This window comes from Malus domestica, chromosome 13 (genome assembly GCF_042453785.1).
Source record: "Malus domestica chromosome 13, GDT2T_hap1".
In the NCBI taxonomy this organism is placed as follows: domain Eukaryota; kingdom Viridiplantae; phylum Streptophyta; class Magnoliopsida; order Rosales; family Rosaceae; genus Malus; species Malus domestica.
Genome location: NC_091673.1, coordinates 36,270,860 through 36,342,948, shown reverse-complemented (window position 1 = coordinate 36,342,948; position 72,089 = coordinate 36,270,860). Strand labels below are relative to the sequence as shown.

Here is a 72,089-nt window from a genome sequence, read left to right as displayed (position 1 = left end):
CCCTCCTTTCCTCTTTTCCCATTGGTTCTCCTATTTTCTCCCTTCCTCATTCGTCCGGTTCCTCCCTCCTTTCTCTCCTGTATCCTCCATCTCCACCAACCATCTTTCTTTCTTTTAATCTGGGCCACACACGTGGCTCCACAAGATTTTGCTCCAAAAATCTGGAGCATTCTAGAAATAAATCAATTTACAATTTTGCCCTTGACTTCATTCGTTAATATCTCCTTCGTTATAACTCCAAATCATGATCCGTTTGCGCCCACATGTTTGTAGCGACAAGTACTACGAGGATATGCCAAGAAAATGAACCTTACATGACACGACATGGCAGTCAACAAAAGTCAACACTTTGTCTCAAAGGGCATTTTCGTAAATTCACTTTTTAAAATTATAAAAATCATAATAATTGGGGACGGGTCATTACAATCTACCCCGCTTGATGTATGTAAAATGCTCGAAAATAGGGATATGGATATAGATACATATACAAGGAAGAAATCGAGTTAGAGCGGCTTCCTCTTTCATGCCTCCAAGCTCATACCTTCTTCCTTCCTCAATAACATAGTAGTATAATACTCGTATAACCCGTAAGGTGGAAAGCACCAATTATTATGTAATAATATAAGGAAATACTTGTATTGCGTTTAAAACTAAGAGTAACTCACCCAAAATTTGTAATGGCATAAATACCCATATAAATAGAATAACTTAGTAAGAAAATATTTGTACGAAAAAAATCAAAACCCAAAATGAAAATGGACCTCACCAAACATTCATCCTGTCATGAACTTTGAGAATGAGTCTGAACCATAGCTAACTAATAAGTGTTGCCATAGATGAGTCGTCTTGCCCACTTGCTTAGTGAACCCAACAATTAAGCCATTGATATTACAGTCTGCAACCTGTAATGCCGATCACCCATTGTTGTCTCAATAAGCTAGTGAGAAGTTCCCAAGGATGCCAAAATATTGTTTTGCTTCTCATGTGCGAGTATGCCTAGATCGCTCGATTCATGCCTCGATCGCGATACCGTACTATCCCAGAGCGCACCAAACCAGCTGCTAGAAGTGTTTCGACATTCACATTCCCACAATAATGTGACCTTGGAGTGAAGCAATGGAAATATACGTAGAGATGAACACATATTGTGAAAAGCTTCATTTAAAGCTAATCACTAAAGTTGCTCTCCAAATCGAAGGGTATAAGATCTGCACTCTTAAATTAGAGAAACCATATCTCTGACAACATTCTTCGAATGGCAATTACAGTTTCGAGCCACACTTGAAAATTAATGTCACAACCACCAAGCTCATAACCCATGCTCATACCTTGACCAATATCATGCTGAATTACTACTCAATCCTCAAAGCCGCTTGGAATTCTTCTTGGTAAATCTGGTAAACTCACAAGAAGATTATACTCCAATGGTTCCTGCTAGCATCGATACAAAACTGGCGCACACATTTGCCGAGTCAACCTATTGTGAATTCCTCAGTGATTGAGCGAGAAACCATGTCGAGAAGACTAAAAGAATACTTAAGAATTTGAGAGTCAAAACAAGTCCATGAAATCTAAAGTACAAGATATTTAGATTGAATATACAATTTCAATGTCTGAACACGTGTAAATATTTAACTTAATCATGTGCTAGCAACGAAAGGGTTGAAACATAACTTAACTTGAACAATAGTTTAAGGAGGGTTGACAGACGAAAACTTAGATTTTTCTTTTACTCAAAATTCACATTAGTTTGTTACAACGATAGCTCCAAGAATAATAAATCATGAATGGTGACGATTTTCTCAATAGAATGCTGATTGGGTGATTTAAGGATTGATGGTCTAAACTGAAAGTTTCAACGTCTAAGTGGTCTTCCTGGATAGTCTGTCAACATCAAAAATGATATGGGGAACAGACAAGTGACTCAAAATCAATTAAAATACCTTTAATACCAGGAGGTGAAACTGAGGGTATGAACAGAGTTGATGTGGACTAAAATATCAAACAGTCGAACAATTTCGAAAATGATGAATTATACCGAAAGACTAAACAATTATGTGGTTGTCTCAGGCCAAAATTAGAAAGGTAGAATTTAAGAATGAACTAACAAGGTTTCTTGATGATCGAAAAGTAATATCACAAAAGTATTAGAGTTATCAGGGACCAAAAGTGATTTTCCCAAGATGTTCTTTCATCGAGTGCTACCACTTTAGCACCATCGTCACATGAGACATTTCTAGAGTCTTGACAAAAGTAGACTTCACAGGAATTCTAATAACTGGTATTCTAACGAGTACTCCCTAGGAATCAAAACTATTTCGGATTTCCAATCTCGAGAAGTTTAATACTGATGGCTAAAGGATAAGGATGGAATTGGTTGGTAAAGTCTCCGATGATACATAGTTACTGATACATTAGCCTTGCTTTAAGCCCTCAACTTGCCTTAAAACTACATCTTTCCTTGGTAGGGAATTTCTTCACTTTAAGTCTAAGGGCATTTGCCAAAGTGCTCTTCTAAATTGTCAACAAATCGACAAAACTACCCAAAACATAGGAAAAGCTAACACATTTTTCGTATTCGACAAGGTGGCAAAATTCGGAAATTAGGCTTAAAAACCAAGAATGCTTACATTACGCGTGTGATGAATGCAATACTGCCCAACTTAAGTTCTAATACCAAACTAACACACCCCGACCCGAAATGTCCACTAGGACTAGGAATCGAGCTGTGATGGCCGACACCTGGAAGGTGACGAAGCCATAAAGTATAGTGATGTGGAAAATGTGAATACATTTAAACCTAAAAGTACAGTAGTGTGGGTAAGGATCATATCCTCAAAGGTTGCCACCTATACTGAGATTCGCCACGAATCCTCATTAATACGAACTTTCAGCAGCTAAAACCTGGAGGGGTGCAAAACAAGGGTGAATGGTCCTAAAAATAAAGTTTTTAATAAAAACCTTTTGAAAACGTTATAACCCTTCGCTGTAAAAGCCGTATAATTTCCCAGAAAATAATAATACATTCGTATACAGAAATCATGCTCAAGAGTAGTGAAAACCAAGTATATGCCATTTTAAGTATCTCAGCAAGGAAATAAGCAACTCAGGTGAAATAAATCAATGTAAAATGATATGTCAACCGGAGTCACCTAACGTGACATGTACGGCTGAACCTATATCTCCTTAACCAATTCCTGCACATGAGTCGGAACCACCTATTATGGTCTGTACGACAGGGCTAGGTGTAAATAAGTATGCTCAAGTGCTACAATCACGTGAAGGTTGTGCAATAAATCACAGGTCACCTATGAGTCGGAACCACCTATTGTGGTTTGTAAAACAAGGTTGTGCACCAAACTTGGATCCAAGGTGAGTGTGCAGTGCTAGAGGTGACACGTGAAGGACTGTGCCCTGGCCACGGGCGGGAGCATTAACACCAGGGTGCAGGATAATGAGCTCTAAATGCATCTACGTATAGCCATAAACAATGCAACCACTAATATCATACAATACTCACCTGAAACTTACCTGGCTTTCGCATTGTCATACAATGTTATGCATATACATATTAATGCATATACTAAAATGAAATGCAATCATGACATGGGACTTAAAAATACATGCTTATTTAAAACAGTTTATGGGAAAATGTAAAACATATATGTATGTATATATAGAAAACCAAAAGCCCACTCACCTAGAGTCCCCGCTACAACTCCCTAGCCCAAACATCAAGGCGTCACGAACGATCGGTATCTGTGACCAAAGCCAATTTGGTCAGGAAAAGCCTCAATTTCATCCAAACCCGCTAGAAACCCTATAAAGGTGATTCTTGATTCAGCCTCCAAACTCACTCCAACACCTCAACCAACCCCTGGGCTTTGTTCCTGAACTTAAGAGAAGTCTAATGGTCGTGGTGTTTGACGAAGTTACCTTCAAATTTGATGGATCACCACCCCGAAGCCGTTGCGCCCACCAGTGTATTTCTTCCCAATTCTGAACCCAATCTCCTGAAATTTGATGTGGAAATGGTAAGGGAAGAGTAGAGATGGTGGTTAGGAGTAGTAGATCAACTCAATTTGTCAGAAAAAATGATGAATTTCGTCGGAGAAACTCATGGTTCCCCTCCTTCTCCTCCTCCCTCATTTTCCCTCATTTCCTCTTTTCCCATTGGTTCTCCTCCTTTTCTCTCTTCCTCATTCGTCATGTTCCTTGATAGGAGCATAATTATGCGACTTAGTTAGCTTGTTTCTTTGCATTTAGTAAGTTAGTTTCTTCTTAGTTAGCTTGTTTCTTTGCATTTAGTAAGTTAGTTTCTATTTATTAAAGTGTTTTAAGACATTTTCGTGTGTTTGTAGGTTCAAATGGAAAAGTTGGCAAGGAAGGGCATTTTGAAGCGTTTTAGAGCAGTTTTGGGCTTGGAATGGATAGCACATGCATGAAGTGTGGTGGATGGACATTTTTTAAGTTCAAAAGATGCTAGGAATGTGCTAAAGAGATGGAGAAATTAATTCAAGATATATAAGATAAGGAATCAGCTAAAAGGAAGGAACATTATCCAAAACCTTATTCAAACATTATCAAAACTAACTTTATCTTATCTTACCTCATCCTAATCCTATTTTACCTAAATTCCAGCTGCAAGGGGGAATTATTTTCAGATTAGGACACCTAAAAACCTGGTTCTAGAAGCCACACCCTTTTCTTAAAAAGGTGCCACATAGGCCCCTATCCTTTCTTCTAGGAACCTGTCGAGTAATCTAGTCCTTATCCTCCCTAGTTTCTGCCGTATAATTAGCCTTTTCCTTGTGGGATTGGGGTGCCAAATCCTTCTCCAAAACAACTTTTGTGTCATGCCCTCAGCCTATAAATACAATCAAAGGTGCCACATAATGAAAAAAAAAAAAAACCACACACAAGAGCTTGGTTTTTAGAGAATAAAAACATAGCCTGCCATTTGATAGGAGCATATTTATGCGACTGAGTTAGCTTGTTCTCATGCATTTATGTTGTTATTTCTTAGTTAATTATGTATTTTAAGCTATTTTTGTGTGTTTGTAGGTCCATAGGCCTTATGAAGCAATAAGATGCATTTTGGTGCATTTTGGAGCAATTTTGGGCTTGGAATGAATAGCACATGCATGGAGAAAGGTGGATGGACGAAATTGAAGACTAAAGAGGCTAGGAATGTGTTAAATAGAAAGAAGAATTAATGTGAAAAGGACAAAGAGCTCAGCCACAAGGGGTGTCACTCCACCATTCACCTTTCCATCATTGTCGTGCATCATCATCCATGTTCCCTCCATTGACTCATTTGTTCCATCATTCCACCTCCCTTTCATTTCTCTACCATGTGCACAATCATTCATGTTCCCTAGCTGCAACACCACTCCATTTTACCCATATGCTTTGCATCATCACTTCACTTTCACCTTTGAATCATTTCAAACACCACTCATTGCACTCAATTGCTACACCATTCCTTGTTCCCTCCATCATTTCAGATTTCATGCATCATTACATTGAATCATTGCACTCAATTGCTACACCATTCCTTGTTCCCTCCATCATTTCAGATTCATGCATCATTACATTGAATCATTGCACTCAATTGCTACACCATTCCTTGTTCCCTCCATCATTTCAAATTTCATGCATCATTGCACTCAGTTGCTACACCACCCCATGTTCCCCTCCATTGCCATGCACTTCCTCTATAAAATGAAGTGTGTGTAACATAAATTTAGTTCATACTTGGTTAGATCATTCATAACCATTTCAACACAACCTTCATCCAAACACATCCATTCATCTTCACATCTATTCCTCCATACAAACAAACCTTCAAACACTCACCAACGCCTTGTGCCGTAGCAAAGGAAGGGAAGGAAAGTGCTTAGACGTGCTTGCTGTCCAACTTGGATCGTTGGAGCGTTTAGGTGTTTTCTTTCTTTTGTTTCTAATGTTTAAATTCATTTCCTTTCGTTTTGTTGTAAATATGAGTGGTTAAACCCCTCTTGGCTAGGGGTGATTTCAAAGCCATGATTATGTGTGCAATATAATTTGATAAATTCCAGTTACGAACTCTTGAATCGTGAATGCAATTGGCTTAACTATTTGATTGATAACTTATTTGTATTTGTTAATTAAGGGTCGACACTTAATTGCCATGCATAAATCCGTTGCTAGAATATAAGGAAGTTTCACATAATCGTTACAAACTTATATTCACATGTAGTGAAGGTCGCTTATAAACGATCGCGTTAAGTTCAATTCCTAGCATGAGTGACATGATGTCATAGTTGCAAGTGCTTTGTCAATGCTTATGATTTTCATTAAACGTAATGATCTTTGATTGTATCTCTATTATGATGTCATGTAGGGAACTTTAGAAGAATGTTTTGGGTTGTCGAATGATGTCATCTAATCCAATAAAACAAGGAAAATCTTAGAGTTAACTAGTGATGTCACGATTAATTTGGAGCATTATCGTTCATAATTCAATGAAGTAGTAACTGGAAATCGAGTTATTTGCATACATGTTATGTGTGGAGAAAAAGCCTCTAGCTATCCCATTCATCATCTTATTTCTCAAATTTGTTTTACAATTTGTCTAGTTTGTCATACTTGTTTGTTTGTTTCAACTTCGTCCAAAACTCAATCCCCCTTTACTTTAGTGTGTCTAATTTGTTAGAATCTGTTTTAATTTGTGTTTTTAAATGTTTTTATTGAAGTAAAAGTCAATTTTCATCCAAAGGCATTCCTAGTGTCTAGTTTAAGTTTATTTAGTTGTTTTAAGCTGTTTTGAGTATTTGAAGTTTGCTTTGAGTCTTGTGAGTCTTGTTTAGTATTTTTAAGTTTAGTTTTATGTTTTTTTAGAGGTTATTAGCAAGCCCTCCTAATCCCCGGTCCAGAACGATCCCTACTTATACTTATACTACAGTTGTTAAAAGAGGGTTAAATTTGTGTGTTAAGATAATTTTCGCATCAAGTTTTTGGCGCCGTTGTCGGGGAATAGCAACTTTGCTAATCCCTTGTTATTTCTTTTTGTTTATTTTCATGTGTTTTTGTTCCTAGTTGATGACTTTACTTGTTTTCTTGTTTTAGGTGGTTTATGACTCGAAGTTCTCAACCTGTTCATAAGCACATCCTTGACTTTGACGACGATTTTGAACGAACTTTGAGACGAGCAAGGAATCAACAAGAACCCCAACCACCTCAACCGGCTCAGATTTTTGAAGAAGTACAAGACATGGCAGCGGACAATCGAACAATCAAGGAGCTTTCTACTTCGGGATTGGACAATGCCGCACCACTTTGCATTCAATACCCCGTGGCTGCCCAAGGAAAGACCGATGAGTTCGAATTAAAGTCCAGTTTATTGCACCATATTCCTAAGTTCCATGGGTTGTCTATGGAAGATCCTAATAAACATTTGAAAGAGTTCGAGGTTGTTTGTTCGAGCATGACCTCTGTGAATGTTGATGGGAGCATTCTGAAAATGAAGGATTTTCCCTTTTCTCTCTTGGAAAAGGCTAAAGATTGGTTGTATGAACTAGCCCCCGGAACTGTCACATCATGGGAGAGTATGAAACGGGCATTTTTGGAGAAGTTTTTCCCAACTTCTCGAGTCATTTTACTACGCAAAAGGATTAGTGGCATTCAGCAAAACCAAGGTGAATCATTTCCCACTTACTATGAACGTTTTAAAACCCTTATTGCTTCATGTCCACAGTATCAAATGAAGGAGGAGCTTCTTCTTCAATATTTCTACGAAGGGCTTCTACCAATTGAACGCCAAATGCTAGACGCCTCAGCGGGAGGAGCTTTGGTGGACAAAACACCCATGGCTGCCAAGACCTTAATTGCTAACCAAGCATTGAATGCTCATCAATATGAAGGCGTTGATCAAATAGACATCCCAATGCAGCAACATGTTAATGAGGTAAGTGCTATTTTCGAACTTAAAAATCAAATGGCTAATCTTACTACTCTTCTTTCACAGGTGGTTGAAATACCAAAGCTACAAAGTGTAGCTGCTTGTGGCATGTGCTTAATGCAAGGACATCTCACGGATATGTGCCCTCAATTGATCGAGAATGAAGGGTGGGAATCTGCCAATGCCATGGGTTTTCAAGGCCACAATCAGCAACATAATGACCCCTACTCTAACACTTACAATCCAGGGTGGAGAGATCATCCAAATTTCAAGTGGAAAGAACCACAACAATCTGCCCAACAAGGAGGATTTCGGCCACAACCCCCTGGGATGTATCAAAGGCCATATGTACCCACTCAAGTCCAACCACAATCTACCCAAACCAATTCAGGTACATCCATGGATAATTATCAAATTGTTCAATTACTAACTTCCTTAGTGCAGGGGCAGCAAAATCAAAATAAAACAATGCTTAATCAAGCTAAGGAGGTGGATGAATTGAAGAAACAAATGGGCCAAATGGCGGAGTTCATGGGGCAAATCAAAGAGCAAGGCAAACTACCTAGCACAATCATTGTGAATCCAAGGGGAGGATTTGAATCCGTAAAGGCCATTACCTTGAAAAGTGAAAAAGAAGTTGGAACGGACCCCCAACCATCAAAATCTGCCCAAATGGAGGACGAGAAGCTGCAACAAGAGGAGGATGTCCAACACACACCCACGGCAAGGAAGGAAACAACCTTGTCGTGCACTCCTACACTCCCTAATCCATCCAATATGTCCACCACATGTAAGAAAGGTTCCAATTTGGTTAATTCTAACGTTATTCCACCAAATGCACCTTTCCCTCGCAGGTTCATGCAAACACAGAACGAAGAAAGTGAAAAAGACATCCTTGAAACATTCAGAAAAGTACAAGTCAATATTCCACTCTTAGATGCCATCAAACAAATCCCGAAGTACACTAAGTTTTTAAAGAAGCTTTGCACAACAAGGAATCGGATTCGGGAGAAAGAGGTGGTACATGTGAATGAGAATGTCTCTGCAATGTTGCAAAGGAAGCTGCCACCCAAATGCAAAGATCTAGGTAGTTTCACTATCCCTTGTGTTATTGGAAATACGAGGTTTAAACATGCTATGCTAGATCTAGGTGCATCAATTAATGTCATGCCATATTCTGTTTATGTATCTATGAATCTAGGAGAGCTTTGATCAAGGAGGCCTACTTAGTTTGCATGCAGGGATTTGATGCAAGAATATAAAGGAATTTCACCTAATCGTTATGAACTTATATTTATAAGTAGTATAAGTCACTAGTCATGATTGTGTTAAGTAAATTTCTGGCAGGAGTATCATGCAGTTCATAGTTACGAATGCCTTGTCAATGCTTATGATTTTCATAGAACTTAAAGATCTTTGATATGTATCTTTATCATGCTGTTCATATAGGGAACTTGATGAGAATAATTTGATTGCGTCGCTGAGTCCAATTCAATGAACTTAGGAAAATCTGAAGTTAATTTGTGCAGTTCACAATTAATTTAGGGCATTGTCATTCATGGTTTATAGGAATAATAATTGGAAATCGATTTGTATGCATATGGTTTATGTGTGGAGAAGAATCCTCTAGCTAGTCTTTCACCCCTTCATTCACCCCAATTTCGTATCAATTAGTTTGTTTTCTGCAAGTTACTTAGTTTTAGTTTTAAATTTCATTCAAACATGTCCCCCGTTAGTATTTTGAGTCAAGTTAAGTTTAGAATTTGTCCAAATCACCCTTTAGTTCTTGGTTTGAGTCAATTTGTTTGTTTTGTGCTGTTTGGAGTCAGTCTGGTCAATTTTGAGTCATTGGAGTCTAGTTTTGTGTTTTTGAGTTAAATTTGTGTAGATTAGCATCCCTCATAATCCCCGGCCTAAAAAGGGTTTAATTGTGTGTTAGTTTTTACCACATCAAATTTTGGCGCCGTTGCCGGGGATTAGCAAAATTGCTAATCTTCCCCTTTGTGTCTATTTTTGTTTTTCTTGTGTTTTTTATTTTATTTTGTTTTGTTTCTTTGTTTTAGGTGCTAGTTTATGACTTAAAGTTCTCCACCTGTTCGTGAGCATATATTGGAGTTTGACAACGATTTTGAACGAACTTTGAGAAGGAAAAGGAAGCAACCAGAACCCAATCCACCTAGTTCTAGTTCTGAATCCGAATTTGAAGAAGAAGAAGAAGAAGAGGAACAAGACATGGTTGTGGACAATCAAACAATCAAAGAACTTTCAGCCTCGGGGTTGGGCAATGTTGTTCCTCTTTGCATTCAATACCCTAGGGCAGCTCAAGGCAAGATCAATGAGTTCGAATTGAAGTCTAGTCTGCTGCATCACATTCCCAAATTCCATGGGCTGTTCATGGAAGATCTAAATAAGCATTTGAAGGAATTTGAAGTGGTATGTTCGAGCATGACCCCAATCAACGTGGATGGGAATATTTTGAAGATGAAAGCCTTTACATTCCCTCTTATAGACAAGGCTAAAGATTGGCTTTATGAACTAGCACCTGGAACCGTTACTTATTAGGAAAGCATGAATAAAGCATTCTTAGATAAATTCTTCCCAACTTCAAAAGTCATTCTTTTGAGGACGAAAATTAGTGGAATTCAACAAGGCCCGGGAGAATCCTTTCCAGCGTACTATGAGCGTTTTAAAACGTTAGTTGCATCCTGCCCACAACATCACATGAAGAAAGAGCTTTTAATTCAATATTTCTATGAAGGACTACTTCCACTTAAGAGACAAATGCTTGATGCTTTAGTGGGAGGTGCCTTGGTTCACAAAACACCAGTTGCAGCAAAGATCTTAATAGCAAACCAAGCCTTGAATGCACAACAATACGAGGGAGTTGGACAAAGAGACCCCCCACTGCAAACCCAAGTGAATGAGGTAAGTGCTATTTTAGAACTTCAATCTCAAATGGCTAATTTTTCTGTTCTTCTATCACAAGTTGTTGAAGGATCCAAAGTGTAAGGAACAAGTGTTTGTGGCATGTGCTCTATGCAAGGACACCCCTCTGATCAATGTCCTCAATTGATAGAGAATGAAGGATGGGAAAGTGCCAATGCTATAGGTTATTAAGGCCACAATCAGCCAAAGTATGATCCATACTCCAACACTTACAATCCGGGCTGGAGAGATCACCCAAATATGAAGTGGAGGGAGACTCAACAAACTCAACAACAAGGTGGATTTAAACAGCCACCTCCCGGGATATTTCAAAGGCCATTCGCACCAACACAACCTCAACCACAATCTGCCCAACCAAATTCAGGTTCGTCAATGGATAACGATAAAATTTTTCAAATACTAACTTCATTGATGCAGGGATTACAAAATCAAGCCAAAGAGGTGGGTGAATTGAAGAATCAAATGGGGCAAGTGGCGGAATTCATGGGACAGTTTAGAGAACAAGGCAAACTACCTAGTTCAACCGTTGTAAATCCAAATGGAGGATTTGAAACCGCCAAGGCAATCATTAAAAAGTAGCAAAGAGGTTGGAACCAACCCACAAACATCCAAATCAAGCCAAAAAGAGGACAAGAAGCTGTTGCTTGAGATGGAAGATTTGGCCCATTCTACTCCATTGCCGATCCTACTTGGAAGGCCTTTCATGAAAATAGCCCGCACCAAGATAGATATGTTCAAGGGGACGTTGACAATGGAATTTGATGGCGACATTATTGATTTCAATATTTCTGAAGCCATAAGGTATCCTATTGATGATCACTCTTGTTTTTCTATTGATATACTCGATTAGTTGCCGCAGGAATATCTTCAAGACCTAAATGGGGATGCCCTTGAAATTACCATTGCAAAAGGAATGGGACTCAAAAACCAAGGGGCAGAAATTGTGCACACTCACGGCAGGAATGAGGATGCCCTTGTTGTGCCTCTTTGTGAAGAAGTGGCCAAGATGGTAACTGCCCTTGAATCGTTGCCACAACATGTTGGTAAGCCTCCAAACCCAATTTCGTTTCATGTTTCTTCTAATAAGTTGTTACCCTCAGTGATTTAGGCACCCTCCCTCAAGCTTAAACCATTACCAAATCATTTAAAGTACGTTTTCTTAGGAGACCAAGAGACTTTGCCGATCATAGTCTCTCCCACACTCACAGCAGAAGAGGAGGAGAAATAGGTGAAGGTGTTGAAGGAATACAAAACAGCCATTGGATGGACCTTGGCCAATATCAATGGGATAAGTCCTACAACATGCATGTATCGCATACTTTTGGATGAAGGGGCTAAACCGTCTCGAGAGGCTCAACGCCGACTCAACCCTCTAATGATGGAAGTTGTAAAGAAAGAGATTATCAAGCTTCTTGATTGTGAAGTAATTTACCCAATTTCGGACAGTCGGTGGGTCTCACCGATCCAAGTTGTTCCAAAGAAGTCGGGAGTCACTATGGTGAAAAATGAAGAGAATGAACTTATGCCCACCCCTATCCAAACAGGTTGGAGAGTTTGCATCAATTATAGGAAGCTCAACGCCACCACAAGGAATGATCACTTCCCTCTGCCGTTCATTGATCAAATGCTTGAAAGGTTAGTTGGTCATTTGTTTTATTGCTTTCATGATGGTATTTGGGATATAATCAGATTGTCATAGCTCCGGACGATTTGGTACCTTTGCATTTAGTAAGTTACTTTCTATTTATTATAGTGTTTTAAGCCATTTTCATGTGTTTGTAGGTCCAAATGGCAAAGTTGGCAAGGAAGGGCATTTTGAAGCGTTTTAGAGCAGTTTTGGGCTTGGAATGGATAACACATGCATGGAGCGAGGTGGATGGTTGTTTTTGAAGTTCAAAAGAGGCTAGGAATGTGCTAAAGAGATGGATAAATTAATTCAAGACATATAAGATAAGGAATCAGCTAAAAGGAAGGAACATTATCCAAAACCTTATCCAAACATTATCCAAACTAACTTTATCTTATCTTACCTCATCCTAATCCTATTTTACCTAAATTCCAGCTGCAAGGGGGAATTATTTTCAGATTAGGACACCTAAAAACTTGGTTCTAGAAGCCACACCCTTTTCCTAAAAAGGTGCCACATAGGCCCCTATCTTTTCTTCTAGGAACCTGTCGAGTATTCTAGTCCTTATCCTCCCTAGTTTCTGCTGTATAATTAGCCTTTTCCTTGTGGGATTGGGGTGCCAAATCCTTCTCTAAAACAACTTTTGTGTCGTGCCCTCAGCCTATAAATACAATCAAAGGTGCCGCATAATGAAAAAAAAAAAAAAAAAAAAAAAAAAAAAAAAAAAGCCCACACACAAGAGCTTGGTTTTCAGAGAATAAAAACATAGTGTCGTAGCTTGCAAGGAATGAGAGCTTGGTGCCGTGCCTACCATCCAAGGCCTTTGGATTGTTGGAACATTTCTAGGTGTATTCTGTCTTTAGTTTTTAGTTCAATGTTTGTTTTAATTTGGTTTTCAGTTATGATAGACATGTGGAACTAATTTCGTTTTTGCTAGAGGTGAATTCAAAGCCATAAACATGTGTGATATAAATTGATTACATCCAGTTATTGTTTCATAAATCGTGAATGCAATTTACTTATCTGTTTGATTAATAACTTATTCTTGTATGTTGATCAAGGAGGCCTACTTAGTTTGCATGCAGGGATTTGATGCTAGAATATAAGGGAATTTCACCTAATCGTTATGAACTTATATTTACTAGTAAAAGTCACTAATCATGATTATGTTAAGTAAATTCCTGGCAGGAGTATCATGCAATTCATAGTTACGAATGCCTTGTCAATGCTTATGATTTTCAAAGAACTTAAAGATCTTTGATATGTATCTCTATCATACTGTTCATATAGGGAACTTGATAAGAATAATTTGATTGCGTCGCTGAGTCCAATTCAATGACCTTAAGAAAATCTGAGAGTTAATTTGTGCAGTTCTCAATTAATTTGGGGCATTGTTATTCATGGTTTATAGGAATAATAACTGGAAATCGATTTGTATGCATATGGTTTATGTATGGAGAAGAATCATCTAGCTAGTCTTTCACCCCCTTCATTCACCCCAATTTCGTATCAATTAGTTTGTTTTCTGCAAGTTACTTAGTTTTAGTTTAAATTTCATTCAAACATGTCCCCCGTTAGTATTTTGAGTCAAGTTAAGTTTAGAATTCGTCCAAATCACCCTTTAGTTCCTGTTTTGAGTCAATTTGTTTGTTTTGTGCTGTTTGGAGTCAGTCTGGTCAGTTTTGAGTCATTGGAGTCTAGTTTTGTATTTTTGAGTTAAATTTGTGTAGATTAGCATCCCTCCTAATCTCCAGCCTAGAACGATCCCTACTTGCTCATACTACAACTGTCTAAAAAGGGTTTAATTTGTGTGTTAGTTTTTACCACATCATTCCTCCCTCTTTTCCTCCTTTATCCTCCATCTCCACCGACCATCTTTCTTTCTTTTAATTTGGGCCACACACGTGGCTCCACCAGATTTTGCTCAAAAAATCTGGAGCATTCTGGAAATAAATCAATTTACAATTTTGCCCTAGACTTCATTCGTTAATATCTCTTTCGTTATAACTCCAAATCACGATCCGTTCACGTCCACGCGTTCGTAGCGACAAGTACTACGAGGATACGCCAAGAAAATGAACCTTACGTGACACGACACGGCAGTCAACAAATGTCAACACTTTGTCTCGAAGGGCATTTTCGTAAATTCACTTTTTTAAATCATAAAAATCTTAATAATTGGGGACGGGTTGTTACAGAACAAATAAGAGGGAATTTATGTAGTGATTAATAAATTCAATAAATAACAAGGATTGAATGACAATCTTTTTGGGCTAATTGAAGTTCTACATGTTGTCTTAATAATTTTAGATGAAAGTTTAACAAAATTAGTGCAAAATCATAAATTTGTTGTAGGACTAATTTACTCAACAATATAAAGGATAGAAAGAGGGTGTGCGGCAACAACAAGAGAAAAGAGAGAGATGTGTAATTGTGAGGTGTGTGTTATGCCACCCCATTGTGCCTTTATTTATAATAGTAGGGAAGGTAAATTCCTTACCCTAATAAGATTACAACTCCAATAGAATAATATCTAGCCTAAGAGATATGATAGAATCCAATAATGATACCCTAGATATGATAGGATTTACACGATTACTGTCACACCTTGATTCCGAGATAGTCCAAGATAGACACATGACGTCACTACATACCCTTTTACCCTTCATGCCGCGCCTCCGAGACATAAATAAAACACGAATCATTGTGTCAATAGTAGTAAATTTTCTTTTATCATGTGGTTGCATCTAACCTTTGTGTTAGACTGCCTATGTATCATAAGACGGGATCAAGTCAATAGTAGTTCACCAGTTCAATAAACTCCTATCACTACTACAAGACATGACTACATACATGTAATAACTACTAAAAACTGTATGCTTTCTTTGCATAGCTTGTCTAGGCATACGAGACATGTACATATAGCTTTAGAGCATGAATCATCAACTTGATTTTGGTTTCAGTATAGGCATGCATATAGATATTTATGTTTAATGGGACATCATTCTACCATTTAAGCAAACAACATGATACGTATAAAGGCGAAGTACTTAATCGAATGGTAATCACCCCAAATTGGATCTGTCAACTATTGGTATCTATACCAGCCATGATATTACTAACCAATATACTTTAGATATAATTGTAATAAACTACTATATGTTGGAAATGTGCCCTAAAACCAATCATGTGATGATGCTTTACGGACATTTCACATGTTGAACTAATCTAGTTTAATATAAAGGGCAAAGATTATTGTTTGAGCCGTCTCATATAAATGTTATATGCTTAAACGATAAAGTCCAAGGAATATGTGATTGGGAGAATGTAATCTAATGAAGTTAGATTCATGAGACCATTCTTTCGTAGACACATCCTAAATATTCCTGATCATAGGATTGCCAATTGGGCATTGACAGTCCGTCAAGATCGGTACGTGCTATGTCTTCTCTCAGGGAGAGTGACTAGTCTCGAGTCATTGGTGTGTGTGACATCAAGACAAGTACGTAGGTGCTCAGTAGAGAATGAGTTCACTGAACGCGATCAACGAAGAGTTCTCATACTCATGTCACATGAGAACTCATGGTTGGGATAATGCAAAGTAGTCCTTTGACCTGAGGCATCACAGTTGTCTTGTGGTTAAGTCCTTGATCTTTGATTATGTCAAAGTCACCCCATCGGGGTGTCCATGACATCGTTGGGGTTAAGCCACTTAGCCATGGAGGCAAGTGAATGCGCAACAAGGGATCTCTAACCTTCAAACTGTTTGAGGGAGAATACTCTATGATATGATTTAGAATCTCTGGCCAGAGTATGAATGAGATTTAGAAAAGTCGTTCTAAATCACATTCAAGGTAATCATATAAGCACACGAATCACATTGCATAGTAGACATGAATAAATGAGCTATCAAACCAAACAATGTGGTCAAGAGTATTGTATTAGAGAAAGACCGTATTGCATTTGTAATCCCAAACTGAATAGGTTTTCTCTACCTCTTCTGATTAGCTTGGGTAACCATGATATGCTGCAAGGTGTCACTCATGGTTTGTGGAAGCCCTAAACGTGTGTAATCACTAAAGGGAGAATTGAAAGTAAGTTTCAATTCACAATCGATATAAAATGGTTTTAATCGCCCACTGCCTCGCTAAAAGGAACCTAATGGATCGCACACCGTGTAAGGTGGAGATTGAAGAAACAATGGAGATGAGTAAGAATGATTAAATGGTTTAATCATTTATTTATGGCAAGGATTAATTAATATGTTAATTAATCAAACGAATAAGTTCGTTAAAGACCTCGGGATAGTTTTGGACATTAAGGCCCAATGGGCTTCGAACGTCAAGCCCATTGACTTAAGTTGTATGACAACTTAATGAATAATGATTCACAAAGGCCTAATTAGCCCAAAAATACCCTAGGGCCGGCCATGATGCTAAGGGTAGTGAACTTGGACTTATTTACAAGTTTGCCACTCAAATGAATAAATGTATAAATATGACTTTATAGCCTAAAATTCATTAGGGTTTTTTTTTGAGAAAATTGGAAAGAACATGTCTCTCCATTTCTCTCTAAAGAGGCCGGCCACCTTGGGGGTGCATCTTGCAATCCCACTACTCCAAGGTCACTCATTTCTTCTCCAATCTCTCCTTGGTGAAGAGACTTAGAGGTTCCCTATTTTAGGAACTTGGAGAAACCTATTCATCCATCCAAATCCATAGATTTAAGATGCAAGGAATGAAGGCCCTCTCTTTGGGTGATTAGCCTTTGCTTATGCAAAGAGGAATCTACAAAGGTATAAATTTCAACTCACTTTGTTTTGAGTTGAGTTTTGGTTCACCAATCTACTAGGCTTTGAATTTCATGGTTAATGTTTTGTTTTTAAGTGCATGCAAGCATGATTCCGCCTTTAATTGTTAATTGCATGCTTATTGATGTTGCTTAAATGAACATGTTTTCACAAAATCTTCCTTCACTATAAGCATACCCCTTTCAAATTGTATACCAAAATACAAAGCCAATAGTACATATAAAAGCAACAATATAACTATAATCTAATAATAACTAGCTAGACTAGTTATCTCTTATATATAAAGCCAGAGCCCAAATTTGGGGTCATGGCTTCGACAAAAATCATTAGGATCCTCAGCAAAAAAAAGTCAAAAGCAGCAAAGAAGAATGCATAAAATAATGCAAGGGTAATTTTATAATAATATTATCATAAAAAAATGCCCGACAACTTTGGTATGTTTCTAACTTTCAATCGGTTATTGGAATAGTCGAGCTCAATTGGGTTACCTTCCTTTTCTTCTGCTTCATTTCCTTTGCTATGTTTCTAACTTTCAATCGGCTTCGTCTGCCTCTGTTTCTCCTGGTTCTGCTGCTGCTGCTACTTCTTCTTCCTCCTTTGCTTGATATCTTATATGTGTGTACGAACAGATCTCCAAGCATTTGAGAAACCCACCAAAACTGAGTTTCCACAGTGACTGAGAGTTCTCCAGCCATGTCTCTGGTGCAAGGCAAATGGATCAAGGTTTGTTCCCTTTCACGAATTTCTTTTCAACTTCTGTTTAATTTAGATTATTAGCTTCATTTCAAGGATTAATTACTCAAAATTTGATGAAACCCTAATTGATTTCAAGGATTAATTACTCAAAATTTCATCGTCAAATGTTTATCCAATCTCTGTGTGGTGCATATATATTTAATTTTTTAATTTTATTTCTCTCTTCTTCTTTGTAATTTTTTAATTATAATCGGATACCAAGCAATCTTCTAGGATCTCAATGACTTTCTTCTCATACTCACCCAAGTCTGTATCCAAATAAAGTCCATTTCCGTTTCATTAAGATCGGTTCTGGAATCCATTATATCACCGTAAATTCTGTTTCTTTATTCAATTGTTGCAGATTAAGCTCTTCTCAAAAAATAAAAAAACTGTTGCAGATTAAGCTGCTCTTGGATTAAGCTGCTTTTGAATTAAGCTGGTTTGCAACGTTTTTATATTATATTTGTTCTGACTTTTGATCAATTTGAATAGGTCGATAAAGCTGTCGGTGATGATTGGAAATCGCTCTCGAGGCTGTGAGTAATTCTCTGCTTTGAATATTAAGTATTTAGGAGTGTAAATTTTAATTTATGAATGGGTTTTTTGTTTAAATTTTGTTTTTGTGATTTTGGGGGTTTTGTTTGTAGCTTCGGATTCCCAACATGCTGTTTAATTTTGTTTTGTTTTTGGCTTTAGGAAGTCGTGGTTTCAGCTATTAAGGGGCCAGCATAAGATAGAATGCACTGGATAGGGCAATACAAACCGATCAGGTGCACATTTTGCTCCCATTTGTGCGCAGTGTTCTTAACCACACAAAACGAAAAATCTACATTAAGATCTCTGATAATTTCTTCTCTATTGCAGAATTATGAGATTGGATTTGGAATTTAATTATTTCAATTTGTTTTTGTGGTTTATATTTCAAGGTCCGACCCAAACCAAATTCAGTTTCTGCATGAGTCATACAATGAAGCTCTGGGAGAGTCATTGAGCATAGATTAAGGCAAGAGACACGGGTTTCGGACAACCAATTCGGATTCATGTCAGGACGCTTAACTATGGAGGCAATCTATCTCTTATGAAGATTGATGGAAAGATATAGAGAGGGGAAAAAGGATTTACACATGGTCTTTATAGATTTGGAAAAAGCGTATGATATGGTCCCAAGAGACATTTGAAGGAAAAATTTTGTCCTAGCTAAGAACAAGTATGAACATTTGAATACACATGCAAGCTATTAACACTTTAAAGTAGGCATGCATCCAAAAACAATTCATAAAACCCATGACTTTCAAAGCCTAGTATATGGTGAACCAAAATAAACTCTTTAACAACATTAAAGAGAAGTAAAGATTTAATGATTCTTTACCCTTGAAGCTCATCCTTGTTTACACAAGGGATTCACCCAAGTGGAGGGCCTTCAAGTCACCGCCAAGCTCTTTGAATCCTCCTTGTGTTTTCCTCCCTTTAGTGCTCCTTTGATGATTTGAGGAAAAAGGATTTGTTCTCCAAAACACCAAAAGCTTGATGTCTCTAAGTTTCTTCACCAAGGTTGTATCTTGTGAAGATGAATTGGATGACTTAGAGAGATTTTAGATGCTAGTAAAAATCCTCTAAGTGACCGGCCTCTATGTAGAAAATGAGAGAAAATGTTTCACCCAATTTCTATTAGAAAACCCTAATGAGAAACAAAGCTATAAAGATGACTTTATACTTCATCTCTTAGGTTAGTGGCAAACTTGCAATTAAGCATAAATTCCCACTACCCTTGACATGGCCGGCCTCCTTTTGTTATTGGGCTAAATACCCATATTTGTTTTAGTTGTCATACAACTTAAACATAATGGGTCTAGTGGACCAAAACAATTTTGGACCCCGAAGCCCAAACTAACTTAAAAGCCCAATACGAACCTTTCGTATAATTAATTAACTAATTAATTAATCTTGACCATTCTTCAATTAAACCATTTAATTGCTTATCCATTTCATATAATTTCTTCACTAACATCCTTATGTGGTGTGCGATCCATTAGGTTCCAATTAGCGAGGCAGTGGGCGATGTTACTCTTAACGATCGATTGTGAATTGAAACCACATTTCAATTCTCCCTTAAGATTAGTGTTTGCTAATCTTCAGGGCTTCCACAAACCATGAGTGACACCTAGCAGTATATCATGGTTACACAAGCTAAGTAGAATTGGTTGGAGAACCTATCCAGTTACAACTACAATGCAATACGGTCCTTCTCTAATACAATACTCTTAATCACATTGTTTAAGTGATAGTTTGTTTCATGTCTACTATCCAATGTGATACTTTCCTATATGATTCCTTTGAATATGATTCGGAACAAACTTCCTAAGTCATATTCATATGCTTTGGCCAAAGACTTTAGAATCATATCTTAGAGTATTCTCCTTCCACCATGGAAGGTTAGAGATCCCTTGTTGTGCATTCATATGCCTACATGACTAGATAGCTTGACCCCAACAATGCCGTGGACAATCCGAAGGAATGCCGTTGACATGATCAAAGATCAAGGACCTAACCATTAGACATCTATGATGCCTCAGGTCAAAGGACTACTTTGCATATTGCAACTTTAGAGTTCATACATAACATGTATGTTTGAACTCTCTTTTGATCGACGTTCAGTGTACTCGATTACCTTTTCGAGCACCTATGTGTTTGTCTCAGTGTCCAACACCAAATGACTTGAGACTAGTTCAGAATGTAGTCATAAGGATTTTCATTCTTAGTTCTTTCGAATTAAGAGGTGCAACTCTATGTCATAGTCATAAAGTTCAAAACCATTCAACTGAGACGGTTTATAAATCCTTATCGACTACCTTGGAGCTTGAGGTATAGGAACTAGGTTGTTATATTTGTTGATTACTTTCTTGTCTCTCAAAGAACCTATTCTTTGAGTTCTATCTCTCGTTCATTTGCTTTTAGGCAAATCACATTGTAGGATTACAATGAACTACCCAACAAAACAACATTTGTTAGTTGGTTTATAGAAGCGATATCCAAAAGTTAATTTAAGGATATCCTACAAGATTGTTATCAAACAAATATTGCTTATAAGCACACAACCCCAAATCTTAACATGTTTTAAGATTTGTCTTTCTTTCCAACTACATCTTATGGAGTCATGAAAATATTGGAAGATCTTCTAATTTACAATCATATTGTTTTAGAAGTATATATCCTATATATGGGTAACAGATAACATCTAACGAACTAAATCTTATTCGAGTTCATTCTTCTCCTAATGGAGAAATACATTATCTTATGATGCTTATTTCCTTGATATCTTTCAAGGAAACTGTTCTAAAGTGTTACCTTATCTTGGATCAAATCTAAGGAGGTAAATACTTTAGACATCTTACTCATCAACTTACATTTCTTGAATTCTTTGAAACCTTTTGCAAAGTATTCGAACTTGTGTTTATTCAAAATAAACTATAGTCCAACCGAGAGTGATCTTCGGTGAATGTCATATAACATGAGTAGTATTATGTTTGTGGACAAGTGCCACTAACATCTAAGTGAATTAACCTCAACAACTTTGTGATTCTTTCTTCTTTCCAAAAGAATAAAGATTCGAACATTTCGCCTCTATACAATTTTAACAAGAAGGTATTGGATCCGGATCTAACGATCCAAAGCGTCCATCTATGACCAACTCGTAATTTAGGTTTTAGAGGTATCACAACTTTAGTTGGGATTAGTCACTACCTTGCAACGTTTTGGGTTTTAAGCATCATTATTTTCTAAACAGTTAAGACTACCATATTATCTCTACTATAGAGATAATTAATTAGATTACCATAATCCAATCATTGATTAATAAAGAACTTTGTTTTGTCAAACAAAACATTTATCCATTTCACATAGTGACGGAATTTAGTTCCTTAAAATTGGAATATAAAGACAATCTTTGGTTTTTCCAATTTCTTTGGTAGTTCATATGAGGAAGTAAGTACCATCTGCTTTCGCAGAGATCTACATTTGATTCACGTTTCGAATGTGAAGTACTTTCTCTTCTCTCATTAATCTTCTACTTCTTATTAGCCACACTTTTACAACGATTGTAAAACATAGTTACTAATACGGAATCAAGCATTCAAGTAGAAGAACCAACTGTTTTGAACTTTTCAAGAACAATTTACAACACCTTCGAAAGGTGTGTTCTTGACACTTGCAAACATTTCTTGCAAATACCCCTTCCAATGTCCATCCTTTCATAAAGAAAGTTTGTTCCCTTGGAATTAATTTTATCTTCTTCATTTGACTTCTCCTTTGACTACAATAATCATGGTCCCTAAACTCCCACTATCTCTCTTGAAACTTATTTCAATTGTGTTATACACATCAAACATTTTGGAGAGCATGTGTTTATTGTTCACTACATAGTTTACAATAAACTTAGTGAACCATTAGGATAGGGACATAAAGGTGAAGTCCTTGCCTAGTTTCCGTCTCGTTAAGTGGTTTATCACTTCAACACTCAATGATTCAAAATCATCATAAGTCCATGTTAATGGACTATTTTTGTCAACCAACCATTATGTTCTAAACATAATTACAAACCTTCAAGAGTTGTACAAGGCAACTCTCATTTCTTCATACAACAATTTGTAAGTGAAGAATCATGGCACATTAAGTGTCCATGCCTTTGTGCTCTCTTCTCAAGTTCTTTGTTCATTTAACAAAGAAACAAGCACTAGTGTTTGCATTGACTAAGGGTTGTTCAAAGCAACTCTTATTTCTTCATACAACGATTTGTAAGTGAAGAATTATGACATTAAAAGTGTTGTCCTTTTTATGATAGACCTTTTCTAACATATTCTTCTAATGATACATTATCAATAGGAAGATTGTGAGGAAGAGACTACTTATGTACATTTACAAGCCATTAAAGATAATCTATGGTTTTGTAGTACCAAGTCCGGAAACTAAACTTTCGGTTTTTATTTGTCAAGTGTTGGATAGCGTTTGCAAATATATTGGTAAACAAATACATAACGAATATAAATTGATTGATTTTAAGCCATTTGATTCGGGTCTTTAAATCAAATAGCACCACCCACTATTTTTGGCAAATTCCATATCCCTCATTGGAATTCGAGAGTTTTGGATGAAACTCCTAGTAGGTTATGGGAGGCTCACTATTACCAAGCCCACCTCACAATGATATGATATTGGCTAGCATTAATAATAATGAGAGAGTACGCTTACTCATTTGCAACTAATGCAAGTACCCATCTTATTTGGCCTCTAGAGAATGTAACCTCACAATGATATGATATTGGCTCCATTGCACTTAGTTAAGTCATTCCCACCATGCTTAGTTCATGAAGGGGTTCAAGAATAGCCTCACAATGATATGATATTGGCCATCCTCTTTGCTTACATCAACCTCATCATATGTGTATGGATTCCTCCTGAGTATAAGCATGCACTTTGTACTCCCCCATGATAGGGTGAAGCCGGTGTACAAGTCATAAACGATTGGATCCCACCACGGTGGAAGGCCTACGAAAGAGTGTTCTAAGCACTCTCACGCTTATCAACTTAATAATGGTTTGGTTGAGGGTTTTAGGTCTCATCACATATAATCATACATTTTAATCTCTATTAAAACAATTTTGGTCCTATTACAACTATTGGTCCATATGATTGTTTTAGTTGTATATAATACTCCCACTATACTTATAAAACGGTTTTTAAAGCAAGAGTATATGATACTACTAACATAAAATTTTGCATTCATTAGATGGACTATATAGTTGCCTTAGGGCCTTAGGATGATTATGAACCTTGGTTTAGATTCAACATGAGCCTTGTGTTGAATCTCGGTCTAGGGATGGAGATTGATTTTAGTTACGCGTTTAATCACATTAAGGCGTGTTGTCTTAGGGGCGTTGGACCCAACTACTTCATTTTCATGCATATCATATAAAGCAAGAAAGAAGTACTTCAAAGTAAAGGTGAGCTTATGCTCATTACAACATTTGCATAAAATAAATTACTTTAAATAATCGTTACAAACTTATATTCACATGTAGTGAAGGTCGCTTATAAACGATTGCGTTAAGTTCAATTCCTAGCATGAGTGACATGATGTCATAGTTGCAAGTGCTTTGTCAATGCTTATGATTTTCATTAAACGTAATGATCTTTGATTGTATCTCTATTATGATGTCATGTAGGGAGCTTTAGAAGAATGTTTTGGGTTGTCGAATGATGTCATCCAATCCAATAAAACAAGGAAAATCTGAGAGTTAACTAGTGATGTCATGGTTAATTTGGAGCATTGTTGTTCATAATTCAATGAAGTAGTAACTGGAAATCAAGTTGTTTGCATACATATCATGTGTGGAGAAAAAGCCTCTAGCTATCCCATCCATCATCTTATTTCTCAAATTTGTTTTACAATTTGTCTAGTTTTTCATACTTGTTTGTTTGTTTCAACTTCGTCCAAAACTCAATCCCCCTTTACTTTAGTGTGTCTAATTAGTTAGAATCTGTTTTAATTTGTGTTTTTAAATGTTTTGATTCAAGTAAAGGTCAATTTTCGTCCAAAGTCATTCCTAGTGTCTAGTTTAAGTTTATTGAGTTGTTTTAAGCTGTTTTGAGTATTTTAAATTTGCTTTGAGTCTTGTGAGTCTTGTTAAGTATTTTTAAGTTTAGTTTTATGTTTTTGAGTCAGTTTAGAGGTTATTAGCAAGCCCTCCTAATCCCCGGTCCAGAACGATCCCTACTTACATTCTTTACTACAATTGATAAAAGAGGGTTAAATTTGTGTGTTAAGATAATTTTCGCATCAAATACAAACAAAGCTTCATGTTGAAGCACCATTTCTCCATTACGACCATAGTTTCAGACATCAGTAGACCCAATATGAGCATAAAATATCAGAGATCCTTTTTTGTATTCTTTGCAAATTTGAAAGGTAGAAACCAATGGGGGTCTAAATCTTTAAAAAAAGATTTGGGGTCTGAATCTTTCTAGAAAAGAAAATTGGGGTCTGAATCTTTCTAGAAAGAAAATTGGGGTCTGAATCTAGATGAGTGTAGTAGTGACCTAATAGAATTTTAAGGCTTAATTTTCCTAATTACATAATTCTGAATAATAGGTACATACAATCCTTGTTACAAAAGGAAACAAAAATAAAGGACACAATATCCTTCCTAAAACATGACTAATAATTACAAAGTATTTACATTCCTTTTCTCCTAAATATTGACTTATTCCAATACTCCCCCTCATGTTGGAGCATAGATATTACTCATGCCTAACTGGACAAGTGAATCACTGAATCTTCTACTACACACGGCATAGGTAAGGATATCTACAAGTTGTTCTTTTGAATTCACAAACGGTATTGACACAATCTTCTATTGGAAATGTGCCCTAAAGTCAATCATAGGATGATACTTTACAGGCATTTCACATGTTAAACTAATATATTTTAATATAAGGGGCAAAGATTATTGTTTAAAGTTGTCTCATATAAATGTTATATGCTTAAACGATAAGTCCAACGAATATGTAATTGGGAGAATGTGATCTAAATAAGTTAGATTCATGAGACCACCATCTTTCGTATACATATCCTAAACGTTCCTAATCATATGATTGCTAATTGGGCATTGACAATCCATTAAGATCAGTACGTGCTATGTCTTCTCTTAGAGAGAGTGGCTGGTCTCAAGTCATTGGTGTGACTGACACCAAGACAAGCATGTAGGTGCTCAATAGAGAATGAGTCCACTGAACGCGATCAACAAGGAGTTCTTATACTCATGTCACATGAAAACTCATGGTTGGGATAATGCAAAGTAGTCATTTGACCTGAGGCATCATAGTTGTCTTATGGTTAGATCCTTGATCTTTGACTATGTCAAAGTCACTCTGTCAAAGGGTGTCCATGGCATAGTTGGGGTTAAGCCACTTAGTCATGGAGGCAAGTGAATGCACAACAAGGGATCTCTAACCTTCAAACCGTTTGAGGGAGAATACTCTATGATATGATTAAGAATCTCTGGTCAAAGTATGAATGAGATTTAAAAATTCGTTTCAAATCACATTCAAGGTAATCATATAAATAAGAGAATCTCATTGGATAGTAGACATGAATAAACTATCAAATCAAACAATGTGGTCAAGAGTATTGTATTAGAGAAAGACCGTATTGCATTGTAATCCCAAATTGAATAAGTTATCCACCTCTTTTTATTAGGTTGGGTAGCCATGACATACTGCTATGTGTCACTCATGGTTTGTGGAAGCCCTAAAGGTGAATAATCACTAAAGGGGGAATTGAAAAGTAAGGTTCAATTCACAATCGATTTGAAGAGTTCTAATCACCCACTGCCTCGCTAAAAGGAACCTAATGGATCGTGCACTAAGGTAGAGATTGAAGAAACAACAGAGATGAGTAAGGGTAATTAAATGGTTTAATTATTTATGGCTATGATTAATTAATATGTTAATTAATCAAACGAATAAGTTTGTTTTAGACATCCGGTTAGTTTTGGGCCTCAAGGCCCAATGAGCTTCGAATGTCAAGTCCAATAACTCAAGTTGTATGACAACTTAAAAACACAAAGGGCATGAAAGCCCAATGAACCCACATGGCCTGGCACAGAGAGTGTGAGGGAGAATTGGTTTTAATTTCAATTATGCCACTCAATGTAAGTGGCTATAGAAAGGAAATTATAACTCATTCCCTCATAAGGGTTTTCTAGAGAGAAAAGAGAAAAACACAAAAAGGCTCTCTCTTTTCTTAGGAGGCCGACCACCCTAGGAAGAATGGACTAGCATCCATTTCTTCTTAGGTCACTCATTTCTTTCTCAATGCTCTCCTTGGTGTGGAAACTTAGAGGTTCCCTTTCTTGGGAACTTGGAGAATCCATTCCTTCATCATATCCAAGAAGTCATGAAGCCAAGAAGTAAAGTTCCTCCATCCACATCCCTGGAGCCAAGGAGCAAGGAGACTAAGGAAAGAAGGCCCTCACATAAGTGAATATCCTTTGCCAAGCAAAGAGGTGTTTCAAAGGTATAAAAGTTTCTCAACTCTTTTCTTTAAGATTTGAGTTGAGTCTTGGTTCACCACAACTACTAGCCATTGAATTTCATGGGTAAAGTTTCGTTTATAAGTGCATACAAGCATTATTCCGTCTTTAATTGTTAATTGCATGCATAGATGCTAAAATGAACTTATTTTCACAAATTATTCCTTCATCTTCTTCTCTAGCTTTTCTTTGATAAAATGTTTATCAACCTCAAGATGCTTAGTCTTGTCATGATGTACTGGATTTTTGGCTATTTCTCTAGAAAACTTATTATCACAATACAATTTCATTGCCTCCTTCTGTTTAAAACCAAGACTCCAAAGTAACTTTCGTAGCCAAAGAATCTCACACACACCATGTGCCATACCCCTATACTCAGCTTCGACAGAAGACTGTGATATCACATTCTGCTTCTTGCTCCGCCACGTAACCAAATTACCTCCAACAAATGTAAAATACCCATATGTGGATCTTCTATCAGTCACATCACCTACCCAATCAGCATCAGTAAATCCCTCAATCCTCATATGTCCATGACATTCATACAAAATTCCTTTACCTGGAGCAGACTTCAAATATGCCAAGATTCTCATTACTACCACCATATGATCCATACTTGGTGAGTGTGCATAAACTGACTAACCACACTTACGACATAGGCAATATTTGGACGAGTGTGAAACACATAAATCAACCTCCCCACTAGTCTTTGATATCTACCTCTGTCAACCGGTTCCTAATCTGGATAAATCCCCAAATAATGTTTCTCTACGATAGAAGTGTCCACAGGCTTACATCCAGCATGCATGTTTCCTTTAATAAATCCATAGCATATTTACATTAAGACAAGAAAATACATTTAGATGATCGAGCAACTTCCATGCCAAGAAAATATTTCACATCTCCAAAATTCTTCATCTTGAACTCAGCGGCAAGGTTTTGTTCTAGCTTCATCATCTCTTCTGTATCATCACCTGTTATTATCAAGTCATCCACATAAATAATTAAGGTTGTCACTTTACCACTTCCCCATTTCACAAATAATGTATGATCCGAGTGACTTTGATAATACCCAATCCTCCTCATAACTTGAGTAAATCTACCAAACCATGCCCGAGGTGATTGCTTAAGTTTGTAGACTGACTTTCGCAACCTGCATACTCCTGTTTTCCCTCCGACATTGTACCCTGGAGGAAAATCCATATATACTTCTTCTTCCAAGTGCCCATGAAGAAAAGCATTTTTCACACCAAATTGTTTCAGTGGCCAATTCAAATTTGCAGCTAAAGAAATCAAAACTCATACTGTATTCATCTTCACTACTGGAGAAAAAGTCTCCTGATAATCAACACCCTAAGTTTGAGTATAACCCTTTGCTACTAACCTCGCTTTATACCTGTCTACCGATCCATCTGCCTTGTATTTAATCGTAAAGACCCATCTACACCCAACCGGTTTCTTTCCTTTAGGTAGCTCTGTTACCTCCCATGTATCATTCTTATGTAGTGCCATCATTTCCTCATCCATTGCAGCAACCCATTTAGGATCCTTTAAGGCCTTCTCAACTCAGGTTGGTGCTTGGATTGCTTCCACATTATTTACCCAGGCTTGATGTTCTAGTGCAAGGTTCGAGCATAACACATAATTAGCTATTGGATACTTCATTTTTTCCTCAGGAGAAAACCTGTTAGGAGGAACACCATGATTTTTCCTTGACAACAACTTATACATACTCATAATATTATCCGGATTAGTTACATGAGCATCAGTTGTACTTACCTCAGGAATATTCAGAGAAGACACATTGGGTGGCACTATTACTTGGTAGATTGTTAGCAAGAATCATCAATTGTTTCTGTGTTAGGCAACTGAACACTAGTCCAATTTTTGGCAGGCTGTTGCAGAGAACCCTTACTGTCTTCATTCTCAGCAGTGTCTTGCCGAGAGCCTTCACAATTTTTGTTTTCAACACACACTCCCCCTGAGCTACATATTACATTGTCTGGTATCTCCAACCACCCAAGATCACCACTAGTATTCTCCCCCTAGTGATCGGAAGGTGATGGAATTGAAGCATAAAAATACTCAGATTCTGAGAAAGTAACATCCATGGTCACATACATGTGGCAAGTTTCAGGGTGGTAGCTCTTATACCCTTTTTATGAAAGACACACCGGAGAGCACATGGATCTAATTTACTACGATGAATCTTGTGAATATGAACATAGGCTACACATCCAAACACACGACGAGTGAAAGTATTAATGGACACTATGAGAACAAATTCTGTCAACACTTGGAGAGGTGTACGAAGGTCCACAACCTGGGATGGCATATAGTTAATCACATACACGACATAGGTAACGGCTTCAGGCCAAAATTGTTTAGGCACGAAAGCACCAATAAGCAAGGCATGAGCAGTTTCCAAGATATGATGATTTTTTCTTTCATCAACCCCATTTTGTTGCGGAGTATGCGGACATGTAGTTTGATGAATAATTCCACGATCTTGTAGAAACCGGGATAACTCATAATTTATGTACTCTCAACCATTGTCAGAACGTAAAACTTTAATATCAGAGGAATATTGAGTTTTAATCATCTGTTGAAATAGACGAAACACATCACAAACCTCACTTTGATTTTTCAACACATACAGCCACGTCATACGAGTGCAATCATCCACTAAAGTAACAAACCACCTAATTCCTGAAGTAGTACTAACAGGGGAAGGCCCCCACATATCAGAGTGTACTAGCGCAAACGGAGAAGATCTTTTATTCATACTTGGAGGGAATGAAGCACGATGACTTTTGGCTAAAATACATACCTTACATTTCAATTCCGAGTTTTCAATACCACTGAACAAATCAGGTAATATATGTTTCAAATAACCAAATGATGCATGCCCTAAACGACGATGCAATAACAACACCTTCTGCAGATTACTATTACATGACGCATGAACCAAATTAGCTCTTCCAGGAACTACGTCATCCACATAATATAGCCCCTCTCTCTTAGTGCCACGCACAATGATCTCCTTCGTCTGAATATCCTGAAGCAAGCAAAATGAAGGATACATTAATACAACACAATCCAATTGTTCAATGACTTGAGGTATAGACAATAAGTGATAGGACAATAACGGAACCAATAAACAATTATGTAAGGGAAGAGAGGTGTAAGATACACTATTCCCGCTCCAACAAGAACATCAGTAGTACCATTGGCAGTTGCCACACACTTTCTATAAGGATCTTTCTATAAGGATCTTTCATCGACTGAAACAAAGTTCTATCATACATCATATGATCCGTTACACCGAAATCTAAAATCCAACTGGTATTGGTCGTTGTAATAACAAGTAAAAAAGGACAATCACAGGTACATGGCAATCACAACAACCCACTAATTACGGAACCACAAGCTGCAAGAACAAGCAAGCAGCACCCATTTCTCTTTCTTTTTTTTTAATTTTTTAATTTTTTATGACCGCAACAGCGACAATCCACTAATACGAACAACAATCCATGACACTTGTAGAACAACAATTTTAGTCAACTTTTACGATAATTAGCAGTAGCAATGGTAGGTAATACACATGGCACAACAAAACTAACTCCACCAAAGGACAATCTAGCAATAATTAGCAGTCCAAAAGAAAATCTCATATGCAAAAAAAAAAAAAAAAACCACCCGTATGCTGCAATCCAACAAGACCAGCAATACCCATTGCACGACAAAGATCAATTCACGACACCACCAGTAGAATTATACATAGTGCACAATTGCAGAAGCAAAACACTACACACGGCAGCAGCAAGATCACACTGCTGCAAATCCAATATACACGGCCTGATCGATTTCTGCAACAAGCAACGCAGGAAAAAGTCGACCGAACATAGCAGCGGAAGAAAATATTGTTTTACAGTTTCTAAGGTTACGACAAACTTGGCTCTGATGCCAAATAGAATTTTACTACTTAATTTTCCTGTATTCCATAATTCTGAATCAACGGTACATATAATCCTTGTTACAAAAGGAAACAAAAATAAAGGACACAACATTTGTCACAACCCGTCATGAAATAAATTTTTCGATGGTGTGAATTGTCTAGAATACCCTTGGACGTTGAGATGTTTTATGTATGATATGTTTTTTGTTGTGGTCCAATTCCTAATTTTCCTAGACTTTTGGAACTATTTAGGATTTAGGTTTTATTTTCTTTTGTTTTTGGTTGGCTGCAAACTGGACCACACACACTCACACACTCACACACCCATACCTATCCCGTTGACTCTCTCTCTCTCTCTCTCTCTCTCTCTCTCTCCTGCTCTCGACTTCCATCCATTGTCCGTACAAGTTGTACGGTCACTCTTTGAACTTAGCTCTCAAACCACGGATCGACGTCGAGGAGGTTGTTTTTGTGTTCCTTGTGAGCCCAAGAACACATCCATACCTTTAGTTCGACGTGAGAACTCGTAAAACCCGAGAACCCAGAACCTCAGATTTTGAGTACTATTCATGCACTCGTAATCATGAAGTTTTCAAGGAGTTTTAAGGTTATAGAGAGCCTTATAACATCTTCACGAAGCTCGGGGAGTAATTTTGAAGTGATTTGGACGTCGGGAAGCCCAGGTTTAGCGAGTTGCAGGTTTGGCCGAAATATCGAAGGTTTTTCAGGCAACTTTCCATTGGTTTTAGGTCCCCAAAGTTGTTTGAATATGTTCTTCTCATCTTAAGCTTCATTTTGGTACAAAATTCATGAATTTTGGTTGAAAATCGAAGAAGATATGAAGTTTTAAAATTTTTCCAGTTTCCGGCGATCACAGTGATGACCGGCACTGGACTCCGGCAAACCAAGGAAGAAGGAGGAGAATATTCCGTTAAAGTTGACGGAATATTCTGACGCCGTCAGCTAAACATAACGACATATTCTGATTTTTAACGGAATATTCCCTAACGCCGTTAGGGAATTCGTTTGATGTGTCAGGCATGTGCCTGCGCGTGGGCCGCGCATCTGGCCGTGCCTTGGCCGGCGCGTGAGGGCGCGTGGGGTCATGAAATTTTTTTCTAAAAATTTAAGGATGTTCCTGAGGTTGAGTAGGTTATGGTGGTATATTCAAATACCCCATTTGAGCATTGTATGAGAAGTTATTTCCTAGTTTTGTATATATGCTTTAAATAATGTTGATTCAGTTATTTCGCATATAGGTGAGACCTATCCTGAAGACGAGCACCATCAATCAAGGCTCGGGGGCTACGACCCTTCGACATATCAGTGAGTGGGCTTTTGGTTTTCCGTATATACCTATATACTTGAGATTTTTCCCAGCAAATGAATTTGAATGATTATACGTTTTGAAATGTCATGCAAAGTATCTGCCTATTTTATTTATGCATTATTAGTTGCATATATTTATGATTGGTGATGCGGACGCACATGTAAGTGTCAAGTAAGTTCATAAATTAAAGATATGAGATTACTTCAATTATGCGAGATATGATGTGATGTATTGAGAGCTCATAAACCTGCACCCGGTGTTAGTGCTCCCGCCAAGAGTTAGGGCACGGTCCTTCACGTGATGTTCACCTCCCGCACCATATGCTCACCTTGGATCCAAGTTAGGTGCACAGGCTTGTCGTACAGACCACTATAGGTGGTTTCGACTCGTAGGTGACCCACGATCATTCGCACAGTCTTCACGTGATCGTAGCACTAGAGCATGTTTATTTTACACCTAGTCTTGTCGTACAGACCACTTTAGGTGGTTCCGACTTGTGTGCAGGATTTGATATAGTTGAGATTGGTTATGAGCTATAGACTCAGCCGTACAGATTGAGTTAGAGGGATTCGGCTGATGCGATATCTAGCATTGATATATTTTGTCTGGATTACTTATGGCATTGCATTGAGATACTTTGGCATCGTATACTTCAATGGACTTTCATCTTGAGTATGATTTCTGATACATCATTTATTATTATTATTATTATCATTATTTTTCTGGGAAATTATACAGGTTTTACGGCGAGGGAACTTTTGAGAAATGAAATGATTTTGAAAAACTTTGTTTTTGCCCACTAACACTTTCTATTTTGCACCCCTCCAGGTTTTAGGTATAAGTGTTTTGGTGGCTCACGGGGAATTCGACGATGGTTCTGACAGAACATCTCAAATGTAGGATCACCTTTAGGTGTTGTGTAATTAGTACTTATCCAGTCGGACTGCACTTAGGCAAGTTATGCTCTGATTGTGTATTTCACATTTAATCTCGCACTTGCACCTTATCTTATCTAGTACTCTAGTTGATTTGGTTTTTATTTATTCGTAATTCCTTATCTCTCTATTGCTTCCGTACTGTGCACATGGTTACGTCACCCTCATGTGACGGCCAGCATGCCCTGATTCAGGTCGGGGTGTGTCAACATTCTTCCTAAAACATGACTCTAATAATTACAAAATATTTACATTCCTTTTCTCCTAAATGTTGACTTATTCCAATAGACCTATACCTATATTTTAATCAAGTACGTGGAGACCCAAATCACAAAACCCATTTTCCAGAAAAGTATCTTGAATAAAAAAAAAATACAAAACCCTCAAATCCTTGAACACGAATGTTAAAAGAAAAAAAGAGACAAAAGATTTGAGGTTTTCTTGCGAGTTCAGTATGGGTTAAAGGATTTGGGGTCTCTACATCATGAAAAAGATGTTGATTATCTTATCTAAATACAACCGGAGGAAAAAAAAAATCTAGAAATTGAGATTTACAATTTGAACCAATGAGTATTCACAAATCAATAAATCCATGCTCCAGAAAAGTACTGCTTGAAAATAAAAACCCAAATTCTTAAACTCATTCTCCAGATTGTCTAGAATCATCAAAATGATGAGAGGATTGGGGTTCGATTGAACCTCTCTCAATGGCTTTGCTACGCGTCTCCTTTGAGAGAGGCAGAGAAAGGGGCGAAAAAAAAAAAGAAAATTATAGCAGTGATCCTTTAATTTGAACCCAATTGGAGCAATGATAGGAGCATATTTATGCGACTTTGTTATCTTATTTCTTTGCATTTACTTCGTTCATTTCCATTTATTTTGATATTTTATGTTATTTTCGTATTATTGTAGGTCCAGTTGGTAAAGATGGCAATAAATGGCAAAATTGAGCAATTTGGAGCAGTTTTGGACTTGGATTGGATAGCATGAATGGATAGTTTATGGGATGGACGTTTTTTGTGTTTAAATGGTGCTAGATATGTGCTAAAATATGGAGGAATTAAAGTTGAGACTTGGAAGACAAGGAATTGCACAAGAAAGAGGAATCCTAGTTGGAGAGGAACCTCATCTTATATAATCTTATCTTATCCTATTTTATCCAGTCTTACCTTACCTTATCTCTAGTTGCAAAGAGGAGTCCTTATCACATTCCAACACTTCCTATCTGATTCTAGAAGTCCTAAAATAATTCAAATAGCCTAATCCTTTTCTCCCTAGGGTTTAGCCATGCCCTTCGCCCTATATATATACACATTGTTGCCGCAAATATCAGGAAGGAAGGGAGAGAGAGATTGTGCCGCAGCCTGCATCCAGAGAGAGATTGTGCCGCATATTGTCATTCAACCATTGGAGTTTTCAGAGTTCTTTCTACTCTTATTTAGTTTCAATGTTTTTTTTTAAATTGCTTTTCAATTATGATGAACATGTGTAACTAAGTTTATTTTTAGCTAGAGGTGAATTCGAAGCCATGATTATATGTTTTATATAAATTGATTACATCCAGTTATTGTTTCATAAAACATGAATGTGATTTACTTATCTGCTTTATAGAAAACTTATTCTTGTATGTTTATTAAGGATGCATACTTAGTTTGCATGCAGGGATTTGATGCTAGAATATAAGGGAATTTCATCTAATCGTTATGAACTTATATTTGTAAGTAGTAAAAGTCACTAGTCATGACTGAGTTAAGTAAATTCCTGGTAAGAGTATCATGCTTTTCGTAGTTACAAATGCTTTGTCAATACTTATGATTTTCACAGAACTTAATGATCTTTGAGATGTATCTCTATCATGCTTTTCATAGTTACGGAACTCAAGAAGAATAATTTGGTTGCGTCGCTAAGTCCAATTCAATGAACTTAGGAAAATCTCAGAGTTAATTAGTGTTATTCACAATTAATTTGGGGCATTGTCATTCATGGTTTATAGGAAGAATAACTGGAAATCGATTTGTAAACATATGTTTCATGTGTGGAAAAGAATCTTCTAGCTATCCTCTCACCCATATTTCATTCACAACTTAATTTATTTGCTGCCATTTACTTTAATTTTAATTAAATTCGTCCAAAATCTTCCTCTTCATTGTTTTGATGTTAGTTTAACTTAGTTTTTAGTTTTATAAGTTTAATTTGTGTTGATTAGCATCCCTTCTAATCATCGGAATAGAACGATCCATATTTACTCATACTACGATTGCATAATTTATAGGATTTAATTTGTGTATTAGTTTCTACCACATCAAGTAATGGTCATTCAATTAAAAATTCATGACAATTAGTCTCTTAACTCACCAAATTATGCAGCTATAGTTCTTTTTGTTAACTCCATCAGAATTCGGTCAAAATGACTCATGTTGGAAGAACCATTGCTACAATTGAGTTAAAGTTGAGGGATCATTGCTATAATTGAGTTAAAATTGAGAGACCATTGCTATAATTTGGTTAAAGTTGAGGGATCATTGCTATTATTTTTTTTTTCATCTAATTTTCTAAATTTGCCTCTTGATTCAGCCTCAAGTGCATGACACGTGACTCATTTTGACATAAGTTTTAACAAAGTTGACGAAAATGACCAAAACTACACGTTTTAATGAGTTAAGAGACCAATGGTCATGAATTTTTAGTTGAGAGATCATTACTCCAATTGAGTTAAAGTTGAGAGATCATTGCTACAATTTCCTCATAAAAAAAAAAGGGAATGGAAAAGAAAGCAATAAAGCATGGTTAAGTCCCACCTGCACAATCCCATTCAAAGAGATTGGACGGCAGCCCACATCATCCACATTTTTTTGGCTGAAATGGGGATCCCTCTCCTTAAAAGAGTTTGTGTGTGTGTGTGTAGTATATGCCCACACAAAGTATGTGAAATTTTTTATTTTTGTTTTTAAAATTGAAAGAGTGAGGAAGAGAGAGAACATGAGAGTAGGAAAAGAGGGATGACATTTATTTTTAATTTTTTAAAATTAGAAATGTTACAATCACTTATAGGTGAGGTTTAAACAAAAAAACAAAATTTTATTTTGTAAAATTACGTTACTACCCTTAACTTTTTTGTTGTGATAGAAGACTAAATAGTCTTTTCACAAAGAGGGTTATATATATATATATATATATATACACACACACACATAGGCCCTTTAAGGAAAGAGATCCCCATTTTTCAAGAAAAATGAGAACACTCTCTTGACCATTAAATTTGACTTATGAAATTCTGTTGTTAAGATTAAATTACAGACCACAGAATCTCAACCACATAATTTCATTAAAGTCAGATCTAATGGTCAAAAGAATGTTCCCATTTTTTTTGAAAAATAGGATCCCTTCCCTTAAAGGCTTCGTGTGTATGTATATATAAGTGCTTGAAAATAAAACCCAATGTAATCATGTCATACCTGTCTTGACTTGCTTAGCCTCTATAATTCTCAAGGTAAGTTTCTCCTATATTGAAAATTATTATACTAATTATTAAACTACCCAAAGTTCATAAATACAAAGGAAAAGACTTGAAAATCCCTTTGTTTGCTCAAATCGGCGGTTGAAAGTGTTAAAACAAGGCTCACGCACTGCCACACACCGGCCTGATTTGCCACGTGACGGCTGGAGCTGTCACGCATCGCCGCGTGCGGTCACGAGCTGGTCGTACACAATCACGAGCCTGCACAAGCCGGGCAGAATATTCAGTCAATGTTAATGGAATAAGTATCAGAATACCTGATGCCATTAGGAATATTCATCAGATTGATGGAATATGCTATCTTTTTCTTTGGGGAGTTTGTCCCAACGTCATCGTCGTCCGCTGTCTGGCTCGCCAGATTCTGGGAAATTTGGTCGAAAAAATTCCAAAAATCGATGAACTCCAAAAACTCATCTAAAATTCACGAAATTCACAACCTAGCCTAATTTGAGGGCGTATAATCCAAATATTACCTTAGTTTGGCCAAAAAGTGGTTAAAAATCTCGAAAAGGTTGGGAAATCTCCGCTCAAATTTGGAAGTCTCGTACCCCCTTAGATTTGAGCATGAGTTTGCTCGAAACTGAGCCTAGGGACGTTGGAAAGTTATCTGGTGGTCAAGATCCCGTCCAAAATCGACAAGAACAAGTCGGAAACTCGTCGGGTTTCTCTTCAGCTTTCGCCAGAGTTCTGCAGAGAGCTTCTTCCTTTGCTACATGTGTCAAAAGCTCGCCAACTTCAACATCTAGAACACGAATCTTGTACTACTCAATGAGATTAAACGATCTGAGGTCGTTAGGAGTCTTACCTTCATCGGAAAAACGGCGGGGCTCGTCGGAAAGTTGAACTCAACTGGGTTTAGGGCCCTCGGCTTTCTCTGGGAGTTTGGGAGTTTGAAAGGTACAGTTGTGTTGATTTTAGAGAAGAGTGTTTGCCGGTGGATATTTCTCTACAAAAATAGGGTTACTACAAATAGGATAACACCTAACAAAATGACAATTTAGATATTTTCCTAAATAAGAAACAATAACCGGAGTTCACGTGCAGACTCCAAATTCTAGAGAAATTCAGTCAAACCTATGTGAAATAAAATTATATTTTTCCCTCGAACTTAAAACGAGCGGTACCTCTTCGTTACAAGTCCTATTCTTGTACGGTTTGCCTTGGTAACGAATACTACAAGGATATGTAAGAAAGGAGATAAAATATGAAATGAGCTCAAAAGTACACATAAGCCTCTACTTATAGCCCACCATGGGCTTCTTTGGTAAATCTACAAATTCAAGGTAGAAATTACAACAAATTTAGGAACGGATCTGTAGACATCGAAATTTCGGTAAATAAATGTTGACCGATAAATCAAAGTTTCAACGCTCATGTATTACATAAATTTTACACGTAGCGTGTGTCTAAACAAAAAATCGAAATAAGTTGGAAAAGTCATCAAACAGGACACGTGTCAACACCTGGCAGAAACGACTTATTTCATCTGGGATATTATATTCAAAATTAGGCCTTGGAAAATTCTATAAATAGAAGCCAATTTCATTCATTTCAGGGGACTAATTCATATTACACCTTGAATCTCTGAAGCTCTGAAACTCCGAAGCTCTCAAGCATCCAAATCCCGAAGAATCAAGAAAGCCTTCTTCGTTCTTCGTTCATCGTTCCTCCAAGATCAAGTCCCGACGGCCCTTGGATCAACAATCATCCACCTTCAAGATTAAGCCCCAACGGCCCCTTTGAAGAATTTCCACCAATTCAAGATCAAGCCCTAAAGGTCCTTGAAGAACTTCCACCAATTCAAGATCAAGCCCCGATGGCCCTTGAAGAAAGTGTTCATCGTTCATCATCCGTTCATCCCGAAGAATCAAGAAAGCCTTCTTCGTTATTCGTTCTTCGTTCTTCGTTCATCGTTCTTCCAAGATCAAGCCCTGACGGCCCTTTGAAGAACTTCCACCAATTCAAGATCAAGCCCCAAAGGCCCTTGAAGAACTTCCACCAATTTAAGATCAAACCCCAAAAGCCCTTGAAGATCCGTTCATCACTGTTCTTCAAAGATCAAGCCCAAAAACCCCTTGAAGATCCGTTCATCACCGTTATTCAAGATCAAGCCTCAACGGCCCTTGAAGAAACACTCATCCTCAAGATCAAGCCCCAACGGCTCCTTGAAGATCCGCTCAAATCCACCTTCAAGATCAAGCCCACGGCCCTTGAAGAACGTTCATCCTTAGATCAAGCCCAACGACCCTTTGGATCAATCGCACATCCACAAATCAACACCTTACGGAGATCGAATCAGAGGATCAAATTTAAGAGAGATTGTAACCCAAAATCATCAAATACAAATATTATTTTGTGCACGTTGTTCTTGTCTCTTTCCTTTCAGGAAATTTTCGTGTTCACAAATTTGGCACGCCCAGTGGGACCATCTTTACCTCTCATCTCTTTCTCCGTTCAAGATATTTAAGCACACTTCCAAAATTAATGGCATCAAGGAAGGCTCAAACTGTTCCCGCAACCGGCGCAAAGAACAAGAGCATCCTCGTCACAAGTGGTGTCACTTTGGGCATTACGACTCGAAGCAAGACAAGAGCTACTTCTGCCGCCTCTTTCACCTCTGCATCAACTCTGCCAAGGGAACAAGAGCACCCAAAGCACGAGCCTGTGATCAACTTAGCCTCACTAAGGGCACCAAGGGGGGAAAGCCCAAGGAAATACTCCGAATCCATGCTCTCTGATGCCGATTCAAGCAGCAGTTCAGCCATGCAAGTCATGACCACTAAAGCAACTTCAATCGATGAGCAGCTGGCTCAAATGAATGAAGCAATCACAAGGCTAACCCGAACTGTGGAAGAAAAAAACTTGCAAATTGCAGCACTAGTCAACCGACTAGAAGTGCAGGACGGCGAGAAACCCAACCCAGAGGATGATCCACTAAAGGGAGGAGCTGGCAGAGAAGAGGAGCCTCCGGTGAAGAAAATCGATGTGAAGTCGGAGCCAGACCAAGCAACGGCACTCATGGGATCTCTTTCTATCTAGCAGCTGCAAGAGATGATCACCAACACCATCAAGGCACAGTACGAAGGGAGCTCTCATGCCTCCACGTTGTACTCGAAGCCTTACTCCAGGAAGATCGACGCCTTAAGGATGTCGAGGGGCTATCAACCACCGAAGTTCATGTAATTTGACGGAAAGGGAAACCCGAAGCAACATGTCGCACATTTCGTCGAAACCTGCAACAATGCAGGGACAGAGGGAGATTACCTCGCCAAGCAGTTTGTGCGCTCGTTAAAAGGAAACGCCTTTGAGTGGTACACGGACCTGGAGCCCGAGTCCATCAACAGCTGGGAACAGTTGGAAAGGGAATTCCTCAACTGCTTCTACAGTACCCGCCGCACTATGAGCATGCTAGAGCTGACGAGCATGAAGCAATGGAAGGAAGAACCAGTCATGGACTACATCAACCGATGGCGTAATCTAAGCCTCGACTGTAAGGACAGGCTCTCCGAGATTTCTTCAATCGAGATGTGCATCCAGGGCATGCAATGGGGTTTACAATACATCCTTCAAGGTATCAAACCACGGACTTTTGAAGAATTAGCCATCCGTGCCCACAACATGGAGCTGAGCATTGCCCACCATGGAAAGAAGGAGCCAATCACTCATTTCAAAAGGGATAAGGTGTTTACTTCAAGAGCAGACAATCATGGGAAAAAGCCCACCAAGGAAGCTTTTACCACCAATACCACCCCTATCAAGACCTTGTCCGCACCCGTCAAAATCTTCTTCAATAACAAAGCAAAGGAGATAAAAAGAAGTGAGCCTTCCCACACCCAAGATAGGTACAAAAACACCTTGAGGGAACTGGAGCAGAAGGTATACCCTTTTCCAGACTCCGACATGGACGCAATGCTGGATGACCTGCTCGAGAAAAAGATGATTGAGTTACCCGAATGCAAACGCCCTGAAGAGATGAATGCAAACGCCCTGAAGAGATGAATCGCATCAATGATCCCAAGTACTGCAAGTACCATCGTATCGTGGGTCATCATGTGGGCAAGTGTTTCATCCTAAAAGAACTTATCATGAAGGTGGCACAACAAGGGCGGATTGAGCTCGACCTAGAAGACACAGTTGCAACGCACACCACTACGGTCGTGTTCGGATCCTTTGGTCCCGTGCCTCTTCAAGAAATGCCTGACCATGCTCGGCAATACTCAAACCACACGGCACCTTCTGCACCACCGTCACTGGGGGCAAGCAACCAAGATGCACTTACTGACGATGACAAAGGATGGACATTGGTGACCTATAAGAAGACGAGGAAACCGAGACCACAAGCTATAAAGCCAAAGGGGGAACAAGGGAAAAAGCACTGCCGCCGCAGCAATAGGAAGCCTAAAAGAAACATAAAAGCTGCTAAGCCAATATATGCTGGGGAACTTGCGGAGCAAAAGCCACGCATTCCCGTCTCCTTGCATGAGTACTTCCCGGAGGACTTCTTCCAACATTGCACTATCGCTGCATGTCACATGGTCAAAGTAGAAATGGAAGAACCCTCAAAAGGCAAAGTTGTCGCCACTGAGGGAGAAAATACTCTTACACCTGAAGAAGGTCTGCCAACACACTTTAGCATCGAGGAAGCGCTACAATTGCCAAAGAAGATACGAAGGGCACTGGCAGCGGTTTTAGCAAGTCCAAATGACCACGAAGTGCAAGAAAGCAAGAACGAAGGCTTGAGGCTTCGGCCACATGAATGTGCCACATGTTGTGCTGCCGAGGACACAATCCACTTCACCGACGAAGACTTGCTGCTAGGATCCAAGCCTCACAACCGTCCTCTCTTCGTCTCTGGGTACGTAAAGGAGCACAAAGTCAACCGCATGCTTGTGGATGGTGGATCAGCCATAAATATCATGCCTAAGTCAACAATGACCACAATCGGTATCAAGGTGGATGAACTATCCCTAAGTCGTCTACTAATCCAAGGTTTTAACCAAGGAGGACAAAGAGCGATGGGCATGATCCGAGTGGAGATGACCATTGGTGAACTCAAGTCAAGCACAATATTTCACGTGATTGATGCAAGAACTTCCTACGGTTTGCTCTTAGGAAGGCCTTGGATCCATGCGAATGGAGTAGTACCGTCCACCCTTCACAAATGCTTAAAATTTTACCAAGAATGAGTGAAAGTGATCTATGGCGACACCAAGCCATTCACCGAAGCTGAATCACATTTTGCAGATGCCAAGTTCTACATGGATGAAGACATGGTGCCCGAAACTCTTCCAAAAGAGATCAAATCCATGGGCAAAGCAACACCTAAAAAGCAGGAGTGGCAAGCCGTGCCCAAGAAGCAAGAAGAAGAAGCTATGCCATCCTTAAGCAAAAACGACGATGAGCTTGCTAAACCTGCAACAACCAGAGGGAGTAGGATGCCCTCAAATGGACCAAACATACCCGTTTTTTTATACATCCCAACGTCGAGAAGAAAGAATGGTCAATCCCTGTTTGAAACTGCAACAAGCAAAGCCGATGCACAGGGGCACATGGATAATGTAAAGTTGCTTAAAACGAATGCAGTTTTGCCTCTGACACAGCTAGGCGACACTAAGGTTGGAAGACCATCACAAGGCTTCATAAAAGGCCTGCCAAAAGGGGTAGAACCAAGCTTTCTTCCAACCAAGAGGATCGACGAAGGTTTTGATCCAAACGCATACAAACTCATGTCAAAAGCTGGGTACAACTTCACCTCCTCTGCAAATTTGGGAAAGAAGGATTTGAACACCGTCAAAGACAACGAACGTGATCTCACTAAAACTCAGAAGAAGTTGGAGGAGCATGGTTACGGGGTCAACAACAACAAAGCTAGACTTGGCTTCACACCAAATGCACCGATGAAGATCTCCAGCAAGGCAAAAAATGCTAGCGCTCAACACATCAGCATGAGCATTATACAAGATAAAGAGGAGCCTCAACCTGCCCCTCAGACATCAGTATTTGATAAAATAAATCCTTCAAGGCCCAGAGTTTCGGCACCTAAACTCATTGGCGGTCAAAACAGAACTTCCGTCTTCAAAAGGCTTAACACGTTAGCATCTCGAAGCTTTGTTTTCAAAAGGTTGTCAAAACCTAAGAAACAAAGCAATACGACTAACTTTCCTCCACGACAGTCAGTTATGGAAAGACTTGAAGAAGCCAAAGAGCCTTCTAGAAGGAGAAAGACGACACCAGAAGTAGAAAAGATCGATCGTCTAGCAGAAAAGGATGACGTTCGAAGTTCCATTCCTTCAAGAATGAAGCGCCAAGCAATTTTGGAGGTTAACACAGTTGGATCATGATAGGAGCATATTTATACGACTTAGTTAGCTTGTTTTCTTGCTTTTAATTAGCTAAACTATGATAATTATAGTGCTTAAAGTTATTTTCGTGCAATTTCAGGTTTTAGTGTCAAAGTATGCAAAAAGAAGCAATTTGGAACATTCTAGAGCATTTTTGGGCCAAGATTGGATTGTGCAAGCATGGAGGCATGAGGATGGACGAATTTGAAGACAAAAGAGGCTATGAACATGCTAAAAATCTGGTGAAACAAATATAAGTTGCAAGAAGGGATAAATTTCTAGAAGGATTGACCAAAACTTCACTCAAAACCAAGAAATTCTTCAATGCCGTGGGCATTGATTCACTTTCACCAGAAATTTGAGTGATGATGCAATGCTTAAATCACCATGACATGTGAGTGGATGATGCAATGCTTAACTCACCATGACATGTGAATGGATGACTCAATACCTAACCCACCAACAATTCCCACTCTTTCCCATGCTCACCTACTCAATTCCACCAAAATTTTGTGTTAAACAAGTCCATCCTTTTCCTATAAATACCATGGCAGCAACCTCATTCAAATCATCCAGAAATTAACCATTCTCCAAGCCTTCCTTTGCCTCTCCCTACATATCTAAACCTTCCCCATCCATTCCTCCATATAACCAACCATTCAACCACCATAACCACCTTGTGCCGCCACCATTGAAGGAGAGGAGGAGTAGTGTCGTGCTTATGCAATCTGCAACTATTAGAGTGTTTGGAATTCTTTCTTCTTTTAATTCTATGTTCATGTTTAATTTAACTTGCTGTTCAATTATGTTAAACATGTGGAACTAATTTCTTTTTGGCTAGAGGTTAATTCAAAGCCATGAATATATTTGTAATATGAATTGATTACCTTCAGTTGTGATTTCTGAGTTGTGATTTAATTTGCTTAACTGCTTGATTGATAACTTATTTTTGTATGTCGATTAAGAATGCATACTTAATTTACATGCATGAATTTGATGCTAGAATATAAGTGAATTTCACCTAATCGTTATGAACTTATATTCACAAGTAGTGAAGGTTGTTATCCACAATCGTGTTAAGTGAATTCTAGGCTGGATTAACATGCGTATTCCATAGTTATGAATGCCTAGTCAATGTTTATGATTTCCGTTGAACTTAATGATCTTTGTTGAATGTCTCTATCATGCGTATTCCATAGTTAGGGACTTTGATGAGGAATAATTTGGTTGTAATGCGTATTCCATTCAATCCAATGAATCTAGGGAAATCTAAGAGTTAATTTAAGCGGACCTAATTAACTTGGAACATTGTCATTCACAATTTATTGAAAGAACAACTGAAAATCAATTTAGGTTGCATATGTGTCATGTGTGGAGAAGAACCCTCTAGCTAGTCCGTCACCTATCCTTTCACCTTAATTCATGCTTTTGTCAATTCTGTAATTTATTTAAGTTTAATTTACTTCTCGTCAAAACCAAACCCCCCCCATTATTAAATTATATTATTTAGTTAGTGTTCATTGTTGTTAGTCTTTTAATTCAATTTCCGTCCATTTTAGTTCCTAGTGTCTAATTTGATTGTTTTCATTATTTTGAGTCATTCTAAGTGTGTTTCGAGTTATTAGAGTTTTTAGCCTAGTTTTGTGTCCTTGAGTCTTGTTTAATATTTTTAAATTAATTTAGAATAGATTAGCAATCCCTCCTAATCCCCGGCCTAGAACGATACCCTACTTACATCTATACTACAATTGTCAAAAAGAGGGTTTAATTTTGTGTGTTAACTTATTTTACGCATCAAATTTTGGCGCCGTTGCCGGGGATTAGCAACTTTGCTAATCCCTTGGTTCTTTTCTTTTTGTTTAGTTTGTTTTTGTTTTAGTTTCTGACTTAGTTTTGTTTTCCTTGTTTTGTGTTACTTTTGATATTTGATTTAGTTTTCTTTGATTTCAGGGTCTAGAGAAGTAAGACATGGATTTTGCTAACATTCAAGCTCAATTGGCGAATCTTACTTCTCAATTGTCACAGATTGCCGGAAGGACTACAATGCAAAATGTCCCTACATGTGGTGTGCCTTATGGGCACGGATATCAAACTCATCAACATCCTCAATTCACTGTGAACGAAGATGCTTGGGGTTATCAAGGCTATGATCAACCAAGCAACAACATGTTTTCCAACGCTTACAATTCGGCTTGGAGAGATCATTCAAATTATATGTGGGGGGAACCTCAACAATTCCAACAAGATGGATATTGGCAGCAAGAGGAGGAGTTCTATTCAAAACCTATGCAATATGCCCAATCAAACTCAGATTCGTCAATAGATTACAATCAAATTTTTTATGAATTAAATTCTTTGGTTCAGGGCTCACAAAATCAAGCCAAGGAGGCTCAACAAGATGGATATTGGCAGCAATCTGAGGAGTTTTATTTAACGCCTATGCAGCCACCACCGCATACCCCACAACAATTCCAATCAAATTCAAGTATGTCCATGGATAGTGATCAAATTCTTCAAGTACTAACCTCTTTGACGCAGGACCAACAAAATCAAGACAAGAAGTTGGATAAATTGATGAGTCAAATGGGAGAGATTATGGAATTCATGGTACAAATTCAAGAGCAAAGTGAACTCTCCAGCTCAACTGTTGAAAATTCGAAGGAAGATTTTGAAATCCACGATGCTATCACTTTGGAAGGTGACATGAAGGATGAAGCTGTCCCAGAACTATCCAAACACAGCCCGAACATGGATGAATTGCTGCTGCAAGCAGAAGAGGAGGAGGACGACCTGGGCAGTTTAGAAGAATTCTTGCTGCAAGCTCCTCAAATCCCTATGTCATCCAACTCAGGTGAGGAAGTTCTAAATCCACTTCATTCTAACATTATTCCACCAAATGTCCTTTTTCCTTGTAGGTTTTTTATTCCAAATATCAAAGAGAGTGAAAAAGACATTGTGGAAGCTCTTCCAAAGGTGCAAAGTGATATCCCAATTCTTGGTGCACCAAAACAAGTTCCCGATGGTATTGAAACGTTCAAAGAACCTTGCACACCAAGAAAAGGGATTCAAGAGAATGAAGTGGTTGAAGCATATCAAGAATACATCCAAGAGGTTGTGCATGAGACAATCAAGCCCAAAGCAGTTGAGTTTGATGACACGGGACAAGCCACAACCATCATAGTAAACCTGGCCAAGTTCAAAGTCCCGGAAATGTTCAAAAATGTGGTGTTTGTCATTGAGTTTGTGTCGGAAAAAGAAAGTAAGCCATCTTCTCCAATTTTAATTTTAATTTATACTAACATGTTTCTGATTTTGATGATTCAGGCACCCACTCTTGAATTTAAACCATTGCCGAATCATTTCAAGTATCACCTCCCATTAAAAGATAAATTCCATGCATTGGAGCCGAGGGGAGTTTAAAGGAAAGATTCGTCCGGCTAAAGACGTTAAATCAAGCGCTTCTTGGGAGGCAACCCAAGCATTCAACGAAGGGAGACTTTGGAATCGCTAACCAAATCAGATTTGCATTCTTACACCCTTATCTTTACTGCTTTCATTTTGTTTTGTTCAGTTAGTTGTGTTATTTGGTTGATTTCTGTGAGTTTGTGTTATTTAGTTTAAGTGTGGGGGCAGGTTAAACAAAGTCTTTTTACATTAATTTACATATTTAATAAAAAATAAATAAAAAAAAATAAAAAATAAAATTAAAAAAAAAAAACACTTAAAAAAAAAACACTTAAAAAAAAAAAAAAAAAAAACATAAAAGTAAAAATATTTTACAATGATGTGTAAACTAATAGCATTCATTGGTCAGGTGGTGCTTCAGTAGTCGGCGGAGCTTCAGCAGTCGGCGGGGCCACGGAAGGAGGAGGTATCGGAGGTTGATCAGTTGGAGCTTCACTACGCGGTGCCGTCCCAGAAGACGAAGGCAGATGCGGTTGGAAGAAACCCACAAACCTCCGGTAATCAAGTAAAATCTGACCATCATTTTCCTGCAGCTGGTCAATTTTCCTCTTCATGTTTGTGGCATAATTGTGTGCAAGCTTGTGCAATTGTTTATTTTCATGCTTGAGTCCTCTAATCTCCTCTTTGAGACTCTGTATTTCAGCCACCAACGATTCAACGTGACGGGTTCGAGCAAATAGGCGTTGGGCCATGTTGGACATAGAACCCGCACACTGCACGCTAAGAGCCAGAGACTCCTTAACCGCCAATTCATCAGACCGTCTAGCGAGCAGTCTGTTATCTTTGGGGGTGACAAGGTTCCGGGCCACCACCGCAGCTGTCATTTCATTTTTCATCACCGAATCCCCCACGGTAAGGGGACCGGTAGGGGATATGAAGGATGGGCGCCATATGTTGTCTGGTGAAGGCGGAGCTGCCTCTTCACCAATGTTCAAGTCAAAACGACGATCGGAAGGGCCAGACATTTTTCAGAATGGTAAAGAAAGAAGAGATCAGACAGATTAAGATTTTGGAAGTGCAAGAAGGGAGTGTTTACAGGAGAGAGCTAAAGTGTGTTGTGGAACAAAATTAACGCCTCTATAAAAAGAAGAAATCAAAGAGGCGCTCCTCAGAAATCGAAGAAGCGTCCTCTCGCAAATCGAAGAGTCGGGGCTCCTTTCTCAAAAGTCGGATTCTTTTCTCAAAAGAGGCATTTCATTTCTTAAAGGCTGGGCTTGCTCAGAAACCACGAGCCGAACCCCGGATTTCAAAAGATCAATTTGTCCAGACGTGTTGTCACTCGTCACATGCAACTGGCAGCTTTGCGGAAATTACGGGCAGCTTTGTCAGAAAGCGCGTAATATGTACTATTCATCCATCCACCGGCTGCCGACAATGAGTGAGAGAATAGTTCCGGTTGTGAAGAAAAGTCCCATAAGTATCTACCTTCGCCTTCCCACAGCAAAGGCACACCCTTTCAACACTTCTTCATCTCCGAGAATGGAAGTGAAGATGATACCTCGAAGCATGTGGAGACAACGTGCTGATTCATCCTCAACTAAGGACAAGGAGAAAGAGAGCAAGAGGTGGGCACTTGGAAAGATTGAAGAAAGAAACAGACCAACACCTCTCCCTCGTGCCTGCCCGTCGTGCAGAAGAAACAAGCAGAGAAGAATGCAACTTGCACAATCATCCCAGCAGAAGGAGTCTGAGATGAAGAACTAGAGAAGCTGCCACATCTGCTTGGAGAACAAATAAGGAACTGCAACATCACCAAAGAGCAAAGCTTCGCCGTACAATATCATCAAATCATCACTTGCAAGTAAAAAGCTAAGTGTCACCCCGTTCAAGAGGAAAGCTGTGGAAAGTCAACAAGCACGACCAATGATCACTTATTAGTTCTATTCATTGTCTTTTATCGTGATTTTCAATTTTTCGTTTGCAATTTTTTTTACATTTTCTTGCGTTACTTAACTGAATTATTTCTTTTCTTTGCAGGAATTTTTGGTTATTTCCACCCTTGAAGTTGATTGCAGAATTTTAGCTTGGGGGGTCATCGCTTGGTTTTACTGCAAACTAGGGAAGTTTTCAGTCCAATTGCTTTATTTTGTTTCTTATTATTTATTTATTTTATTTTTATTTGCATTATAGTGTTTTCTGACATTGGGGACAATGTCCAGTTTAAGTTTGGGGGTAAAGAGTATAAAAATGACCAAATTGAAATTTTTTTTTTTGTTTTTTGTACCTTCAACTATGAACGAGTTTCATTTGTTTCCATGTTGTTGCTTTTTGTTTTCTTAATTAGTTTTGTTTTCTTTTTAAAAAAAAAAAAATTTAAAAAATAAATAAATAAATAAAATAAATCCAAAAATATTGTCTTGTTTCCCTTATTGTTTTGAATTAGATTTTTGTTAGTTTCCCGACCCAATGATATAATTGGATCAAATTTGAACCATGATCATCAAGAACTTAGTTAACATGTGTTTTGTGAAATTCCTAATTCTCTTGTTAGTTTTGTACATGTTTGACCATCTTTGAAAAACCAAATGCACATAGCCTTGTTAATGTGAAACTAAAGTATGACTTAAAGCTTCATATGTGAATTTAGTGACCATATACATCCTATGTGAGTTTTTGAGCCGATTGAAAGTGTGTGCATTTTTCATACACTCCTATTCTTTCATGTGTGATGAACTTATGTGAGATACATCTCTAGAACTTGCGTAACGATCTTTCGAAATGTTTGTCATTGATTGCATGAATTTGGAAATGATAGAGGCATTAGGTTTACCACTATGGCCCAAATAACCATGTTTCCCAAAGAAAAATGATATCATTAGATTGCCAATTTGAGCCGTGTACGTTGAGCCTTTTATTTCTTATCACCATATATGTCTACCCTTATACCTGAAACATTTTTCCTTACCCTTTCCAAGCGAGCAATGCGAGATTGTCTTATGAGAAATGTTTGTGAAGTACTTTGAAGGTGTTTGGCAAAAGAATAAGTGTGGGGTATTTCATGTTTGTATTTAAAAAAAAAAAAAAAAAAAAAAAAAAAAAAAAAGAGAAAAAAAAAAAGAAAAAGAAAGATTGTATACAAAGAAAATAAAAAGTTTTTCAAGTTTCAGTTAAGGGTGTGGTTGGAGGTGCTAGAAGAATCGCTGGAAAGATTGAGTTCTTATAAATCTAAACAAAAGAATTGCTTGCAATGTAGCTTGGAACTTGTGTTTTCCTATTCTTTCGTTTCAATAACCCTATCCCTAAGCCTCATTACATCCAATAAAAGTCCTCTTGATTTAAGTTTTGCAATTATGACTGTGGAGAAGTGATCTTTATGCAAGCTTATGGTAGAAATTTCACATTTGATTCTTTGAGCGAAACACATTTAAACTAAACACATGTGTGATTGAGTGTATATCCCGTGAGAAGGTTGCTAGTTTGCATATGATGATTTTAAAAATAAATAAATAAAAAAAAAATTTTGAAATTGCATTAGCATGGCTATCTCACACACTACACTTCAAGGATGATTTAAAGATTACTGCTAATATTTGAATAAGGAAGATGAACTTGGATTAGCTTGTTTGGTGCTAGCTATGGTTCTTGTTGATTTGTGTTCTCAAATGAAATTCTATGAGGGTCACATAGGGGGAAGCTAATGTTTTTCTTGTTACTACTTGTTCTTGTTTTCTTTGTTTTGCTCGAGGACTAGCAAAAGCTAAGTGTGGGGGAAATTGATAGGAGCATATTTATACGACTTAGTTAGCTTGTTTTCTTGCTTTTAATTAGCTAAACTATGATAATTATAGTGTTTAAAGTTATTTTCGTGCAATTTCAGGTTTTAGTGTCAAAGTATGCAAAAAGAAGCAATTTGGAACATTCTAGAGCATTTTTGGGCCAAGATTGGATTGTGCAAGCATGGAGGCATGAGGATGGACGAATTTGAAGACAAAAGAGGCTATGAACATGCTAAAAATCTGGTGAAACAAATATAAGTTGCAAGAAGGGATAAATTTCTAGAAGGATTGACCAAAACTTCACTCAAAACCAAGAAATTCTTCAATGCCGTGGGCATTGATTCACTTTCACCAGAAATTTGAGTGATGATGCAATGCTTAAATCACCATGACATGTGAGTGGATGATGCAATGCTTAACTCTCCATGACATGTGAATGGATGACTGAATACCTAACCCACCAACAATTCCCACTCTTTCCCATGCTCACCTACTCAATTCCACCAAAATTTTGTGTTAAACAAGTTCATCCTTTTCCTATAAATACCATGGCAGCAACCTCATTCAAATCATCCAGAAATTAACCATTCTCCAAGCCTTCCCTTGCCTCTCCCTACATATCTAAACCTTCCCCATCCATTCCTCCATATAACCAACCATTCAACCACCATAACCACCTTGTGCCGCCACCATTGAAGGAGAGGAGGAGTAGTGCCGTGCTTATGCAATCTGCAACTATTAGAGTGTTTAGAATTCTTTCTTCTTTTAATTCTATGTTCATGTTTAATTTAACTTGCTGTTCAATTATGTTAAACATGTGGAACTAATTTCTTTTTGGCTAGAGGTTAATTCAAAGCCATGAATATATTTGTAATATGAATTGATTACCTTCAGTTGTGATTTCTGAGTTGTGATTTAATTTGCTTAACTGCTTGATTGATAACTTATTTTTGTATGTCGATTAAGAATGCATACTTAATTTACATGCATGAATTTGATGCTAGAATATAAGTGAATTTCACCTAATCGTTATGAACTTATATTCACAAGTAGTGAAGGTTGTTATCCACAATCGTGTTAAGTGAATTCTAGGTTGGATTAACATGCGTATTCCATAGTTATGAATGCCTAGTCAATGTTTATGATTTCCGTTGAACTTAATGATCTTTGTTGAATGTCTCTATCATGCGTATTCCATAGTTAGGGACTTTGATGAGGAATAATTTGGTTGTAATGCGTATTCCATTCAATCCAATGAATCTAGGGAAATCTAAGAGTTAATTTAAGCGGACCTAATTAACTTGGAACATTGTCATTCACAATTTATTGAAAGAACAACTGAAAATCAATTTAGGTTGCATATGTGTCATGTGTGGAGAAGAACCCTCTAGCTAGTCCGTCACCTATCCTTTCACCTTAATTCATGCTTTTGTCAATTCTGTAATTTATTTAAGTTTAATTTACTTCTCGTCAAAACCAAACCCCCCCCATTATTAAATTATATTATTTAGTTAGTGTTCATTGTTGTTAGTCTTTTAATTCAATTTCCGTCCATTTTAGTTCCTAGTGTCTAATTTGATTGTTTTCATTATTTTGAGTCATTCTAAGTGTGTTTCGAGTTATTAGAGTTTTTAGCCTAGTTTTGTGTCCTTGAGTCTTGTTTAATATTTTTAAATTAATTTAGAATAGATTAGCAATCCCTCCTAATCCCCGGCCTAGAACGATACCCTACTTACATCTATACTACAATTGTCAAAAAGAGGGTTTAATTTTGTGTGTTAACTTATTTTACGCATCAGATCACTGAAAGTAAAAAGGCGCAGCATCATCCACACTGGACAATCTTCATGCCAACAAGCTCGAGAAGTCAACACCGAAGAAGAGACCCAAGACGTCTTCCACATCACAATCCAAGAAGGTGAAGAAGATGAAATCCTCGAGGAAGATGTCATTGCAGCACCATCATAACTCGAAGATGGGGGGCAAGCCACAGTTGACGATCTCAAAGAACTCAACTTAGGCACAAGTGAAGAACCGAAGCCTATCTTTGTGAGTGCATTACTAAGTGCAGACGAGATAGAGAAGTATTACCAGTTGCTATTAGAGTACAAGGACGTCTTTGCTTGGACCTACAAGGAAATGCCCGGCCTCGACCCTATCATTGTTGTGCATCATCTTGCAGTAAAGCTTGGAACGTGACCAATAAAGCAAACTCAAAGACGCTATCAATCCGAGCTCATCCCACAAATCGAGGCCGAGATTGACAAGTTAATCGAAGCAGGCTTCATTCGAGAGGTGCAATACCCCAAATGGATCTCCAACATCGTCATAGTCCTTAAGAAATCTAGACAAATACGTGTTTGCGTAGACTTCCGAGACCTCAATGATGCTTGCCCAAAGGATGACTTCCCCTTGCCAATCATTGAAATCATGGTGGACGCAACCACTGGCCATGAGGCACTATCATTCATGGACGGCTCTTTTGGATACAATCAAATTCGTATGGCTCTTGAAGATGAGAAACTAACAGCCTTTCGCACTCCAAAAGGTATCTACTGCTACAAGGTGATGCCCTTTGGTCTGAAGAATGCTGGAGCTACATATCAACGAGCAATGCAAAAGATCTTCAATGACATGCTACACAAGAACGTAGAATGCTATGTAGACGATGTGGTGGTCAAGACAAAGAAAAGATCAGATCACTTGAAGGATTTGCGAGTAGTGATCAAAAGGTTGCGAAAATACAACCTCAAGATGAACCCGTTAAAGTGTACATTTGGCGTCATATCTGGAAAGTTCCTCGGCTTCATTGTCAAGCATCGTGGCATTGAAGTGGATCAATCAAAGATCAAGGCCATTCAAAGCATGCCCGAGCCAAGAAACCTGCACGAGTTGAAAAGTCTACAAGGACGGCTAGCCTTTATCATACGCTTCATCTCCAACCTTGCAGGGCGTTGTCAACCGTTCAGTCAACTCATGAAGAAAGATGTTTCGTTCGTATGGGACAACGCATGCAACAATGCTTTTGAAAGCATAAAGAAGTATTTATCAAGTCCACCTGTCCTGGGGGCACCTGTACCAGGGAAACTGCTTACATTATACATTGCTACTCAGGAAAGTTCAGTTGGAGCACTCTTGGCACAGGAAAACGAATCCTAGAAAGAATGAGCGCTCTACTACCTCAGTCGAACGCTCACTAGCGCTGAGTTGAACTACTCCTCAATAGAAAAAATGTGCCTTGCCTTGATGTTTGCCATCCAGAAGCTCAGACATTACATGCATGCTTACACCATCCACTTGGTTGCTAAAACTGACCCAATTAAATACGTCATGTCCAAGCCAGTTTTGACAGGGTGACTAGCTAAATGGGCATTACTTCTCAATCAATACGAGATCATCTACGTCCCAGCTAAAGCCGTCAAGGGACATGCGCTAGCAGACTTCCTTGCCGACCATCCAATCCCAGCCGATTGGAAAATCTCAGACGACTTGCCTGACGAGGAGGTGTTCTACATCGACATATTCTCGACATGGACGATGTTCTTCGACGGATCTGCACGAGCAAATAGATCGGGGGCAGGAGTAGTATTCATGTCGCCACAAAGGCAAATACTACCTTATTCATTCCAACTAAGCGAATTATGCTCCAACAACGTCGTTGAGTACCAAGCACTAATCATCGGGCTCCAAATGGCAATCAACATGGAAATCCCAGCCCTTAAGATATATGGCGAGTCCAAGCTCATAATCAATCAACTCCTGACTGAATATGAGGTGAGGAAAGATGATCTCGTCCCATACTTCCGGCTGGCAACGCAATTGCTACAAAGGTTTGAAGCCGTAACATTAGAACACGTGCCAAGAAAAGAGAATCAAATGGCAGACGCTCTCGCCAACCTAGCCTCGAGCATGACATTAGGAGAAGACAAAGCTGCAAACGTGCCAGTCTGCCAAAGATGGGTAATCCCGCTTGTTACTGAAATGGTACTAAGTGATACAAACGTTATTTCAATACTTCCGATCAATGTTGAAGAATGGAGACAGCCTCTGATCAACTACTTGGAACATGGAATGCTTCCAGATGATCTAAAACACCACTCTGAAGTACGTCGACGAGCACATCGCTTCCTCTATTACAAAGGGACACCCTACCGGCGATCTTTTGAAGGAGTACTTCTGAGATGCCTAGGCGAGGAAGAAGCCAATCAAGCCATGGAAGAAGCACACTCAGGAATATGTGGGGCGTATCAGTCCAGACCGAAGCTTCATTTCCAGCTCAAAAGAATGGGTTACTACTGGCCAAGCATGGTAAAGGATTGCCTAGAACACGCTAAAAGGTGCTAAGCCTGCCAATTTCACGCCAACTTCATACATCAACCGCCTGAACCATTACACCCCACAGCTACTTCATGGCCATTCGATGCATGGGGATTGGACGTCGTAGGACCAATTGCGCCAAAGTCATCTGCAGGAGAAGCTTACATCCTAGCTGCAACATATTACTTCTCTAAGTGGGCTGAAGCCATACCTTTGAAGGAAGTCAAGAAGGAAACTGTCGTCCGTTTCATCAAGGAACATATCATCCACCGATATGGTGTGCCTCGCTACATTGTTACTGACAATGGAAAACACTTCTCCAACCAACTCATGGACGAGCTCTGCGAGAAATACAAAATCAAGCAGCACAAATCCTCTATGTATCATGCTCCGACCAATGGTCTCACAGAAGCATTCAACAAGACATTGTGCAACCTCCTGAAGAAGGTAATCGGCAGAACAAAGAAAGACTAGCATGAAAGAATAGGCGAAGCACTTTGGGCATACAGGACAACATATAGAACGCCTACCCAAGCTACACCTTATTCTCTCGTATATGGCGTGGAAGCTGTTCTACCGCTTGAAAGTCAAATCCCCTCACTAAGGATGGCTATACAAGAAGGCTTGACTGATGAAGAGAATGCAAAGTTACGCCTTCAAGAGCTGGAAGCGCTGGATGAGAAAAGACTCGAAGCCCAACAACACTTGGAGTGTTATCAAGCATGACTCTCCAAGGCCTTCAACAAGAAAGTTCTCCCTTGTTCTTTTCAAATAGGAAATCTCGTCCTTTCATTGCGTAGGCCTATCATCACAACTCACAAGACAAAGAGCAAGTTCACGTCAAAGTGGAATGGACCATACGTAATACAAGAAGTCTACACCAATGGCGCCTACTTAATCATGGTGGAAGACGGCTTGAAGATCGGCCCTATCAATGGCAGATTCTTGAAGCGCTACTACCCCTAAAAAGGCAACAACTCCTGCTCTTTGTTCGCACGAGCCTAAACTGCATGAACCAAAGCTCCTGGCCCGCAAAAGCATAAACTGTGTATGGCAAAATCATCATCAAAATCATTGTTAAATTCATCACTCATTTGAACTACGTCATGACTTGATCCCTCCTCAACCGAGGGTACGTAAGCAACTTGAAACTTCAAAACTTCAAGTACAGTCACATTACCAACAAAAAAAAACACAAACACTTTGAAGAATAAAAAGCAAGTTCATAATATGAATACTTTATTTCTTTAAAAGGAATGATTTGGTTACAAGCCGTATTACAAAGGTGAGCATCACACCAACGTCACCACCGAGGAAAGTTGTGACCAAAAGACATTACGCAGCGTAAACTCGCTGCAGTCTTTGACACAACCTCACACGGTAAAAGTGACACACTGGAACAAACTTTAAGCAGCAACGGCAAAGAGCCCACGACAAGCACCAAAGTCAATGTGCACGGCAACGTCACCTCCGAGGAAAGTTGTAACAAAAGGCACTACACAACATAAACTCGCTGCAGTCTTTTGCACAACCCCACACGGTAAAAAGTGACGTACTGGAACAAACTCCAAGCAGCAACGGCAAAGAGCCCACGACAAGCACCAAAGTCAATGTGCACGACAACGACACCTCCGAGGAAAGTTGTAACAAAAGGCACTACACAGCATAAACTCGTTGCAGTCCTTTGCACAACCCCACACGGTAAAAAGTGACATACTGGAACGAGCTCCAAGCAGCAACAGCAGTGCATTCTGGCCACCATGATCAAAATCAACGAAGAACGTCAATAACCGCCATCAAACGACTAGCCGATCATGAAGCTCGACGCCTTACATTCTACCTCAAGCTCTAGTGACTCCGCCATCTCTACAGCTCTCCCCTTCTGCCTATCAGCTCCAAAACAGCAACAGCGAGCAGCGACGGCAAACGGTAAGGTCAATGTGCACAACAACGTCACCACCGAGGGAAAACTGTGATCAAAGGCACTACACAGCAAATCCCCGCTGCAGTCTCTATCACGGCACCACACGGCAAAGGCACCACCGAGGGAAAACTGTGATCAAAGGCACTACACAGCAAATCCCCACTGCAGTCTCTTGCACAGCACTGTGATCAAAGGCACTACACAGCAAATCCCCACTGCAGTCTCTTGCACAGCACCACACGGCAAAGGCACCACCGAGGGAAAACTGTGATCAAAGGCACTACACAGCAAATCCCCACTGCAGTCTCTTGCACAACACCACACGGCAGCGCACCACCGAGGGAAAACTATGATCAAGAGGCACTACACAACGAAGCCCCGCTGCAGTCTTTTGGACAGTTACACCCACATCCTGCCCACTCCATCGCTAATTGCAAATTCACAAGAAGTTACCACCAATTGTGAACATGGGTAATCCGTCAAAACAGCAAGGAAATCCATGAATGCAGGGAGCACATGTAAAAATAATAATAATAATAATAATAATAATAATAAAAATAAAAAAATAAATAAAATAAATAAAAAATAAATAAAAGAAAAGAATATAATAAATGATGGGCTGGATTATTGAGGTTAAAGCCCAAAATCGTGAGCCCAGCGAGTACTCTTCTCGCTTTGACAGGGTGACTTGTCTTCACACTTTCCTTTGTGGCAACAACTCGTGATGCAAAGGCAAGAACAGCAGCAGAATGACACGCAGACGAACAACAGGTTCGTCATCGAGCACAAGCCCAGAAGCCCAGAATCGGTTGATGGCATTAGATGCAGCCCAGGCCCTTCAAAACCATAGACCAAATCCAGGCCCATCTCCTTCCTTGTCCACCAGCTACAAATCCAAGCCCAAGCTCCAGCTTGTCTTTTTCTCCCAGCTCTCGGCCCAACTCGGTCTGTGGTTCTGGTTGACTCACAAGAAACCGGTAAACTCGCCAAAGCCCAACACCGTCACTCCCCTGACCTCCCTCTACCAACTCGGTCGCCTCGACTCCACGCTCGGGCACCCATCTCACGATCTCAACTAGCGTGTATGTTTCATGCGCAGCTTTGTCCTCATTCCACCCAAACCCCAACTGCTACACATGGTGCGTACACCCGAAGGAAATGGACTTCCAGGCCTGTCGCATGACCTCCTTTTCAGACCACCAGGTTCCATCCACGCCCTTCAGGGAACAAAATCTCCAGCTTGAGAGGAATACCATGATTGATCAGGTCTCGGCGCTCGAACTCATCAGACACCACCTTCTCGGACAATTCTCACCAGTGAAGAGTTGCGCCACCAGGTCCAGTTCATCAGCATCATCCGCACGAGGAAGCATAATCTCACACCAGGGATAAATCTGACGGCTACCTAAAAGATTGCTACACCCAAGATGGCCAGGGAATGATGTCATCATCGTCGACGACGAGCGTGCATGTCATGGCGCTGGACAGCCTGGTCAACGTCGACTCCTTCCTCTTCGTCGTGTAACCTTCACACAATCTGCTTTTCATCTTCAAGAATAGCCCAGCCAGTCCCGCCTTCCCAACATCTTAGGAGCCTCTCGCCATCGTTACTGCAGAGTCAAGCTCTTCATCACCGCTCCCAAAAGGCAGCCCAAGTACAAGATCAGCGCCAACCCTGCAGCTTCTCTCCATACGGCTCATTCATTCCTCCACAGCAGCAGCACACAGCAAGGGAAAGAATAATGTTCATTCTCCTTGAAGCGGTGGCCTCCGTCCATGGGTTTCGTGGTGAGTCACGGATGTGGGCTGACCGAAATGGCAGGGCTGGTGGTGTCATGCGCGTGGAACAGGAAGTGAAATTTGTTGCTGGCAACTGAGAGAGCGAGGCTGAAGACGAGGCAAGTAGCAAGGACGGTCAGGCTCCCGGAAGCTTGCAGGACAACGAAGTTCATGATAGCTGCCCTAATTTTGATGATGGTGAGCTTTTCCTTTGCCACAATGAAGACTTCAAATGAATATGATGGATGTCAACATGACCGACAGCAGGACGATGGGGTTGAGGAAGTAGGGCCCAAACCCGCTTGAAGAAAACAACTCATCCATGATTCCGTTGTCTAGGTTGATCTCCATCGTCTTCTTGCTCGACATATAGGAGCTCATGCTGATGTCCCTCAGAACCCATGCATTCGTGATCCTCTCCATGTTGGCAGTCCACCCGTATTCACCCGCGAAACTGAGCTCCGCAAAGCCTTCAGAGAGAAAATGGTGGATCTGCTCTCGTCGTGCCCTCGTTTACTTCAAGGCCGAGACTTCCTGCATGCACCACGAACTCCACTCCTTCATCTTTTCCACCACGGCTGCTGCCCAAGTTCTCCAGCTCCGCTGCCTCTCTGCCCATCTTCCACCGTAGCACCTGGCCTCCCTCGAGCTCCTCACGTTTTCTCACCATGTTCCTCATCTCCGTGCCTGGCCTCCTCAGCTCCATGTCCTCCGTCGAGTTCCATCCCTGCAAAGCACCATATATAAAAGAAAAATAATAATTAAAAAAAAAAGAAATAGTGGAACTTGGTGCATCCGCACTAAAAAAAAAAGAGATATTATATATATATGCCAGAAGAATAAAGAAGGAATAGTGGAGTCTTTAGTGCTCTGGCACCATGTGGAAAAAAATGGGTGCACCATGATTAAAGAAAAAAAAAATATATATATATATATGATTAAAAAAATAAAATAAAAAATTGGGCGCTTCCTACACGATAGAATGTATACATATAAAATTATATACATGTATATAGGAAAGATGAACGGGTGGCATTTATATAAAAAAAAAATTACGCTTTAATAAAATAAAGCTCGTTTATTGATTTCTCTGAAAAATTTACATAAATGTACATTTTACATCAGTCAAAAAAAAGAAGAGCAAACAGGAGGGAGCCTTCACGAAGGTTACTCGTGTGAAGCCTCACCACTTGGCAGAGCTCCAGGAAGAAGAGGCGCCGAAGGTTGACTGTTTGAAGCCTCACCACTCGGCGGAACTCCAGGAAGAAGAGGAGCCGGAGGTTGATCATGTGGAGCTTCATTACGCGGTACAGCCTCAGAAGACGAAGGCAAATGCTGTTGGAACAAACCCACAAACCTCTGATGATCAAGTAAAATCTGACTATCAGATTCCTGCATCTGGTCAATCTTCCTCTTCATGTTTGTAGCATAGTTATGTGCAAACCTGTGCAACTGTTTATTCTCATGCTTGAGCCCTTTAATCTCCTGTTTGAGACTCATCACTTCAGCCGCCAATGATTCAACTTGACGGGTTCGAGCAAATAGGCATTGGGCCATATTAGACACAGAACCTGCACACTGCACATTGAGAGCCAGAGAATCCTTAACAGCCAACTCATCAGACCGTTTGGAAAGTAGTCTGTTATCTTTGGGAGTGACAAGGTTCCGGGCTACCACCGCAGCGATCATATCATTCTTCATCACCGAGTCCTCGACGGTAAAAAGACCAATAGGGGATATGAAGGATGGGCGCCATATGCTGTCTGGAGAAGGCGGGACTGCCTCTTCACCAAGGTTCAAGTCAAAACGACGGTCGGAGGGTCCAGACATTTGCAAAGGTGTTAAAAAAGGAGGAGGTCGGACGAATCAGGATCTTAGAAGTGCAAGAAGGGAGTTTCTACAAGCAAAAATTCAAGTGTGCTTTGAAACGAACTGCGTGCCTCTATAAAAATCAGCACTTGACGGATTTCAGAGATCGAAGAGGCGGGCTCAGAATTCGAAGAGGCCAATTCAAAAGATCGAAGAGGCGAGCTCAGAATTCGAAAAGGCCAATTCAAAAAATCGAAGAGGCAAGCTCAGAAATCACGGGCAATTTGTCGAAGCGCCGATCCCAGATATCGAAGAGGCGCCAGTCTTTTTCAGCCTCGTCAACACCTGTCACATGCACACTCAGCTTGGCAGAAATTACGGACAATTTGTTGAAGATTTCTGATAAAGAACAAAGCACGTGAAGCCATACTGATCAATCACACAAAGGTTGCCGACATGAGTGAAATAATAGTATCTCTACAGGTATTAAAGAACTTCCTATAACTCTCCACCTTCACCCTCCATAGCAAGGCAGACATACAGAACCTTTCTTCATCTCAGAGAATGCCTTCCCAACGAAGCCTCTCGAGTCACTCAGTGTTCCTTATTCCTTGGGGTACCTCTATAAACAAATGACACCAAAGCAAAAGTATCTCATATCACCAGGGTAGAAAGCAAGAGTATCTCATATCATGCGTTCTCCCTGTCCTTTCCTTTGTCCTTGTTCTTACCTGCAAAGACAAGGATAAAGGAAGCAATATGCCGGAACCTCCACTCAAACTCGGGTAAGGAACTGACTGCTTGGAACCCTTCCCTGATTGCCTACCTAGCACTGCTCTCGAGTACTCGTCTTCCACTGCTGTTGTACTTCCAAAGAAGCTGCCACATCTACCTGGAGAACAGATAAGGCAAGTGAAAATGATACCTTGCAGCATGTGGAGACAACGTGCAGAAGGAACAAGCAGAGAAGAATGCGGCATGCACAGTCAACTCAGCAGAAGAAGTCTGAGCTAGGGAACTCAAGAAGATGCCACATCTTCCTGGAGAACAAATAAGGAAATGCGGCATACACAATCAACTCAGCAGAAGAAGTCCGAGTTGAAGAATTAGAGAGAAGAAGGAGTCTAAGCTGAGGAACTCGAGAAGATGCCACATTCTGCCAGAAGAATAGATAAGGCAAATGATACATTGAAGCATGTAGAGACAAACACAACAAAGCACGTGCCGATTCATCCGCTACTTCTTCGGAAGTAAGAGTATCTCATATCATCAGGGTTGCAATCACTCTGGGTGGAGGACTCGTTTTGACCCTCAAATACTTGGGTCGACTCGCTAGGCGTTGTGGGCTGCACATGCCGAGTCACCACCCTTGAATCAAATCCTTAAAGATCATACCATTGACCAAACTGCTCAGGTGTGAATTATAAAGATTGAACAAAGAAACAAGCCGTCACCTTTACCTTGTGCCTGCTTGCCATGTGTTCGAATCAACCTTCGAGATCAAGCCTCAACGGCCCTTGAAGAAGCTTCCAACCAAAGTTCAAGATCAAGCCTCGACGGCCCTTGAGGAAATCACAAGTCCGATTCAAGATCAAGCGTCCACCACCCTTGAATCAAACCCAGTTCAAGAATAAGCTGTGGAAAGTCAACAACTGGAGGAATCCAGAAAATCCTCCAACCCAGTTCAAGATCAAAGTTGTGGAAAGTCAACAAGTGCAACAAAATACGTGCCGATTCATCCACTACCAAAGCCAAGGATCATCTACCACATGAAGCTCTTTGTGGTCCAATTTCAACCTTCAAGATCAAGCCTCGACGGCCCTTGAAGAAATCTCAAGCCCAATTCAAGATCAAGCCTCAACGACCCTTAAAGAAATCTCTAGCCCAATTCAAGATCAAGCCTTGATGGCCCTTAGATCGACATCTACAGTAAGGGACTTCAAAAACGCATCTCCTACACGTGACAAGCACATGTATACGACGCGCCTTGAAGTGGGGGCATTTGTAGACATCGAAATTTCGGTAAATAAATGTTGACCGATAAATCAAAGTTTCAACGCTCATGTATTACATAAATTTTACACGTAGCGTGTGTCTAAACAAAAAATCGAAATAAGTTGGAAAAGTCATCAAACAGGACACGTGTCAACACCTGGCAGAAACGACTTATTTCATCTGGGATATTATATTCAAAATTAGGCATTGGAAACTTCTATAAATAGAAGCCAATTTCATTCATTTCAGGGGACCAATTCATATTACACCTTGAAGCTCTGAAGCTCTGAAACTCCGAAGCTCTCAAGCATCCAAATCCCGAAGAATCAAGAAAGCCTTCTTCGTTCTTCGTTCATCGTTCCTCCAAGATCAAGCCTAACGGCCCTTGGATCAACAATCATCCACCTTCAAGATTAAGCCCCGACGGCCTCTTTGAAAAACTTCCACCAATTCAAGATCAAGCCCCAAAGGCCCTTGAAGAACTTCCACCAATTCAAGATCAAGCCCCGACGGCCCTTGAAGAAAGTGTTCATCGTTCATCATCCGTTCATCCCGAAGAATCAAGAAAGCCTTCTTCGTTCTTCGTTCTTCATTCTTCGTTCTTCGTTCTTCGTTCTTCGTTCATCGTTTTTCCAAGATCAAGCCCGGACGGCCTTTGGATCAACAATCATCCACCTTCAAGATCAAGCCCCGACGGCCCTTTGAAGAACTTCCACCAATTCAAGATCAAGCCTCAAAGGCCCTTGAAGAACTTCCATCAATTTAAGATCAAACCCCAAAAGCCCTTGAAGATCCGTTCATCACTGTTCTTCAAAGATCAAGCCCAAAAGCCCCTTGAGGATCCGTTCATCACCGTTATTCAAGATCAAGCCTCAACGGCCCTTAAAGAAATGCTCACCCTCAAGATCAAGCCCACGACCCTTGAAGAACGTTCATCCTTAGATCAAGCCCAACGGCCCTTTGGATCAATCGCACATCCACAAATCAACACCTTACGGAGATCGAATCAGATGATCAAATTTAAGAGAGATTGTAACCCAAAATCATCAAATACAAATATTATTTTGTGCACGGTGTTCTTGTCTCTTTCCTTTCAGGAAATTTTCGTGTTCACAGGATCGTCACAACAATCAACACAACCAACAAAACAGATATAAGATCTACAAATTTAGTAAATTTTTGTGCTCGATGTTGTTGTTGCAAGACAATTTTCGTAGGAAGGTTGAGCATGTCTTTTTCCAAAGATCTTCTTTAGTTTACTCAACTTCACTATACTTGAGTAGTGATTGGATTCAACATACTTATGAGTTATAGCATTCACGAACTTATAGTCCTAAAATCTCGGATTATCTAATTGTGCCTAGCATTAGGCAATGTGATCAACTTCTGGTGACCAAAACAATCGGCTAATGCTTGCTAGAGAGTTTAGGTATCTTCATCCTACAGATATTCAGTATGTAATGCGTTATGGATGTGGTGGCGGATAAAGATCATAGTGGTTACCTTCTTAGTTTCACTTGCTTCGTTCCCAATTTCGATAGTCGTTCTTGTACCCTTTGCATTTAGATGGAGCTTAACATCTTGTATCCACTTCAGGTAATTCTTTCAGAAACCTCAAAAATGGTGAAATTAAGCTTAGCGATGTTTGACACTTTGTGTATGAAGAAAACATGATTTAGCGCCTAGAATGAAATTCACAACCATCATATAAAACTTAAAATTCTAAGGACATAGTTTGGTTAACAGATTTACATTATGGAGATTAAAAGATCTCAACATAAGCGGTGCGCTTACTCAGAAAAACCCATAAGTTTTTCAATTGCCATGCTCGAAACTCCGGATTCGAGATTGGAATGAACCCCATGTGCACTGAAAATGTGTTCATAACATCCATACAATAATAGATACATATACATATGCAATATAAAACACAAAACAGATATAACATCGCAATGGTATATGAAAACAATTAAAGTAGATGACTTCATAATCCTTATTGTGGGATGCCTTCCAGACTCGACATCGAGTATGTTTGAGCCTCAGCCGTATTGGGACATGTGTATGTGCGGCCCTTAAGCCCATTTTAAAAACCTAGGGACAAACCCAAACTTGGGTTTGGTAGGTCCCAGCCGAAATTGGGGTCTATTCAGGATTCTAAAGCCAAACTTAGTTGGCAGATTGAGTACATCCCAATCGAAATTGGGTGTTTCTCGGTACATCCCAGCTGAAGCGGGACAAGTTATTCGGAGATCCCATACAAAGTTGAGTCGGTCTTTCGGTAGACTCCAGCCAAAGCCAGGTATATACCGTTCGACAGACACTAGCCGAATCACAGGGTGTGTGTCTTTCTCGCTGGAATAACCAGGCTTGCCGTACCAAGCGACGTTTGGGGTTTCTGTGGTCGAGCCAAAAGCTCCAACCTCACTAGCATACTTGATTGAGTCAAAGGAGGCGGTTGCACTCATGGTACAAGACATGGGTTCTCAATGGAACCCTAATTAGGCACAGAGGAGGGAAGTCGACGCCGGCGTGGGTCACAAGACATGGTTATCCACCTAAAAACATGGTGGGGGCTAGGTTTCAATGCCGGCATAACATGTTGTGAGATTTTGTGCTAATAACGTGTTGTGAAACAAATTCTAAAAGTGAGTGAGAGCGCGGGACAACAAGGAGAGAAGGGCTCATGGGTAAGTGAGAATTGTTATTTCACCCCTTGCCTTAAACCTTATATTAATCATGATGGACTTTCTTGCCTTACAAGTAATACAAAGTCTATGGATTTGATTTCCAAATCCTATTGAGATTCATATTTAAGTTTACACATCCACACTCCCAAATAAACACAAATCACATCACACCAAAGTTTTGAGCCGCATAATTATGTATAGAACTCTGGCCAAAAAATTGTATTGAAACTAGTAATCCAAGTAAGCTGAAAAATACGAGAAAAAATATGAAAACTCCACTTAGAAAATACCACTAGACCGTATTGTTAGTGAAAAGATTGGATCAAGAATTTGATTCACTTCAGTAGTAACCAACGCCTCCCCATAAATAACTGAAACTTGTAAACAAGGTCGTTACAAGTGGTTACAAATTTTTGGAAAATGCCCTCTCCAGCGAGTACTAAAACCAAAACCATCAGTAAAGGGAAATTCTCAAGAGTTGTATTTAAAAGGAGGATTGAATACAGTATTCTGAAGCTACAGAAAACAGACCTCATATCAGATATCCCGTGTAATGCGATGGTCCCGTTCCAACTTCCTCCGAACGTCCTATAATCTGCTTTAAGTTATTGCATTGTTAAGCACAATTCACATGGATGGCTCAGGTAAAACTGTACATGGACTCAATCAAATTCCCTACTGACCATTTGCTGCATACAAGAAATTTACCCATACCAGTCGAATGAATGCCAGTGACTAAAACATCCCAAAGCTATAGAAACTAACTGCATACCTAAAACTCGGGTAAACCACAAGGTTGTGTAAACCAAAACTAAAATCAAAACAATGACTGACCGATTCATCCTGTAGTATTGTCCACGACATTGCTTGATTCTATGTTTTACCAAAACCAAAAAGTGCGTAAGTTGCAGCAATCCTTATCTGTATCCTTGCTGTTCTTTGCCTTCGATCTCCTTCACACTCTCTACTATGTGTTGGATCTTTTTTGATAGGCTCTCATTGTGTTCTTCAATGTGCTCAAATATTAGGTCGAGATGTCTTTTATATGTCGCAGCACGTTTTTTCTCTATGGCCAACTGCTGAGATAATTCCCGAATCTTGTCATGCTCATTCTGAAGGAGAAAACAAAAGGCAAATTAAAATACATAACAAGCCATATTATAATGTCGTACCCAGTGCACAAGGCTTCCGCTTTACGCAGGGTCTGGGAGAGGCACAAGCCATATTATAATGATTCTTAAAAATTCAAGTTGATAGCTGGATTTGAGCATGCGTCACCAGTACAAGGAATTAAATCATGGCACTAAGAATACTATCATCTGCATCTTCCAAAAAGAATATCCAGCATTCAAGAATTCAAACCCATTTTATAATTTTCACAAAAATAACACCTCACTTTCTCATCATGATTTTCAGCATCGGTCCATTTCAACGTAATGATTTAGCGACAAAGAAGTCAATTGGAGAGGAGAAATAACACAACTCCCACATGTTATGTATTAAAAGGCATACTGAAATATTCCATATTTTGGATGCATAAATCCATCCAACTAGGAAATGTTTCAATTTCAACTGTATACTTAATAGGCTAGAACCTTCTTTTAATGATCTTAGCTGGAAACCATACTCACAAATAGAAACTGCATGATGTTCAGAAAACAAAAACTAATAGAAACTGCATGGTGTTCACCAAATCAGGAATAGAGAAAGCAATATGACGAAAAGTGAAAACCAAAAGACAACCTATACACAAGCATAGCCGACAAAAACAACGATATAACACAACTAAACATCCTAGAAAGCAAGTGCAAATCATCTCGAGAACTCATTGCGGAAATGGACAACTATGAGCTAAGGACTCGACGGCATTTACACATGCAAGGATCTAATGGCATGTTGGAGAAACAAAATCATCATCTTGGGCCTTTGCACACTACCTGACTAAGTGAAGAAATGATGAGTATTTTTCGTAGGCCGGCCTTATACAATAATAGTTTCTTTTTTTTTCATTCTTTCATAAGAAATCGAGATTTTATTACTAGACAAATTACAACACAGGAGACAACTGGTCAAGCTGACAGACTAGTAGTCTATTATACTTCAGATATAAAACAAGCTATTATAAAATAGAATTTAATACTTCAAATATAAAACAAGATGCTATCAGTAGCAAGGACCCAGAACAACTGTTTGTCTTCTAAGAGTTTGAGGGCATGCGTTCTATTACAAACTCATCCAAAAATATTAAGAACTAAAGAACTACATTCAAAAAATTCTACCACCACGTCCGATTTTAGGCGACTATAGTGTAGATAGACACTCGCTGCAGCATGTCAAAAGAATCCTGAATAGAAACAGAATTACATTGTCTCTGGCGCAACATTAAATACTATTGTGAATAAACATTTCGTTCAAAAAAAGAAGGGAGCTTAATCCGGTTCCGGACGAACATTAAACAAAAAAGCCAGAGTTGACAAAATTTGATTCTGATCTATTCCAAAAAATTCATAATTCCTGCCTTTGTTTTAGACATCTCCCAATCATATTACTTCTGGCCACCTTCTAGTCATTGTAGCCTCCATATTTGTAAAATTTAATCATTATTTATAGCTTCATTACGTAGCACCCGATAGCTTACAGTACAGATGGCTGCAAATCTACTAAGTAAATATGGGTTGCTAATGCTGCCAACATTTAGATGCAAAAATTTATTTGTTTAGACCTATATTTAGAGAGATTATTATTATGAGAAAAGCCGTTGTCAACCTTGATATAATACCTCCTATGTCCCTGTTTTACCAACATTAACCCTTATTAAAAGAATTGAAAAAAACAAACATAATCAGGGTAAACAAGCAATTAAAAATTTATTTACTGTCTAAAAGGAGCAATTAAATTTTATTTTAAGAAAATAAAATTCTCCATAAAGTTCTCACTACTCTCTCTTCCTGTGCAATAACGATCACCACTCTCTCTTTATCTCTTTCTCCTCCTCAACAATTGCATTTGTCACATGCATAACATGTGTGAGGATGTCCAGTATAGTTTAAGTTCTGATTTTTTTTTATATTTTTTTATCTTAGGTTGCTAAAATAAACCTGACCGGATGCCGAATATGATTACACTATTTACTCCATTTCAAAGCCCAAACATAGTGATAGACATCTACAGTAGAATTATTGATTCTACTTACGTTCTTTACTGGTCGATAATTGTTAAGTAACTCCAATGGTAATAGAAAAGAAGATATTCATGACTACAGACTGTGATATACCACCCATTATTTGTAAAAGACCTATGTGCAACGACTGAAAAAAAATAAATTAATTAATTAATTAAAAAAAAAATTAAAAAAAAAAATTAATTTAAAAAAAAAAAAAAAAACCTAAGCCCATTGTACAAACTTCAAATTATAAAAACAAACCTTTCATATTTAGATGAAGTGAATTGACCCCTTCATTTAAATCTCAAGAGATCACCAAAAGTCCAAGCCTTATGCCATAAATGTCAAAAGAAAAATCAAAATTCTTTTTCGAACAGATAAGGGGTTTCTTCTCCACTGCAGGTCTTGCTGACGAGGAAAAGTTCCCAATATAAGGATCCAGGTCAGGGACTCAGGGGAAAGAAACTATATAGAATAAAAGCCCTCATACACAATGGTGTTCTATAACTTCTTTTATACATGAATACTCACACTTCATATGGGTCTCCTGGATCATATCGATTATCATAAAGTTCATAAAAAAATTGTCTTAGATACTAATGATCGGAATTGGCCTTTTCTACATATTAACAGACTTCAGAACTTTGCAAGGGATAAGAAAATTTAGACAATGTACAAAAGGCAAACAATAATGGTCAAAAAAGAAGAAAAAGAACTAACCGGATATTGATCATAAATGCAATCCCTTCGACCTTTTCCAGGTGTCAAAGGATGAGTGTGCTCCTTTACAAATTTTGTGACAACCCATTTCCCAGAACTTACTTTCCTCACCAAAATCATTGCTCTACAACCAACCCTGGTCTCGGCTCTTTGCCTTACAACTTTTTCACGTTTGTCAGGCATTCTATAACCCTCTTTATTACAAACAAGTGCACGACCAATGGCAGATCCATCACGCCTTGATCGAGAGAGTTTGCTTACACGAATTATGAATCCCACACGTGTGGCATATGCATTATAAAATGCATGAGCAGCTGCTTCTGTTTCAAACTCTTGACCCACATATGGCTCATCTGCTGGCACTACCGATACTACAGGAACTGCTTCTGGAATTATATCCCCTCGAGGAGAATCTAGATTTATTTTATCATCCAGACCCAGTTGGAATGCCCCTTCAACAGAACTACCACCTGTTTCATTTTCATCACCTGCTCTACTAAGTTCCATCTCAGCAGAACTTCCCACCACCTCGCCATCAACATCACCATCAAGTGCAAATTCCACTGCAAAAAGAAGAAGATTTTTTATAAGTTGCCCCACACTCAAATGATGGTCAGCATAAAAACGACGGTCAGCAGACACACATTTGAAGAGACTTATTGATTACAAGATATAACAAGAAAATCTGAAGAAAGTTCATAATCTTCTGTTCAGATAACAACAATAACTTCAGAAAACAACACAATAACTGTATGAGACTTGGGCAGATTAAATTTGGGGACCAATCAGACTGCAATTTCAAATTTGTGGAAGGTTCACCATGAGCGATTCCGCAAAGTACAAACTAAAGGTAGAGATCTGGTTTGAGCTAACCCAACAGTGAGTATAAGGACAAGAAAAAAACCTCCAAAAATTAAGAGCTCCTAATTACCGATACTATTAAGATAAATTTATCCACTCTGTCGATATTAGGTTCCCGTATATCGAAAATTCATCTGAGATAAACCCCAATTCTTTGGTTGATTTCTGAAAGAACGAAAAAAGAGAAAAATAAAGTAATATTCCAGTCTCTTTTAAATGCCAATTAGGCTACCTAAAAGCAACATGAAATCAACTGAACCGATTAACAATCAAACAAAACAAGATAAATTTAATCAAAAGGTCCAAGCCATTGATTAAGAGATAAGAAAATTAATCTTCTTCTCCTCTCTTCCCACAATCCCTCACTTATCAAACAAAGTCAGTGCTCCAAATTTCCTAAATATCCATGTGTTTACTCTCACATACAAATATCCATAAATAATTAATTCAGAAGGAAAAACAATCCAGAATCTAAAACCTTTTTTCACTACCATTCATAGTCACACATTTTCCCAGCAACCAAACAGAAAACTAAACAAAATTTTTTAAACAAAAACCCTAAAATAATCTCATAAAAAAAGGAAAAAAATTCACAATTTTTAAGATCAAATTAAATTACAAAAAAAAACAAGAAGAAGAGAATTACTGTAAATTCGTGAACACCCTTTTGTTAGTCGATCGGAAAGGACATGGAAACGCTTTGGTTTCGAGTCTCGACGCCAGACAGAGAGAGAGGAGGAAGGAGAGAGGGTTCAGGTTGTAAGTATGGGGGCTCAATTTGATATGATGTGTCAAAAGCGGATTGGAAAGAGAAAGATATAAAAAGTCAACATTTAGCCTCAATCTGCTCTAGTATTGACACGTGGTTTATTGGGTGGACTTTGGCCTGCAGAATCGCAGCCGTATCATAAACCGCCCGGTCCCAGGAGGTTTGAACCCGGTTCAGTTTAGATCGTACCGTGCGCTCTCTCTCTCTCTCTGGAAATTTGTCAGTAAAATGGCAAGAGCTGTGGTTTCTGCCGCTGTTTGCAGAGCTGCTTTGGTTCTCAAATCGTCGCCTTCCCAACCTATCTTTCTATGGTAGTCTGTCTGTCTCTCTCTCTCTCTCTGCAACACATATATAGTCGTTTGGTTGTTGCTGCTATCCTTACAACCAGTTTTCTCTGCATCCAAACACAACCCATTAAACCCGTTAATTGAATTATGAGAAAAAGTTAATGAGTTCTAAAAAATGTAAATTCTTGAAGATAATGTTTTTGGATTGTGGAAAAAATTCATATGTTTTCACCACTTTCCTGCCACATTTTCTATCTTCCAGGTCAGGTTTTCCAACCCAAGAACCAATTTTCATTGCAACAAAACACTTGCCTCTGCCAAACCCATCATGGGTTCTCAGAAATTTGAGCCACGGGTGGGTGAATTTGGTGATATCACATGGGAAACCCAAGTTCGAGATGCACGAAATCGATCCACCAAAAAAGAAGAAGTGGCTGACCAAGAAGAGGTTGAAGCAGCAGAGAGTGAGAGAGAAGCAGGAGAGAAAAGCCGCCAATAGGAAGGACCCACGTCGGCTCGGAGTTTGGAAGAAGAAAAGGCTGAAGTTTGCAAATGCTGAGGAGAGAATCAAATACAAGCTTGAAATGGTGAGATGAATTGAACTCTTCTAGTTGTGATGTCTTTCCTATGGATGTAATCGCTTCCTTCGTCTTCTGATCATGATGCAAACAGACATGGTACGGATAATGACCATGCTTTTGTGTTTAGACTACGAATATTATGTTAAAGGCTTGCAAACATAAGTGCAGTTCCACTTCACCTCTGACCGAGCGAGTATAAATCATATTTGTTCAATGGGAAGTTTATAAAAGATGTTATGAATTGGAGTGATGGTACTTGTTTTGGCTAAAGAGTGTATTCGGTTCCTGTCAACCGCCTGCGCACAATTATTTACAGGATGACGTTAATGACTTGATTTGACATCTAAAAGAGTTTCCGGATGAATTACTATTAAGGGTAGTATTGTAAATCCCAATTGATATTTTCTTATTTGTTTCTTAACTGAAATTAGTTAGAAGAGTTAGTCTTATTCATAGGATATCCTATTTGTATATATACCCATGTAATCTTATGGAGATAATAAGAATCACAATTATAATTTTTTACTTCTCTTTCTAGTTTCTTCATGGTTTCATCGCCTTTTGTCTAACGACCTCCCAATCCTACTCGCTTATGCACCGCCTCTCTCTGGCACTTGTTGCATCGCCTTTCTGCACCGCCTCTGTGCTCAAAACCCTAATTCTCACCGTCATCAATGGCAGCATCTTCGTCTCCTTCTGCTAATGGCGCGTCTCCCACCTCATCTCTGTGCCCTAAACTTCCAACTCTTCAACCTCCTCCATTACGATTCAGAACATTGGTTCTAT

General features: G+C 39.0%; 3 protein-coding genes and 2 long non-coding RNA genes across 9 annotated transcripts; 3 read left to right on the top strand and 2 right to left on the bottom strand.

Annotated features, from left to right (window-relative positions):
• Nucleotides 1–17,626: 17,626 nt before the first annotated feature.
• On the top strand, nt 17,627–19,313 carry LOC103454646 (uncharacterized). 3 transcript variants are annotated; one of them, XR_532037.4, is made up of 5 exons: nt 17,627–17,759; nt 17,955–18,048; nt 18,556–18,599; nt 18,760–18,833; nt 18,990–19,313. It is a non-coding gene; the product is annotated as an uncharacterized lncRNA (long non-coding RNA). The 3 variants fall into 3 exon arrangements; XR_011574983.1 differs by having other exon boundaries at nt 17,673–17,713; XR_532036.4 differs by lacking the exon at nt 17,627–17,759 and having other exon boundaries at nt 17,775–18,048.
• A 17,508-nt stretch (nt 19,314–36,821) lies between these two features.
• Nucleotides 36,822–37,863, bottom strand: LOC139190752 (uncharacterized). Of its 2 annotated transcripts, none has more exons than XR_011575120.1 (3): nt 37,695–37,863; nt 37,363–37,598; nt 36,822–37,250 (listed from the first exon to the last, which is right to left on the bottom strand). It is a non-coding gene; the product is annotated as an uncharacterized lncRNA (long non-coding RNA). The 2 variants fall into 2 exon arrangements; XR_011575121.1 differs by having other exon boundaries at nt 36,822–37,090; nt 37,695–37,824.
• A 15,302-nt stretch (nt 37,864–53,165) lies between these two features.
• Nucleotides 53,166–53,570, top strand: LOC139190965 (uncharacterized mitochondrial protein AtMg00860-like). Its single transcript, XM_070811459.1, has one exon. It carries the CDS (start codon nt 53,166–53,168, stop codon nt 53,568–53,570), a length of 405 nt encoding a protein of 134 aa, XP_070667560.1.
• Nucleotides 53,571–53,948: 378 nt separating this feature from the next.
• Nucleotides 53,949–54,755, top strand: LOC139190964 (uncharacterized). Its single transcript, XM_070811458.1, has one exon. The coding sequence runs from the start codon at nt 53,949–53,951 to the stop codon at nt 54,753–54,755; it is 807 nt and encodes a 268-aa protein (XP_070667559.1).
• A 10,496-nt stretch (nt 54,756–65,251) lies between these two features.
• Nucleotides 65,252–71,555, bottom strand: LOC114820631 (protein FAR1-RELATED SEQUENCE 5-like). Of its 2 annotated transcripts, XR_003768063.2 has the most exons (5): nt 71,035–71,416; nt 70,313–70,829; nt 68,806–69,368; nt 65,757–66,034; nt 65,381–65,517 (listed from the first exon to the last, which is right to left on the bottom strand). XR_003768063.2 is itself a non-coding variant. In XM_029091644.2 (4 exons), coding segments are annotated over exons 2-4 (759 nt in total). In that variant the 5' UTR covers nt 70,314–70,829; nt 71,035–71,555; the 3' UTR covers nt 65,252–65,839. The 2 variants fall into 2 exon arrangements, 1 of the variants encoding a protein (XP_028947477.1); XM_029091644.2 differs by having other exon boundaries at nt 65,252–66,034; nt 71,035–71,555.
• Between the last annotated feature and the right edge of the window lie 534 nt (nt 71,556–72,089).

Coding starts and splice junctions, on each gene's coding strand:
- LOC139190964 (XM_070811458.1), top strand. CDS start 53,949: ATGTTCTTCGACGGATCTGCACGAGCAAATAGATCGGGGGCAGGAGTA.
- LOC139190965 (XM_070811459.1), top strand. CDS start 53,166: ATGAACCCGTTAAAGTGTACATTTGGCGTCATATCTGGAAAGTTCCTC.
- LOC114820631 (XM_029091644.2), bottom strand. Junction 66,035..68,805: donor GCATTTATGATCAATATCCG/GTTAGTTCTTTT, acceptor TTTCTCCTTCAG/AATGAGCATGACAAGATTCG.